The sequence below is a fragment of the Mobula birostris genome, chromosome 5, assembly GCF_030028105.1.
Source record: "Mobula birostris isolate sMobBir1 chromosome 5, sMobBir1.hap1, whole genome shotgun sequence".
NCBI lineage: Eukaryota > Metazoa > Chordata > Chondrichthyes > Myliobatiformes > Myliobatidae > Mobula > Mobula birostris.
Window position 1 is genome coordinate 206,121,300 of NC_092374.1, and position 68,260 is coordinate 206,189,559.

General features: G+C 45.9%; 1 protein-coding gene across 1 annotated transcript; it reads right to left on the reverse strand.

The window, feature by feature from the left end:
- Positions 1-3,954: 3,954 nt before the first annotated feature.
- On the reverse strand, positions 3,955-25,091 carry LOC140198320 (zinc-binding protein A33-like). Its single transcript, XM_072259411.1, has 6 exons — positions 24,639-25,091; positions 24,403-24,498; positions 23,765-23,998; positions 16,196-16,218; positions 15,982-16,100; positions 3,955-4,600 (listed from the first exon to the last, which is right to left on the reverse strand). Exons 1-6 carry the CDS (start codon positions 25,047-25,049, stop codon positions 4,068-4,070), a joined length of 1,416 nt encoding a protein of 471 aa, XP_072115512.1. The 5' UTR covers positions 25,050-25,091; the 3' UTR covers positions 3,955-4,067.
- Positions 25,092-68,260: the final 43,169 nt, after the last annotated feature.

Sequence of the window (68,260 nt, forward strand, 5' to 3'; positions counted from 1 at the left end):
ACTCTAGTTGTAGTCCCATCCATAAACAGTGGGGATGCCTGCATAACTTCCCGATATATACCATTCCTCTCATAATCCTCCATCAAATCATTCCTCATTCACCTGAGCTTCAGGGAATTATGTCCCTGTCTATTCAACCTTTCCTTATGACTTAAGTCCTCACGTCTTGGCAACATCCTTCTAAATTTTCTTTATACTCTTTCGATATTATTAATATCTTTCCTGTATGTTGGTGACCAGGAGGGCACACAATACTCCAAATTAAGCCTCACCAACATCTTATGCAAATTCAACATAATATCCCAACTCCAGAACTCAAAGGGTACTTTGATTTCTAAAAGGACACTGTGCCAAATACTTTCTTTAAAAACTTTGTACCTGAGACGCCACTTTCAGGGAATTCCGGATCTGTACTCCCAGATACCTCTGTTATACGACACTCCTCAGTGCACTAACATTCACCCTGTAAGTCCTAGTGACACACAAAATGCTGGAAGAACTCAGCAGGCCAGGCAGCATCTATGGAAAAGAGTACAGTCGACGTGTCGGGCCTGCTGAGTTCCTCCAGCATTTTGTGTGTGGTGCCTGTGCAACACCTCACTTGTTTCCATTAAATTCCATCTGCCGTTTTCAGTCTATTTTTTCCAGCTGGACCAGATCTCGCTGTAAGCTTTGATATTCTTCCTCGCTGTCCACTGTGCCCCGATCTGATGACTCTGGTTGCCACACTATCATCCAGATCGTTGATATTGAAGACGAACAACAATGGACCCAGCACCGATCCCTGGGCCACATCACTAGTCACAGGCGTCCAGTCAGAGATACAAATAATAAATAAATGCTGGAGTGCTGGAAAGCTGGTGGAATCAGTTCAGAGCTGAGGAGAGTGACGTCATCCACACCAGTTCAGGGGGCACCATTGTAGGGTAAATTTATTGTCAAAGTATAAAAACGGGCAAGAATTCATTGTTTACGGAATGTGGGCATCGACAGCAGCACCAACATTTACTGCCCACCGATTGTCCTTGAAAAGAGTGGAATGAGCGTCTCCAGCTGCTACAGTCCGTGTAGAGTCATCCATTTAAATCAATTTCTGAACAATAATTTTAAATACTGTTTGTTAAGGTTAGTATTCTATCAACAGATGAAGTTATTGGATAATTAACGTGACTATTAATGCAATTGTCTCTGCTAACCTCCACACCCAAGAAAATTCTCACCGGCCAACCATTTTCCTCTCTCTCTTCCCTCGGAATCCTGGTTTGTGTTTCTCTCCTTGCCGATGCCCTCTGATCGGTGAAGGTCCCGGATATCGGAATCTGCCCTTGGCCAGATGGACTACATGTCAGAGTTCTGAAAGAGGTTGCTGAAGTGAGAGCAGATGCGTTGGTTATGATCTTTCAAGAATCACTTGATTCTGGCATGCCACACGAGGCTGCTAACAAGATAAAATCCGATGGCATTACTGGAAATATACTGGCATGAGTAGCAGAATGGCTGACAGGCAGGAGGCAGAGACTGGGAATAAAAGGGGCTTTTTCTGGTTGGCAGTCAGTGAATTGTGGTGTTCCTCGGGGGTGTTACGAACTGTAACGTTTTGAAACAAACCAGCAGCAAGAGATTTTACACTGAGTCTGGTTTTGATGTTAAAATCGCTCCTGACGAAGGGTCTCGGCCCGAAACGTCGACTGTACCCCTTCCTAGAGATGCTGCCTGGCCTGCTGTGTTCACCAGCGACTTTTATGCGTGTTGCTTGAAATTCCAGCATCTGCAGATTTCCTCGTGTTTGCATCTTTATCAGTAACTATTTATAATATAGTAACTTAACAAAGATAAACAAAAGTTAACAGTGTTATGTGTCTATATGTGTGTAAATATAACTCACGAACCATTGAGCTTAGTGGAACAAGGTTTAGAGACTTGAGATGGCACAGTAGGGAAGTTCAGTAATCCCCGTGATAAATGATGGGAGACAGATATTTGTAATCCACGGTGAAACGCAGAGACAAGGTAAGTACGAAGTATTCCACAGATTCCACGATGGTAAAACGAGATAACAGTTCCCGCAGATCCTCTCCGTCCTGCCGTTCCAAATCCACATCCGAATGATCACCGAAAGTGACCCGTCACGGGAATATCGTCTTCCAGTGGTTACCACACAACATACCCAGGCAAGGGCTACAAAAATGGTCCCACAAGATACTCCCAAACAGTGACAGTCACACATTCGTTATGCACTCCGTGCCGATGTTTCACCCACCCTTGTGGGCACAAGAGAGTTCCAAGCCCCAGCTGTGACAAGCTGAAGCTACCGGCTTCCTCAGTCTCTCGCTCTCTCTGTCTCTCCCTGTCTCTTTCTCTCTCTGTCTCTCTCTCTCTCTCTCTCTCTCTGTCTCCCTCTCCCTCTCTGTCTCTCTCCCTCTGTCTCTGTCTCTGTCTCTGTCTCTGTGTCTCTCTGTCTCTCTCTCGCTGTCTCTCTGTCTCTCTGTCTCTCTCTCTCTCTATGAGTTTAAGTTCGCAGCAGCCTGTGACTGACGTCATAGTCCCGCCTCACTCAGGCGCTCTTAAAGTGACAGTCCACAGTAAACGAAACCTGTGGGTTCGTAACAGGGGTCAGTATTGGGACCGCTACTTGTCGCATTGTCAGCGATTTAGATAATAGAATTAATGGCCTTGTGGCAAAATTTACAGATGATACAAAGATAGGTGGAGGGGTAGGTAGTCCTGAGAAAGCAATTCGATTGCAGCAGGACTTAGACAAATGGCAGAAAAATGGCAGATGGGATACACTCACAACACGCTGAAGGAACTCAGGAGGTCAGGCAGCATCCGTGGAAAAGATTGGTCGACGTTTCGGGCCGGAACCCTTCGTCAGGACTATAGAGGGAAGGGGTAGAGGCCCTATAAAGGAGGTGGGGGGAGGGTGGGAAGGAGAAGGTGTTGCTTTGATCCCAGCATCTGCAGGTGGAATACAGTGTTGGAAAATGTACGATACTACATTTTGGTAAAAGGAAAAAAGGTGCAGACTATTATCTAAATGGGGAGAAAATTTAAACATCACAGGCGCAAGCAGACCTAGGAGTCCACGTGCAAAACTACCAGAAGGTTAATTTTACAGGCTGAATCTGTGGTAAAGAAGGCAAATGCAATGTGAACATTAATTTCAAGGAGAATAGAATATGAAAACAATGAGTAATGCTGAGCCTTTATAAGACTCTCGTCAGGCTGCAGTTGACGTATTGGGCCCCTTATCTCAGAAAGGATGTGTTGTCATTGGAGAGAGTCCAGAGGAGGTTCACCAGGATGATTCCGGGAATGAAGCTGTTAACATATGAGGAGCGTTTGGCAGCTTTAGGCCTGAACTCACTGGGATTTAGAAGAATGCAAGGTGGGGAGGGTGGCGGGGGTCAAGGGCGGAACCTCACTGAAACCAACGGAATACGAACTCCATGGACTGTGACTAACCGGCTGAAAGCTTCCGGCATTTTACCCTCCTCACCCACCCTCTCCATCTGCCCATCATCTTTGTCACTGCCACCCCTCACCTCCCAGCTTCTGACACATTTCCTCACTCCACCCCTTCCTCAGGTGTCTATCACCCCCTCACCTGCCAGCTCTTACCCTGGCTTTCCTTCCACCGTCCTACACCGGTCATCTCCGCTCTCACTTTCAGTCCAGTGGAAGGACATCGAACCAAAACGTCAATTATCCATTTCCCTCTGCAGATGCTGCCTGACCCGCTGAGATTCTCCAGCCTGTTACCACCGCCACCAGTCCCGTCTCCCCAAGAGTCACCCTGACCTCCCTCTCCCAGTCAGCACCACCACCACTTGTCCCACTTCACCTGTTCCGGTGCGGGTGGACTTTAGCACCCGGGGGAGCCGGGGAGCTCAGGACCCGCCGCCCGCGGCTGCTGCTGAATCCGCGGTGTTTCTGTCCCGTTGACGGATGCAGTGAACGAGTTAAAATTAATGGATCGATAATTCTCACCTCGTGTTTATTTCGCTCTCCGCACATTTATATTTACACTGACTTCCTCCTGACGCCGGTCCCGGGACCCGACCCGTTTACAGACCCGGAGCGGAACCGGAGCAGATTCTCAGACACTCGTTTTTATTCCCAGTCCAGAAGAAAGGATAAAGTTTCTCCGTGAATTTATTCCCAGTGAAGGTGTGGAGATGGGACTTGGTCTCCGCGTTGTAAAATGAAACTGTCCCGGACTGGTAACTGAGATAAACTCCCACCCTCCCGGGGAAGGGACCGGCAGGGAGACGGGACACAGGGGAGGTGAGAACCTTCATCTCGTCATCAAACCGCCTGATGGTCCAGAATCCGGTCTCCGGACTCAGTGTGAACAATCTCTTCCTCTCCACAGACTCTGCGGCGACTCCCAGATACCAGCGCCGACTCCCCGTCACCTCCACCTCCCAGTAATGTCTCCCCGATGTGAATCCCTCCGATCCCAGCACACAAGCCCAGTGTGTGAACCTCTTCCCGGTGTCAGGGAGATCCCTCCGGGTCCCGGTGTATCTCACACTCTTCCGATCCTCAGACACCTCGAGCAGCGGATGCGCCGTTTCCACATCCAGGGTGACAGAGACTGGGGGGAGAAGCAGAGAATTAGAGAGTCCCCGGGGATCGGGGTGAGACTCGGGCAGCGCGGCCCCGGGACAGGACCGGGGGAGAGGCCGCTCGGCCTCAGGCACAGTCGGGTGGCCGACAGGACCCTTTCCCGGGATTTTAACCCAAACACAGCGAATGGACAACCAGCATCTTCCCGAGGTTTCTCATCCGGTATGGAGAACGGAGATTTCCCCGAACAACACACACAAAGTGAATGCTGCAGGGACTTAAAGAGACGGTCAGAGAAGCTCAACAGCCCAACTTGCTTTAAAGACCTAGTTGCATTTTCCCATTCTACCTTCACACCTTTCTTATCCAGGTACCTGACAAGATGTATTTTAAAACTGCACCCACCTCTACAGCCTCCTCGGCTTCAGGGAGAAAGTCCCAGCCTGTCCTGCCTCTGCTCTAAACCCAAGCTCTCCAGTCCCAGTCACATCCTTGTAAATCTGTTTTGCACCCTCTCCAGTTGAATGACATCCCTCCTGTAGCAAGGTAACCAGAACAGTACACATTGCTCCAAACGTGGCAGCACCAAGGTCTTGTACATTCGTAACAGGAAGTCCCAGCTCCTGTACTCAGTATTCTGACCAATAAAGAAAACCACTCACGCCGTCTCTCTCTGATTCTCATCGAGAGAAAATACAGAAAACATAGGTGCAAAGGGACTTAGGTGTCCTTGTAAAGAAAGGATGTAATGTTAAAATTTATAAAGCACTGGTGGGGCCTCACTTGAAGTACTGTGAGCAGGTTTAGTTTCAATATCTTAGAAAGGATGTGCTGAAACTGGAGTGTGTTCAAAAAGGGTTTCACAAAAATGATTCCAGAATTGAATGGCTTGTCATATGAAGAGTGTTTGATGGCTCTGGGTCTGTATTCACTAGAATTCAGAAGAATGATGAGAGGTCTCATTGAAACCTTTCGAATGGTTACAGTGGATGTGGAGAAGATGTGTCCCATGGTGGGAGAGTCTAACACCAGAAGACACAGCCTCAGAATAGAGGGGTGTCCTTTTAGAATGGCAATTAGGAGGAATTTCTACAGCCAACGAGTGGTGAATCTGTGGAATTCTTTGCCACAGATTGCTGTGGAGGCCAAATCTTTATGTATATTTAAGGCAGAGGTTGATAGATCCTGCGGAAGGGTATCAGCCTAAAACGCTGACTGTACTCTTTTCCATAGATGCTGCCTGGCCTGCTGAGTTCCTCCAGCCCTTTGTGTGTGCTGCTTGATAGACCCTTGATTGGTCAGGGCACCAAAGGATACGGGGAGAAGGCAGGAGAGTGGGTCTGAGAGGAAAATTGGGTCAGCATGCTGAAATAGTGGAGCTGACGATGGGCCAAATGGCCTAATTCTGGTCCTGTGTCTGATGCTCATATGGTCTGATCTGAGGAGTGAGTGTACTGAACAATGAGTGGTTGGTGTTGGAACTTGCTGCCAGAGGAGGTGATGGTATCAGATACAATCACTGTATTGAAGAGACACTCAGAAAGACACTTCAATAGGGATGGCACGGAAGGAGACAAACCTAATGCCAACCAATGGGATGAGTGTAGGTGGTTAAATACGTCAGCACAGAGATGATGGGCCGAAGAGCCCATTTCTGTGCGATACGATGATGACTCTGTGACATGAAATAGACTAAATGACTGAGACGCACAGTCCTCCGGTACAGAGAGTTCCAGATATACACTATCCTTTGAGGGTTCACACCATCCTGAGACAGTAACCTCTGACACTCGAACCCTCAGACCAGGGAAACTTCCTCCGTGCATCCTCCCTGTTGAGCCTGGGATGGGTTTTGTGTTTCCCTGAGATCTCCTCTCATTCCTCTAAACAGAGAACAGAGAACATAGAACAGTACAACACAGAAACCGGCCCTTCATTCAACATGACAGTGACATACCCATGCCAGCATTAATTCTTCTTCTGTACCAGTTCACCAAAACCTTAATTCCTTGATCTTCCAACAGTTTTCTAACTGCACCTTAAATATATACGCAACAATCAGGACTCACACAATCAGCTGCAGGAACTCAGTGGGTCGAGCAGCGCCTGTGGAGGAAAGGGACTGCTGGCGTTTCATGTCGAAATCAGGACTGAGAGTGGGGAGGGTGATGGCTGGGAGAGAGAGGAGAAGGGGAGTGAAGCAACAGGAGTCTGAGGTGACTGTGGACTGAGGAGGGGTGAAGGTTGATGAGACGAGTCTGAGGTGACTGTGGACTGAGGAGGGGTGAAGGATGATGAGACGAGTCTGAGGTGACTGTGGACTGAGGAGGGGTGAAGGATGATGAGACGAGTCTGAGGTGACAGTGGACTGAGGAGGGGTGAAGGATGACGAGACGAGTCTGAGGTGACTGTGGACTGAGGAGGGGTGAAGGATGACGAGACGAGTCTGAGGTGACTGTGGATTGAGGAGGGGTGAAGGGTGATGAGACGAGTCTGAGGTGACTGTGGACCGAGGAGGGGTGAAAGATGACGAGACGAGTCTGAGGTGACTGTGGACTGAGGAGGGGTGAAGGATGATAAGACGAGTCTGAGGTGACTGTGGACTGAGGAGGGGTGAAGGATGATGAGATGAGTCTGAGGTGACTGCGGACTGAGGAGGGGTGAACGATGATGAGACGAGTCTGAGGTGACTGTGGACTGAGGAGGGATGAAGGATGATGAGACGAGTCTGAGGGGACTGTGGACTGAGGAGGGGTGAAAGATGACGAGACGAGTCTGAGGGGACTGTGGACTGAGGAGGGATGAAGGATAATGAGATGAGTCTGAGGGGACTGTGTACTGAGGAGGGGTGAAAGATGATGAGACGAGTCTGAGGGGACTGTGGACTGAGGAGGGGTGAAGGATGATGAGACGAGTCTGAGGGGACTGTGGACTGAGGAGGGGTGATGGATGATGAGACGAGTCTGAGGGGACTGTGGACTGAGGAGGGGTGAAGGATGATGAGCAGGTTGCCCCAGGTAGGGCGGGTTGAGGATGTGAGCTGGAGTTGGGAGACATTGGGAAGTGAATGATAGACAAAGACAGACACAGAGACAAAACGGTGAGTGGGAGATGGAGTGAAGTTTTGGGGGAGGGTGGGGAGTGTGAGCTGATAATGGGAACCATTGGGGGAGAGATGAATGACAGATGGAACCAGAACTAGGTGGGGGAGGGGTGGAAAGCCTGTGGGTGAACTGTGTGTTTCGGGGCAACTCGAAAGTGTTGGCGGATGAAGTTGGGTTGTGAGGGTCTCTTTGCCTCTTTCTGTAACCCCAACCCCCTCAGACACTCATTAGGATAGGGGATGAAATTACAGGGACCCTGGCAGATTTAGTTGCTTCACGTTTAGCCACAGCTGATGTCCCAGATGATTGGAAAGCGGCTGAGGTTGTGCATTTCATTAATAGGGCTGGAAGATGACTCCAGGGAACTCCAGGAAACTGAGCCTAACATCAGATGTTGGAAAGTTTCTGAGAGACGGGATAGAGCAGCATTTGGAAAGGTGAGGACGACATTGTGCTCGCAAAATCACATCTCACAAATTTGACTGAGATTCTTGAAGAGGTGACAGAGAGGATTGACCAGGACATGGTGGTTGACATTGTCCACATGATCTTCACCAAGGCCGTTGACATCGATGGTAGACCACACTCGGAGTACTGTGTGCATTCCTGGTTGCCGGACTGTGGGATGGATGTCATTACACTGGACAGGAAACTTCAGGAGGATGTTACCAGGACTGGAGGGCTTGGTTTAAAATGAAAGACTGTATAAACTGGGGCTATTTCCCTGGAGTTTAGGGGTGACCCCTTGTCAAGGTATATAAAATCATGAGGGAGCAAAGGTAAGGTGCCATTTTTTTCCCAGAATAAGGTGTCCAAAACTGGAGGGTGTAGATTTAATGTGAGAGGGGAATGATTTATAAGGGATCTTTGTCCCCCTTCCCATAAACCCACTCTCCTCACAGCCCCTCATCACCCACACACTCCACTCTCTGTCCTGATGCAGGGTTTCCATCATTAATGATAAATTTATTGAGATACAGAGGGGAATCGGCCCTTCCAGCCCTTCGAACCACACCACCCAGCAATCCCCCGATTTAATCCTAGACGCATCATGGGACAATTTACAATGACCTACCAACGGGTACATCTCTGGACTGTGGCAGGAAACCCGAGCACACGGAGGAAACCCACACAGTCCAGGGAGAACGTACAAACTCCGTGCAGGCAGCGGTGGGAATTGAACCCTTGTCACCTGTACTGTGAAGCGTTGTGCTAACCACTACGCTACCGTGCCACTGCACCTGGAGCCACAGGAGATGGGAGAGGCCCTCAGTGTGTTTCCTGGAGACATGGGTATGGAAGATAATGAGTAATGAATAGACCATAGGACCATAAGATATAGGAGCAGAATTAGGCCATTCAACCCATCGAGTATTCCATCATGGCTTATCCCAGATTCCATTCAAACCCACTATATCTGACTTCTGTCCATAAACTGACCAATCAGAAAACTATCAGTTTTCACTTTAAATATACCTACGGTCTTGGTCTCCACAGCTGTCTTTGGCAGAGCATTGAACAGATTCACTACTTTCTGGTTAAATAAATTCCTCCTTACTCTGTTGTAATGGCTCTCCCCTCAATGTTGAGTCTGTGCCTCTAGTTCTGGACACCCACACTATAGGAAACATCCTCTCGACCTCCACTTTATCTGGTTCTTTCAATATTCAGTAGGTTTCATGATATCTCCCCGCACTCTTCTAAATTCCAGTGAGTACAGACACAAAGCTGCCAAACATTCCTTATATGTTAACCCCTTCATTCCTGGAATGATCCTCGTGAACCTCTTCTGGACTCTCTCCAACGACAGCACATCCTTTCTGAGATATCAGGTCAAAACTGTGGACAGTACTCCAAGTGCAGCTTGACATGTGTCTTATAAAGACTCAGCATTATCTCATTGTTTTTATATTCGAATTCCTTTGAAATGAATGCCAACATTGCATTTGCCATTTTTAGCACAATTGTATTTCCACAATAAAATAACTTTGACCCTTGAATCATCCCTGATCGTGTCTCCTTCCAATCAGCTTTGGCCATTTAGTGTCTCATGCCTCTGTAATTCCCTTTACCCCACTGTCATACCAATAGATCTGACTGTATCTCCTCCCTGTTCATCTGCAGGGTGAATTCTCTCATGTTATGATTACTAACTACTCAGGGTTCCTTTACCTTAAGCTCCCTAATCAAATTCGGTTCATTATACAACACTCAGTCCAGAACCCTGATCTCCTTGTATGCTCATGCACAAGCTGCTCTAAAAAGCCACCCTACAAATTCCATTTCTCAGGCTTCAGCTCAACCAGATTTTCCCAACTCACCTGCATATTTCAATTCCCCATAGTTATCAGAACAGTGCCCTTATTACATGCATTTTCTATCTCCCATTGTAATGTATATCCCATATCCTGGCTACTGTTCGGAAGAATGCATCTAACTCCCAACAGGGTGTATTCACCTTTGCAGGCTCTTAGCTCTTCCCACAAGAATATAAACCTTCCAATCCTGTATCAGCTCTTTCTGAGGATTTGATTTCAATTTTTACCAACAGAGCCAATGCACCCACCCTGCCTACCTGCTGGTCCCTTCGATACCCTGAGTATCCTTGGATGTTAAGATCACAAGACAAAGGGGCAGAAGTAGGCCATTCGGCCCATCGAGTCTCCTCCGCCACTCCACCATGAGCTAAATTATTCTCCCATCTAGTTCCAATTTCCGGCTTTTTCCCCATATCCCTTGATAGCCCGACTAATTAGATACCTACCAATCTCCTCCTTAAACACCCTCAATGATCATGCCTCCACAGCTGTATGTGGCAACGAATTCCATAAATACACAACCCTCTGGCTAAAAAAATTTTTCCTTTTCCGTGTTTCAAATGGGTACCCTGTAATTCTAAGACTGTGGCCTCTTGTCCTGGACTCACCCACCAGGGGAAACAGCCTTTCCAGATCTGCTCTGTGCTCCCAACTATGATCTTCTTTCAGCCACTATTCAGTGATGCCCACGATGTCATACCTACCGGTCTCTAATTGTGCTACAAGATCAGCTACCTTATTCTGTGCACCTCGTGCATTCAAATATAGCACCTTCAGTCCTGTATTGGTCACTCTTTTAGACTTTGCCCCCTGTTGACTGCAACTCATCCCACCGACTGCATTTCAGTCCCATCATCTGTCTGTTCTTCCTCACCGTCCCACTACACAATGCATCAACTTGTATATCAACTGCCCCATCCTCAGCCCCATCACTCCGGTCCCCATCCCCTTCCAAATTAGGGATTTTCCCCAGAGAGGGTGTGTGAGGAACAAGAGTGCAAAGGTTTAAGATCAGAGCCGATGGATTTAAAAGGGACTTCAGAAATATTTTCTTCACACAAAGGGTGGTGCATATTTGGAATAAGCAACATTTAAAAGAATCTACAGTAGGTAGTACATGGATTGTAGAGTTTCATGGGGCTCTGGACCAAACGTAAGCAGATGGCACCAGCTCACTGGGCAACACAGACAGCATGGACATTGGGACAAATGTATGACAACCTGACTCGAACAGGTCATCCTCAGGATCAATGTGGTCATCGAGAAAAGGAGATGGGAGAGAGCATGTAAACTAAGGAACGAAGGAACATGAACAGTAGCGTCTTGGAACATATCACAGTGCAAAAGTGAAGGTGCTGGAAGTATCAGAGGTGAATGAGCCCCAGACCATGATCTACTCTGTCTGAGTACCTTAAGACTAGGGAACAAATTCAGGGCCCTGGCAGATATACTTGCTTCACATTTCACCACAGGTGAGCTGCTGGAAGTCAGGAGGGTGGCTCAGGTGTTGTCTTGAGTTAAGAGGGACTGGAAGGTCAAGCCAGGGAACTCCAGGCCGCTGAGTCTAACATCAGTGGTGGGGCAATTACTGGAATGGAGACTGAGAGACAGATTTACCAGCATTTGGAAAGGCAGGGACTGACTCAGGATAGTCAACTCTGTTTTATGCCTGGGAAATAGTGACTCATAAACTTAACTATCTTTTTGCTGAGGTGACAGAATGGACTGCTGAGAATAGGGTGATAGACATTGTCCACATGAACGTTAGAACTTTGACAAGCTTCCCTGTGAAAGGCTCGAAGCGAAGGTTTGATCACTTGGGATCCAGGGTGAGCTATCCAATTGGAAGTAAAATTGCCTGGTAGCAGGAGACAGAGGGTGGTGGTGGAGAGCTGCTGTCCAGACTGGAGCACTGTGACCAGTCGTGTACGTGGAGATCGGTTCAGGGTCCACTGTTCATTGGTACTAACGATTTGGAAGAAAATATAGATGGCATGGTTTGTAAGTTTGTAGATGATGGCAAAATTGGTCATATAGTGAACAGTGGAGGTGTTTATCTGGATTACTACAGGATCACTGAAGCATTTTTGATTATTTATAATGTTATTGATACTTCTCATTATTTATAATTATAGTATGGACAAGATGGACCGAAGGGCCTGATTCCCTGTTTATATCTCAATGACTCGAATGAGATATCGACAGAGGATGTGGGGGTGTTGCTGCCTTTGGTACTGCAGCTTTTCACTGAATGTCCTGTTTCTCAACTCGATAAAAGAGCCACCCGAGGGGAGGGAACGAGGATCTGACAACCGCAGAAACCCTGTGGATTCAGTGTAGGGAGGTGCCGGCTTCTGAAATGATCAAATCTCAGTGCAGTCAGATTTGTGGGGAGAGGAGAAATAAAGTGAACTAAAGCTGTAACTGGAGCCTCAGTGAACAACCACAGAATATTCACCGTTTACTGGCCACAAATGTGTGTTGAAATCCCTGTGAATAAACATCGGCGAAACCCATTCCCAGATCATCTTCCTGAGGAATCTCTCCCTGGAGCCTGGCTGTGTTGATGAATTCCATGGAAAGTTATAAACTTCTAACAAGGCTCAACAGGCTGGATGCAGGGAGGATGTTTCCCTTGGCCGATGAGTCTGGAACCAGAGCTCACAGACTCTGAATAAGGGAAATGTCAATTCGCATTGAGAAGAGGAGAACTTTCTTCTCGCAGAGGGGTGTGAATCTTTGGAACTCTCTATCCTGGTGGCTCTGGAATCTCAGTCACTGGGTTGATTCACAACTGGAATCTTGCCGGTCACACACACAAAATACCAGAGGAACTGGAGTCACGCACGGTTTACGGAGGGAAATGAAAGAGTTGACACTTCAGGCTGAGACCATTCACCCGGACTGGAAAGGAAGGCAACATAATGGAGAATAAGAATAAGGTGCAGAATAAGAAATAGGAGAGGGGGATGAGCAAGAGTTGTCGGTTGAGAGGTGAGTCCAGGTGAGGGAGAAGGCAGATGGAGGTGGAGAGGGGGAATGATCTGCCAATTGTTCTGTGTATATATGTGAAGGAGCATTACCAGGCTGGTAATGATGTGTGAGCTTCTCCCGAGATGAAATCTTGACCGAGGTCAATGCTGGGAGGTGTGTCCGGGCTCAGTCTGACAATGTTTCAATGTGGGGGTTTGATAATAGTGAGACTCGCGAGTCCAGCAGGGGGCTGACGTGAGTCAGTCAGAGTCTGCAGTCACGGACAGGTCAGACAGGCTGAGTGACACAGATTTCCTTCTCTGAAGGACTCGTATGTATTTTCATGACAATCCCACTCACAGGACAGATACCAGCTTTTATTACCTGGTGATGTCTTTGCGTGATTGTACAGTGTGAGTTGGTTCAGGATTCAGTGGATAATCTAACAGTCCCGTGTATTGGGTGTAGTGTGTCCCAGTGCTGGTGTGTTCAGGGGTCGGACATGTCGAGGAACCAACCAGAGAGCAGGCTATTCTGGACTGGGTTTTGAGCAATGAGGAAGGGTTAATTAGCAATCTTGTTGTGAGAGGCCCCTTGGGTAAGAGTGACCACAATATGGTGGAATTCTTCATTAAGATGGAGAGTGACATAGTTAATTCAGAAACAAAGGTTCTGAACTTAAAGAGGGGTGACTTTGAAGGTATGAGACGTGAATTAGCTAAGATAGACTGGCAAATGACACTTAAAGGATTGACGGTGGATATGCAATGGCAAGCATTTAAAGGTTGCATGGATGAACTACAACAATTGTTCATCCCAGTTTGGCAAAAGAATAAATCAAGGAAGGTAGTGCACCCGTGGCTGACAAGAGAAATTAGGGATAGTATCAATTCCAAAGAAGAAGCATACAAATTAGCCAGAGGAAGTGGCTCACCTGAGGACTGGGAGAAATTCAGATTTCAGCAGAGGAGGACAAAGGGCTTAATTAGGAAGGGGAAAAAAGATTATGAGAGAAAACTGGCAGGGAACATAAAAACTGACTGTAAAAGCTTTTATAGATAAGTAAAAAGGAAAAGACTGGTAAAGAGAAATGTAGGTCCCCTACAGACAGAAACAGGTGAATTGATTATGGGGAGCAAGGACATGGCAGACCAATTGAATAATTACTTTGGTTCTGTCTTCACTTAGGAGGACATAAATAATCTTCCAGAAATAGTAGGGGACAGAGGGTCCAGTGAGATGGAGGAACTGAGCGAAATACATGTTAGTAGGGAAGTGGTGTTAGGTAAATTGAAGGGATTGAAGGCAGATAAATCCCCAGGGCCAGATTGTCTGCATCCTAGAGTGCTTAAGGAAGTAGCCCAAGAAATAGTGGATGCATTATGATAATTTTTCAAAACTCGTTAGATTCTGGACTAGTTCCTGAGGATTGGGGGGTGGCTAATGTAACCCCACTTTTTAAAAAAGGAGGGAGAGAGAAACCGGGGAATTATAGACCGGTTAGCCTAACGTCGGTGGTGGGGAAACTGCTGGAGTCAGTTATCAAAGATGTGATAACAGCACATTTGGAAAGCGGTGAAATCATCGGACAAAGTCAGCATGGATTTGTGAAAGGAAAATCATGTCTGACGAATCTCATAGAATTTTTTGAGGATGTAACTAGTAGAGTGGATAGGGGAGAACCAGTGGATGTGGTAAATTTGGATTTTCAAAAGGCTTTTGACAAGATCCCACACAGGAGATTAGTGTGCAAACTTAAAGCACACGGTATTGGGGGTAAGGTATTGATGTGGATGGAGAATTGGTTAGCAGACAGGAAGCAAAGAGTGGGAATAAATGGGACCTTTTCAGAATGGTAGGCGGTGACTAGTGGGGTACCGCAAGGCTCAGTGCTGGGACCCCAGTTGTTTACAATATATATTAATGACTTGGATGAGGGAATTAAATGCGGCATCTCCAAGTTTGCAGATGACACGAAGCTGGGTGGCAGTGTTAGCTGTGAGGAGGATGCTAAGAGGATGCAGAGTGACTTGGATAGGTTGGGTGAGTGGGCAAATTCATGGCAGATGCAATTTAATGTGGATAAATGTGAAGTTATCCACTTTGATGGCAAAAATAGGAAAACAGATTATTATCTGAATGGTGGCCAATGAGGAAAACGGGAGGTGCAACGAAACCTGGGTGTCATTATACACCGGTCATTGAAAGTGGGCATGCAGGTACAGCAGGCGGTGAAAAAGGCGTATGGTATGCTGGCATTTATAGAGAGAGGATTCGAGTACAGGAGCAGGGAGGTACTACCGCAGTTGTACAAGGCCTTGGTGAGACCACACCTGGAGTATTGTGTGCAGTTTTGGTCCCCTAATCTGAGGAAAGACATCCTTGCCATAGAGGGAGTACAAAGACAGTTCACCAGATTGATTCCTGGGATGGCAGGACTTTCATCTGAAGAAAGACTGGATGAACTGGGTTTGTACTCGTTGGAATTTAGAAGATTGAGGAGGGATCTGATTCAAACATATAAAATCCTAAAGGGATTGGACAGGCTAGATGCAGGAAGATTGTTCCCGATGTTGGGGAAGTCCAGAACAAGGGGTCACAGTTTGAGGATAGAGGGGAAGCCTTTTAGGACCGAGATTAGGAAAAACTTCTTCACACAGAGAGTGGTGAATCTGTGGAATTCTCTGCCACAGGAAACAGTTGAGGCCAGTTCATTGGCTACATTTAAGAGGGAGTTAGATATGGCCCTTGTGGCTTCAGGGATCAGGGGGTATGGAGGTAAGGCTGGGGCGGGGTTCTGAGTTGGATGATCAGCCATGATCATAATAAATGGCGGTGCAGGCTCAAAGGGCCGAATGGCCTACTCCTGCACCTATTTTCTATGTTTCTATGTTTCTATCTCCCCCTGACCATGTGACAGTGATGCCTTCACCCAGAGTTACAGACAGTCTTTGCGAGTAAGTATTGCTTAAAATTGTTCACAAACATGGAGAAAGGAAACTGTAAATGTTTACCTCGCTTAATTGTATCAGATATTTCTCTCAACGTTGTGTTCAACAAAAAGGGCTGATCGAATTTTTCGACAGGTAGGGTGCCATGTGTCACTGACAGCACATAGCCATCATCACTAGTCCTGTAAATATTACACAGCTGGTTATAAACTGAGCATCAGTGATATTTGAACTATTTTACAAATCCAACTGTGTTTCAGTAAAGACCATGTCCTACCTCCTCTTCCGACGAGCTTCCTCCTGAAATAAATAAAACACAGATCTCAATTCACTGACTGTGTACATCCTGACAGCAGGAATTTGAGCCAAGTTATTGAAATTTCCCACTTCTCAGCTCACACACGGAGAAAGGGGATACTGCAACAAGGGACACAGAACCCGGGAGAAAGTACAAGGAATGTTTCTGATAATTATCCCATAACTGAGAGGATGGAACTGATGGGAAAGACTGGACAGGCTGTCCAATTTTTATAGGGATATCATGTCAGGGAGGATCAGATGCCGAAATTTAAGATTAGTGGTGGATTGGATTGGGTGTGGGTACAGAACGTATCTCTGCTTGAAATGTAGTGAAGGGAATGCGGAACTCACTGCCACAGGAGTGGTTCAAGTGGAACAGCCGGGACTGAATGTAATGGGGAAGCTGGATAAACACATACAAACTCCAGTCCAACTCTGCGTGCTGTTCAGGAGAGTGAGAGTGAGTTAGTGTGTGCGTGAGGAAGAGGTTTGGTTGGTTTGCCCTGTAGCATTCTTTTGTTCTTTTTTAAATTACAGAAATGACTGCTTCTATAACTTGTGTATGGTCACCTTACAGTGGCCACAAAGGATTTTTTATAGCCTATCCCTTGTTTTGAGAGGCCATTTTTCTCGCCTTTGCATAAGCCGTTTGCTAGCGCCCGCGGTAATAGAGGCACTTAGCGTATTTTGCAAAGAGAGAAAGCAAACCAATAATTAGAATAGTGATGAAGTTGTTGTCGGACCAACAAGGCTGGACTTACCGTTGCTTCATGGTATAGTTTACCGATTTTGGCTCAAGAAGCTTCTGTGAGGAAGCACAGTTGAGTATTGGGTAAAGCTTAAATATTGTGGTTGAATAAAAAGTCACCAGATTACAACTAATTGAATCAAGTAGGGATGATGCAGGATGAGATGGTGTGCTCTGCAGCAAGCGTTGGCTGCTGAGGAACTCAGGCTCAAAGCTGATGACCTGGAATCTGAGCTTCAAACACTGAGGCACATCAGGGAGGGGGAGAGTTACCTGGATTCTCTGTTTCGGGAGGTAGGCACACCCATTAGATTAGCTGCCTCAATTTCAGTCTGTGGTCCGGAACAAGAGGGTCTGACTGTGGGTGAGGTGGGTAGTGGGACCCAAGAGAGTACTGGAGGAGACTCAGTTCTTGAGTCTCAGGTCTGAGATTCTTGCTCCCTGTGTGGATGAGAGTGGGGGCTGTAGGAACAATGAGCAACCTAACTGTGGCACTGTGATTCAGGGAGACAATCGAGGGGATGGTGGGAGAGAAGAGAAATGTAGTGGTAATTGGGGATGGTATAGTCAGGGGAATAGACAGAGCTCTCTGTCGCAGGGATAGAGTGTCTCGAAGGCTGTGTTGTCTCCCTGGTGCCCGGGTTCAGGACATCTTATCTGACCTGCAGAGGAATTTGCACTGGGAGGGGAAAGATCCAGTTATCATGGTCCGTCTGGGTACCAACAACATAGGAAGAATGAGGAAAGAGGTTCTACTGAGGGAATTTGAGCAGCAAGCGACTAAATTAAAAAGCATAACCAAAAAGGTGGTCTTCTTTGGATTACTACCTAAGCCACGTGCAAATTGGCACAGGGTTAAGAAGGTTCAGAGAGTTCAATGTGTGGCACCACGATTGGTGTGGGAGAAGTGTGTTTGAATTCATAGGAAACTGGCACGAGTATTGGGGAAGGAGGGAGCTGTTCTAATGGGACGGGCTCCATCTGAACCATGATGGGACCCGGATCCTGGTGAATGGCAAAACCAGGGCTGTGGATAGGGCTCTAAACTAAATAGGTGGGGGGTGGGATCAACAGATTGGAGACGTCTGAATAAAGGAAAGGAGAAAAGCATGGATAAAAATATAGGAAAAGCAAAAGTGACGAAATAGAAAAGTAAGGGTGGAGTGCGGAAAAGACAAGTGCAAAAGACACATAGATCACTAGATTGTAAGGGCACTTCACCTGAATGCCCGTAGTATTCATAACAAGGTCAGTGAAGTTGTGGCACCAGTCAGTAAAAAGGGGTTTGATTTCTTGGCCATTACAGAAACATGGTTGCATGGTGGAGAGGTTTGGGAATGAAATATCCAAGGATATCAGGTAATACGGAAGGATAGGCAGGAAGGTAAAGGAGGTGGTGTAACGCTGTTAATTAAGGATGAGATCCGGGCGATAGTGAGAGACGATATTAGATCTAAGGAGCAGAATGTAGTGATTAGGAATAGTAAAGGGAGAAAAATCACTGTTGGGAGTTGTCTATCAGCCACTGAATAATAACATTACAGTGGCACAGGCAATAAACAGGGAACTATCTGAGACATGAGCAGTTATAGTGGGTACTTTAACTGGGTGAATCATGTTGGTCGAGGCATTCTTGAGGAGGACTTCATATAATCATACATGATAGCTTTCTTGAATAGCATGTCACTGAACCTACAAGGGAATGTGCTAACTTAGATTGGGTCTTGTGCAATGAGACAGGTAAAATTAGTGATCCTGTAGTTAAGGATCCTTTTGAAAAGAGTGATCATGGTATGATTGAGTTTCTCATACAAATGGAGGGTGCAATAGTTTGATCTAAAACTAGTGTATTATGCCTAAACAAGGGAGACTGCAAAGGAATGAGGGAAGAGCTGGATGTGGTAGACTAGGAACACAGGGTATATGGTGGGACGGTTGAGCAACAGTGGAAGATTTTCAAAGAGATTTTTCATGGTGCTCAACAAAAGTATATTCCAGTTAAAAACAAGAACAGTAAGGGTGGGGAGAGCCATGAATAACTAAGGAAGTAAAGGAAGGCATCAAACTGAAAACTCATGCTTACAATGTTGCCAAGACTAGTGGGAAACTGGAAGACTGGGAAAACTTTAAAAAGTAACAAAGAACCACAAAGTGAACAATAAAGAAAGGTAAGATAGCTTATGAAAATAAACTAGCACAAAATATAAAAATGGATTGTAAAAGATTTTATAATTTTACAAAGTGGAAAAAGGTGGCCAAGGTGAACATAGGTCCCTTGTAGGATGAGAAAGGGGAATTGATATTCCGTAATGAGGAAATGGCCGAGGCTTTGAATGACTATTTTAATTTGGTCTTTGGGGTGGAGGACACATCTAACATGCCAAAGAGAAAGTATATGACTGCGATAAGAGGTGAGGACCTCAACACAATAGCGATCACTAAAGAGGTAGCGCTGTGCAAACATGTGAGCCTAAAGATCGGTAGGTTCTGGAATGCATCCCAGGATACTGAAAGAAGTGGCAAAGGCTTCGGCGATAATTTACCAAAACTCTCCAGATTCTGGGCAGGTCTCGGAGGATTGGAAGAAGGCGAAAGTTACACCACTGTTCAACAAAGGATGTAGGCAAAAGGCAGACAACTATACGCCAGTTAGTTTAATGTCTGTAACTGGGAAAATGCTTGAAGCTCTCAGTAAAAAAGAAATTGCGAAGCATCTGGAAAGAAATGGATCAACAAAGGCAGCTCCTGTGTGACAAACTTACTGGAGTTCTTTGAGATTATACTGTGTGCAGTGGATAGAAAACAGATAGAAGTTATTTACTTAGACTTCCAAAAGGCATTTGATAAGGTGCCACATAAAAGACTTATCCATAAGATAAGGATGCATAGAGTTGGGGTGATCTATTAGCATGGCTAGAGGATTAGTTAACCAACAAAAAGCAGAGAGTTGGGATACATGGGTGTTTCCATGGTTGGCAATCAGTGGTGAGCGGTGTGCTGCAGGGGTCAGTGCTGGGCCTGCAACTGTTCACGATATACACCCACAAACTGCAAGACAGAATTAGTGTATTTAATTTTGCTGATGACAGTAAATTGAGCGTAAAAGCAAATTGTGCAGAGGATACGGAGAGTCTGCAGAGAGATATAGATAGGTTAAGTGAATGGGCAAGGGCCTGGCAGATGGAGTACAATGTTGGTAAGTGTGAGGTCATCTACTTTAGAAGGAAAAGTGGAATATCAGCTTATAACTAAAATGGTAAAGGTTTTTAGCATGCTGCTGTGCAGAGGGACTTGGGAGTGTTTGTGCATGAGTCGCAAGAAGATTGCTTTGCAGGAGCAGCAGGCTGTAAAGAAGGCAAATGGGATGTTGGCCTTCATTGCTAGAGAGATTGAATTCAAAAGCAGGGAGGTTATGCTGCAACTGTACAGGGTAATGATGAGACCACATCTGGAGTGCAGCCTGCAGCTCTGATCTCCTCACTTGAGGAAGGATATACTGGCTTTGGAGGTGGTGCTAAGGAGACTCACCAGGTTGATTCCAGAGATGAGGGGGTTAGATATGAGGAGAGATTGAGTCACCTGGGACTGTATCGCTGTAATTCAGAAGGATGAGAGGAGATCTTATAGAAACATAAAATCATGAAAGAGATAGAGGCAGGAAAGTTGTTTCCACTGGTAGGTGAGACTAGAACTAGGGGGCACTGCCGCAAGATTCAGGGGAGTAAATTTAGGACAGAGATGAGGAGAAACTACTTTTCCCAGAGTGTGGTGAGATTGTGGAATTCTCTCCCCAATGAAACAGTAGAGGCCACCTCAATAAATATATTTAAGACAAGGTTGGATACATTTTGGCATAGTAGAGGAATAAAGGGTTATGGGGAAAAGGCAAGTAGGTGGAGATAAGTCCATGGTCAGATCAGCCATGATCCTATTGAATGGAGGAGCAGGCTCGATGGTCCAGATGGCCTACTCCTGCTCCTAATTTTTATGTTCTTATGGAGTTCTGGCCACTGTTGCTGGATGTGGTGATAGGTGGAAGGTTGCTTCTGAAGTGGGAAATTGAGATGAGAAGAAGGGTTGAAAGACCTGTCTATGATGTAAAATGGGATATAATCTGATGAAGAATATACCTGAAAAAGAAAGGTCTCTAAAACAATGAACCTGTTACAAGCTGATATGCAGTGTGTATAAAAAGTATTCACCCCCCTTGGAAGTTTTCATTTTTTATTGTTTTAAAAAATTGAATCACAGTGGAATTAATTCGGCTTGTTTGACACTGATCAAAAGAATAAGATTCTTTCTTGTCAAAGTGAAATCAGATCTCCACAAAGTGATCTAAATTAATTGCAAATATAAAACACAAAATAATTGATTGCATTAGAATTCACCTCCTTAAATATGACACACCAAATTATCACTAGTGCAGCCAATTGGTTTTAGAAGTCACCTGATTAGTTAAATGGAGATCCATTTCCAGAGACCTGTGTGCAGTCAAAATGTTTCAATTGATTGTAGTAAAAATACACTTGTAGCTGGAAGGTCCAACTGCTGGTGAGTCGGTATCCTGGCAAAAACTACACCATGAAGTCTGAAGAATACTCCAAGCAACTCCACCAAAAGGTTATTGAAAAGCACAAGTCAGGAGATGGACACAAGAAAATTTCCAAGTCACTGAATTAAGTCAACCATCAAGAAATGGAAACAATATGGCACAGCTGTAAATATGCCTGGAACAGGCCATCAACTGAATGACCGTGCAAGAAGGGGACTAGTCAGAGAGGCCACCAAGAGACCTATGACAACTCTGGAGGAGTTACAAGCCTCAGTGGCTGAGATGGGAGAGACTACATATTCAACAATTGTTCACCAGACACAGTTTAATGGGACAGTGGCAAAGAGAAAGCCACTGTTGAAAATGGCCAACATGAAATCTTGGCAAGAGTTTCCAGAAGGCATGTGGGTGACTCTGAAGTCAGCTGGAAGAAGGTTCTATGGTCTGTTGAAACCATAATGGAGCTTTTTGGCCATCAGACTAAACGCTATTTTAGGCGCAAGGGAAACACGGCACATAATCAAAAACACACCCTACCGTGAAGCATGGTGGCGGCTGCATAATGCTGTGGGGATGCTTCACTGTAACAGGCCCTGGAAGGCTTGTACAGCAGAAGAGCAAATGAATGCAGCAAAATACAGGGAAATCCTAGAGGAAAACCTGATGCAGTCTGCAAGAGAACTGCGACTTGGGAAAAGATTTATTTTCCAGACAATGACCCCAAGCATGAAGCCAAATCTACACAGGAATGGCTTAAAAACAACAAGGTTAATGTCCTGGAATGGCCAAGTCAGAGTCCAGACTGGAATCCATCTGAGAATTTGTGGCTGGAGTTGAAAAGTGCTGTTCACTCACAATCCCCATACATTCTGACTGATCTTGTGCATCTTGGTGAAGAAGAATGGGGAAAAATTATAGTGTCCAGATGTTTAAAGCTGACAGAGACCTATCCACACAGAATCAAGGCTGTAATTGCTGCCAAAGATGCATCTACTAAATACTGACTTCATTGGGGGGGGGTGAATTCTTATGCAATCAGTTATTTTGTGTTTTATATTTCTAATTAAATTAGACTAATGCCCAGATCTGTTTTATCTTTGAGACAATAAAACATGAAAAACATGAAAACTTCCAAGCTGGGGGAAGGGGTGGTGGTGAATACTTTTCATTGGCGCTGTCGATATTTAATCCTCGGGGTCAATATCACAAATGACCTGACTTGGTCCAACCAAGCATAGACCACTGTCAAGAAGGCCCTCCAGCACCTTTACTTCCTGAGAAAACTGAAGAAATTTGGCCTGTTCCCTAAAACGCACACAAATTTTTATAGATACACCGTAGAAACCATTCTTCCAGGGTGCATCACAACCTGGTATGGAAGTTGTCCTGTCCAAGACGGGAAGAAGCTGCAGAAGATCGTGAACACAGTGAAGCACATCACATAAACCAATCTTCCGTCCATGGACTCACTTTACACCGCACGCTGTCGGAGCAGTGCTGCCAGGATAATCAAGGACACAACCCACCCAACCAACACACTTTTCGTCCCTCTTCCCTCCGGGAGAAGGCTCAGGAGCTTGAAGACTTGTACGGCCAGACTTGGGAACAGCTTCTTTCCAACTGTGATAAGACTGCTGAACGGATCCTGACCCGGATCTGGGCCGTACCCTCCAAATATCCGACCTGCCTCTCGGTTTTTTTGCACTACCTTACTTTCCATTTTTCTATTTTCTATTTATAATTTATAAATTAAATTTTAATAATTACTATTGATTTGTAATCCAGGGAGCAGGAAGCGCAGAATCAAATATTGCTGTGATGATTGTACATTCTAGTAGCAATTGTTTAGCGAGCATAGAGTATAAAGTATAAAGTATAAGCAATTCAATCTCAATTCCCACTGGTAGACAGAGAGACCATGGAACCACCACACCAGACACACTCACAGCCTGTGACTGTAACTGGATGTTACTCTGATCTCAAGGAATATTATGTGGAAATCACAGAAACGATCAGCAGCTCAGTGCTCTGATCAGAGTAACTCATTCCCGAGAAGGTTGCAGACTGTCCTGTGACGTACAGATGTTGTGGGAGGCCGGTTTGGGGAACACAACAGTCCTGAACAGTCAAAACACCTGTCCGGTTTAAATCTGTTTACAATGATAGTTTCTGTAAATACCACATTGAGTTAAAATACATCATTTTGAGACTCTGCACTTTTACAGAACCAAACTGAAATCTCTCACCATGAGGAATGTGATACTTTCTTGTTGGTCCATCTGTTCCTGTAACTTTGAGATTTCCTCTTGGATGCTATTTAAATTCTCTTGGATCTCTCGAAGATTTTTCTCCATTGGATTTAGAATCCTCGCCTCTTCTGCCCTGAGATCTCTGAGTAAGCGCTGCTCTTTCTCAGTGATAATCCGGCGCAGTTCAGCAAACTGGGAAGTGATGTGGGACTGAACGCTGTGTGACTGTTCCTGTCAAATGAAAGGAGAGGCTACCTTATTATTTGGCTGTAAAGTATTTCCCTATCACCTGGAAGGAGGCCATTCAACCTGTTGACACTATGCTGATTCTCAGATATTCAATCCCATTCATTCAATCCCTGAAACCGATTCTTCCTCACTGACCCATTACCTCTCACCTGATTCACAGTCCACCCGCCTTCACAGGGTTAATTACAGAAGCGAATGATACATTCAACCTGGATTTCTTGGCAATGCCGGCCCACTGTGATCTCAAGGAGAACATGCAAACTCCACGCGAACAGCACCAGAGGTCAGAATCGAACCCGCGTCACTGGAGCTGAGATACTCTATTCGGCATTAAAAAGATCAAAACCACTCAACAATATTGGAAATTCTGCTCAGGAAATCCTCACCCGAACTCCGGAAATCTTCTCTTTCTGTTGCCGCTCCATTTCCTTGAGCTCGGATTTCTTTTCTGTGAGAGAGTCTAAGGCAGATTTCACCCGGACCTGGGAAGCAGAGAGTGAAGGAATTAGACAATGAAGGTGCATTGCCGATTCGGGTCAGTTTATTGACATAAACACCAGGGATTAGAAAATTAATATGTCATGAAAAAAAAATCAGGTGATCAAAATCGATTTGTTTTTACCTTATAGATTTCAACAGCTTCTTCAATCGGCAGGAAGCGGTGCTCTCTGTGTTCCCGCGCGTCTCTACAGACCAGACAGAGCAGTTTCTTGTCCGTCTCACAAAACAGCTTCAATTCTTCATCATGTTTCTCGCAGTGAAGTTTACTTTCCTTCCCTTTGGGATTCAGGTTTAGTTTTCGAGCTTTCTCAGACAGATTTGCTAAGGCCCAATTGACCCTGAGGGTGCGGTCTGCAAACTCCTCTCTACATTCTGGGCAGGAGTTTCTCTCCGCCTTTTCCCAACATTGTGTGACACAGGAGCGACAGAAGTTGTGCCCACATTCCAGTGTAACCGGATCGGTGAAGAAATCCAGGCAGATGGGACAAATTGCCTCCTCGGTTAAATTCTCGAACTGTCTTTTCGAAGCCATGTTAACTCCGGCACTTCCTGGTTCAGGATCCTTTCACTTTCGGGGATCTGCTGAACGGCTGCAGTACTGCGATTGTCCACTAGGCGCGCTGCAGTCTCACGGAATGAACATTATGTTGTTGCGTGTGAAACCCCTTTTACTGGTTGTGTCTGGAGCCCCTCGCTAACAGCCACCGGAATCAGCGGTAAGAAAATCACCTTTCCCACACTCTGTATGTCTAGAGTAGATATGACTTAGTCCCGCTAAATCCATGCGGTTGGGATGTCTCGTCCACCCGAACCCCGATGTGTTTGAATGCTGTGTAACTTACTTTTTTCCCATGCAATCGCCCGGCTGCAAAAAATAACAGACCATATACAGCATACAATTATAAAGAAAGTATATTTATGAATGTTAACTTAACTGAACAGAAGAAAAGAAAAGAAAGAAGGAAACATAAGGGCCCACCATAAGGTGCACATTAGTCGGAGCTCGTCCTGAGTTTGTCTTTAACTCACACATTGGACCCTCGGTCTGTGTGAAAGCGCACACCGCATTCCGAATGTCGTTCGAAATCCATCTTGAACAAACGGACTCCCCTGGGAGTATAGGTCCTTTCTTCTTGAAGTCATTCAACTGCATAAACAACATTGTGCAACGGGACGGCATCCTCAGCCAGTTTCTCTCCTGTCTTCTCCCAGCCCCCACCAAAAAGACCTCGACCCACACCAGTGTCCACACATTAACCTCTCCGTCCGGCCTTCTCTAGAACCTCCTCGCAATTCCACCATCCTGATTGGCCGACACAACATTCCTAAGTCGAATGCCCAAGCCCGTTATCTTAGCTCAAACCCAAACAGGCCAGAAAGCAGAACAGACTGCTCTAATAGAACGGCTAAAATGAAATACCTACAGACAGCAGTAAAAATTGGAACCAGGGCGTTATACTTGTGCTCAGTGGGAAGGAAACACTGCCGTTTCCGCCTCGGGGTGGGATCAAAATCACATTAAGTAGGTCACGAACTTGGCCATGGACTGCCCAAGCCTGGCTGCAGGACGAGGTCATGGGGCTAACCAGCCCATCCTGTAAAAACACAATGTGACAGGAACGCCAACTGAATCTCCAAAGGCCTCATCCCTGGGATAGGAAGGACCTTCCCTTGGAAGACGATTGAAGTTGTGTGGTGAAGGGAAAAGCCACAGGGCTGATCAACCTGAGGCCCAGGACTGAGGCCTCTGGGGAGCTGCTGTTGGCAGCTGGTGCCCCAGTAGGTGTGATGGGATTAAGAAGAACATGAAGGGGCCGTTCTACGGCAGGACCAAAATAGGTAAGCTCTGAGAAGAGAGGCACAAGAAATGGAGATCTTTCATCTGGACTGTCTCAACTCAAAATGTCGATTGTCCATTCCCCCTACAGATGCTGTCTGACCCGTTCAGTTCCTCCAGCAGCTCATTTTTTAAAAAAAAATTTCTCGAGGTCTAAAGAGAGTCAGACTGGGGTGTAAAACGGTGGTTAAGTACACATTTAAAGCAAATGTTAAATTAGTTCATGCTACGAAACTGGGATAAGAGGAGAATATTGTGCTGTGGGGAGACAGCTGGTGACCTGTGGCTGCAGGAAAAAGTGCTGGACTGGATATTATATGTCACAGGATGGAAAACATTCAGTGTTTCAGAGAAGTTCTGCTTTCCTCTGCCCTTCAAGTGAAGAATCTTCCTGACTTCAGCCATGTCTGTCCTGGTTCCAATGGGAGGCCTGATCTCCCTCATTCTGGACACAGACCACAAGTTGCATTCTTTTTATCAAAATAAACTCATTCACAATTAAAAATATTCTCAAGAATAATCCGTGCAATGCCTTTACCCAATGAATTTACATTCACAGTAAATCCAATACTTAGTGTTGTTTTACATTCATTAAAACTGATCAGACTGTTGTCGCTCATGTGGCCCCTGTGATAGTTCAGTACTACAATAATAGAGAGACTTCCTCACCCAACCCGGCCTCTCCCTGTCGAGTAGCAGAGGAACCCTATCCCTTCAATGTGTCCCTCAGCACATAGGCCTGCAGCCTGGAACGTGTCAGTCGGCTACACTCCTCCACAGCAGGGGTTCACATCCCTTTTTATACCATGGACCATTACCATTAACGAGGGGTCAGTGAACCCCAGGTTAGGAACCCCTGTCTGTGGACACTCCGTTTTCCTGTGTGTCCTGGGAACAACCTGAAGATCAGTGTCACTCAGCTGCCGTGACACAGCCTCTTGCATCTTTCTCCACATCTTCTTCACAGACCCACAGTCCGTAGAGAGCTGAGCGACCGTCTCATCTCCGCTGCATCAACCCCGGGGCAGCGCGCTGAGGGAGTGATGCTCCGGGTGTGCAGCAAGGATCAGACTGGGAGGGCTCCTCTCCCTGCCAGCCGGGCGAGGTCTTGGTGACTGATGGTGAGATCTGCTGATGGTCTGGACTGTCTGCTCAGGGAACCACCACACTAGGTACATCCAATCGTTGTCCTGCAGTAACTGCAGGACATTCCACGCTGACCACTGCCTGACAGACCCGTGGTCAAAGATGCTAGTCTGAATGAATGTGACCCATTTCATTAACACAAGGTTCACGTCGAGAGTGTGATGAACCTACAAAAGGAAGTGGACAACACGCATCAAAGTTGCTGGTGAACGCAGCAGGCCAGGCAGCATCTCTAGGAAGAGGTACAGTCGACGTTTCCGGCCGAGACCCTTCGTCAGGACTGACTGAAGGAAGAGTTAGTAAGAGATTTGTAAGTGGGAGGGGGAGGGAGAGGGGGAGATACAAAATGATAGGAGAAGACAGGAGGGGGAGGGATGGAGCCAAGAGCTGGACAGGTGATTGGCAAATGGGATATGAGAGGATCATGGGACAGGAGGCCCAGGGAGAAAGACAAGGCGGCGGGGGGGGGGGGGGGGAACCCAGAGGATGGGTAAGGGGTATAGACAGAGGGACCGAGGGAGAAAAAGGAGAGTGAGAGAAAGAATGTGTGTGTAAAAATAAATAATGGATGGGGTACGAGGGGGAGGTGGGGCATTAGCGGAAGTTAGAGAAGTCAATGTTCATGCCATCAGGTTGGAGGCTACCCAGATGGAATATAAGGTGTTGTTCCTCCAACCTGAGTGTGGCTTCATCTTGACAATAGATTAGGCCGTGGATAGACATATCAGAATGGGAATGGGATGTGGAATTAAAACGCGTGGCCACTGGGAGATCCTGCTTTCTCTGACGGACAGAGCGTAGGTGTTCAGCAAAGCGGTCTCCCAGTCTGCGTCGTGTCTCGTCAATATATAGAAGGCCACATCGGGAGCAGCGGACGCAGTATATCACCCCAGCCGACTCACAGGTGAAGTGTCGCCTCACCTGGAAGGACTGTGTGGGGGCCTGAATGGTGGTAAGGGAGGAAGTGTAAGGGCATGTGTAACACCTGTTCCACTTACAAGGATAAGTGCCAGGAGGGAGATCAGTGGGGAGGGATGGGAGGTACGAAAGGACAAGGGAGTCGCGTAGGGAGCGATCCCTGCGGAAAGCAGAGAGGGGGTGGGAGGGAAAGATGTGCTTAGTGGTGGGATCCCGCTGGAGGTGGCGGAAGTTACAGAGAATAATACGTTGGACCCGGAGGCTGCTGGTGGTAGGTGAGGACCAGGGGAACCCTATTCCTAGTCGGGTGGCGGGAGTATGGAGTGAGAGCAGATGTGCGTGAAATGGGGGAGATGCGTTTGAGAGCAGAGTTGAAAAAGGAAGTGGAATCGGCCCAGTACATTACAGAGAGAGCAATCCCAACCACTGAGCACTTCTACATGAAACGCTGTCAGAGGAAAGCAGCGTCGAGCATCAGAGATCCTCACCCCCCAGACCATGCTCTCTTCTTGCTGCTGCCATCAGGCAGAAGGTACAAGTGCCTCAGGACTCACAGCATCAGGTTCAAGAACAGTTACTAGCCCTCAAAGATCAGGATCTTCAGCAATAGGGGATAACTACATACACTTGCCCATCCATTGAGATGGTCCCACAACCAGTGTCACGCACTTTAAAGACTCTTTACCTTGTCATTTCACCTTCTCTGTCTTTATTTATTTATTTCTATTTACATTTGTATAGTTTGTTGTTTTCTGCACACTGGTTAATCTTTCATTGATCCTGTTACAGTTACTATTTTATAGATTATCTCAGTATGGCCGCAGGAAAATAAACCCCAGGGTTGTGTGTGGTGACATTTTGGTGCTCTGATGATAAAATGCACTTTGAGCTTTTGAGTTCAGGGGAACGTCGTTCTCGGCCGCACTCACAGCCAATCAGCGACCACTGCTGGGAGCAGCCGGCTCTCATTGGCTGCGGTCAACCCCGCCCAGTGTCAGTGGGCGGGGCGCAGAGCGCTCGGGGCGGAAGGCGGTCCGGTGGTTGGAACCGGGAGCGACTGGACCGGTGGCGAGGCCGGAGATCGGGAGTCGCTCCTCGGGGAAAGCTGCGACACCGGCCGTGGTTTTCAATCCTTGCGATTGCGGAGATGAAGAAACTGCGGGGATTGCATGACATGGTTCAGCTACACGGAGGATGCCCGGCCTTTCTCCCCGGGGGATCGGGGCCTGTTGTCTGCAGCTGCCTCCGAAACCCGCTTCCTGCTGCTGGGAGACCGGAGCTGCGCCGCAGCGGCTGCTAATGGGTCTCCTGTGCTCTCACCTCTCTCCTGTGCAATCCGACAGACTGAGGGCGAGGGTAAACGAGACACAAAGCTAAATTCGTGTTTTAGAAAATAAGAAATAGGAGCAGGCGTGGCCATTCGGCCACTTGCGCCGGCTCAGCCCTTCACTCAGACCATGGCTGATCTTTGACCTCAGTGCCTCTTTCCTCCAAAGTTCCCATCATCGCTGAGCCCCTGAATTTACCTTTTGAATTTAGAAACGTCGTGGAGAAACTTCTAAGGATTCACCGCACTCAAGGTGAGAAAATTTCTCTTCATCTCAGTCCTGCTGAGGTGATCTCTTATTTTGAGTCTCTGACCCCTAGTTCCACACCCACAGGGGGAACATCACTCCTGCCTCTAACCTGTCAATATTCTGTGAGACTGTGTCTGTGCCAGTGAGACCAGTTCTTACTTCTCTAATTTTGAGACAGTGTCAGTCAGTATAATCTCTCTGACAACACGAACTCACCCCCCAAATCAATCTGGGAAACCTTTTCATTCCCTTCATCCCACAGGCTGACTCTGGGAGGGAGACCAGACCTGTGCACAGTGTTCCATGTCCGCTCTCACCAGGACCTCAAATAACTTCAGAGGAGATCGGTATTCTTGTATTCAAACCCTCCTTCCCAGTCAATGCTCTCTGTTTAATATAGAACTCAAACAGTGAACAGATACAACCTAAAATGCTGGTGGAAGGCAGCAGGCCAGACAGCATCCATAGGAAGAGGTAGAGGCGACGTTTCGGGCCGAGACCCTTCGTCAGGACTAACTGAAAGAAGAGATAGTGAGAGATTTGAAAGGGGGAGGGATGGAGCTAAGAGCTGGAAGGTTGATTGGCAAGAGGGATAGAAGGCTGGAGAAGGGTGAGGATCATGGGACGGGAGGCCAAGGGAGAAAGAAAGGGGGAGGGGAGTGCCAGAAGAAGATGGAGAGCAGGCAAGGAGTGATTGTGAGGTGGACAGAGGGAGAAAAGAGAGAAAGAAAAGGGGGGGGAGGAATAAATAAATAAGGAATGGGATACGAGGGGGAGGAGGGGGATTAACAGAAGTTAGAGAAGTCAGTGTTAATGTCATGAGGCTGGAGGCTACCCAGATGGAATACAAGGTGTTGTTCCTCCAACCTGAGTGTGGTTTCATCTTGACAGTAGAGGAGGCCGCAGATAGACATATCAGAATGGGAATGGGACATGGAATTAAACTGTGTGGCCTATGCTCTGTCCGCCAGAGAAAGTAGGATCTCACATTTTAATTCCATGTCCCATTCCCATTCTGATATGTCTATCCACGGCCTCCTCTACTGTAAAGATGAAGCCACACTCAGGTTTGAGGAACAACACCTTATATTCCGTCTGGGTAGCCTCCAACCTCATGGCATGATCACTGACTTCTGTAACTTACGTTAATGCACCTCCTCCCGTTCTTACCACAACAGTTATTTATTTATTTATGTATATTTATATTATTTTCCTTTTTTTCTCTGTCTGCCCCTCTCACAATCACTCCTTGCCTGCTCTTCATCTTCCTCTGGCGCTCCCGTCCCCCTTTCTTTCTCCCTGGGCCTCCCGTCCCATAATCCTCTCCCTTCTCCAGCCTGGTATCCCTTTTGCCAATGAACCTTCCAGCTCTTGTCTCCATCCCTCCCCCTCCTGTCTTCTCCTATCATTTCGGATTTCCCCTCCCCCTCCCACTTTCAAATCTCTTACTAGCTCTTCTTTCAGTTAGTCCTGGCGAAGGGTCCCAGCCTGAAACGTCGACTGTACCTCTTCCTAGAGATGCTGCCTGGCCTGCAGCGTTCCACCAGCATTTTGTGTGTGTTGCTTAAATTTCCAGCACCTGCGATTTCCTTGTGCCAATGTTAGTGTATCCTTTCTAAATTAAGGAGCTCAAAACTGCACACAATAATCTAAATGTAGTCTCACGAGTGCCTTAGAAACACTGAAACATAGAAAACCTACAACATAATACGGGCCCTTCAGCTCACAAAGCTGAACCGAACATGTCCTTACCTTAGAACTTCCGAGGCTTACCCATAGCCCTCTATTTTCTGAAGATCCGTGTACCCAACCAGGAGTCTCTTAAAGGACCCGATCGTTTCCGCATCCACCACCGTCGCTGGCAGCCCATTCCACTCACTCACCACTCTCTGCGTGACATCTCCTCTGTACCTATTTCCAAGCACCTTAAAAGTATGCCCTATCGTGCTAGCTATTTCAGCCCTGGGAAAAAGTCTCTGACTAGCCACATGATCAATGCCTCTCCTTATCTTGTACTCCTCTATCAGGTCACCTCTCATCCTCCGTCACTCCGAGTTCACTCAACCTATTGTGATAAAGCATGCTCCCCAATCCAGGCAACATCCTTGTAAATCTCCTCCGTATCTTTTCTACAGTTTCCACGTCCTTCCTGCAGCGAGGCGACCAAAATTGTGGACAGTACACCAAGTGGGGTCTGACCAGGGTCCTACATAGTTGCAACAATGCACCGTATACCTTCTTAACCACAGAGTCAACCTGCGTAGCAGCCTTGAGTGTCCTATGGACTCGGACCCCAAGATCCCTCTGATCCTCCACACTGCCAAGAGTCTTACTATTAGTACTATATTCTGCCATCATATTTGACCTACCAAAATGAATGGCCTCACACTTGCCTGGGTTGAACTCCATCTGCCACTTCTCAGCCCAGTTTTGCATCCTATCGATCTCCTGCTGTAAACTCTGATAGCCGTCCTCACTATCCACTACACCTCAAATCTTTGTGACATCAGCAAATTTACAAACCCATCCTTCCACTTCTTCATCCAGGTCATTCAAGTACTGGAATGTAATTTTGCAGTACTCAGGAACCATTCCAGAATATAGTGAATTCTGAATCATCGTTACTAATGCCTCCACATTCTCTTCAGCTATCTCTATCAGAATCCTGGGATTTAGTCCATCTGGTGCAGGTCACTTATCTACCTTCGGACCTTTCAGTTTCCCCCTCCTTCTCCCTAGAAATAGCAATTACACTTATTTCTGCCCCCTGATATTCTTAAGCTTCCAGCATACCGCAGGGCCTTGCACAGTGAAGAGTAATGAAAAATACAGATTCAGTTCATCCACCATTTCCGTGTCCCCCTTTACCACCTCTCCAGTGTCATTTTCCAATGATGCAAAGGTACTCTTGCCTCTTTTTACTCCTGATATTTCCAAAAAAATTTAGTATCCACTTTCATATTGTTAGCTAGCATACCTTCATATTTCATCTTTTCCCTCCTTATTGTTTTACAGTTGCTTTTTCAGTTGTTTTAAGTTTTTCCAGTTACCTCCCACCAATGTTCACTCTGTTTTACACTCTCTCTTTTACTTTTTGTTGGCTTTAACTTCCCTTGTCAGCCATGGTTGAGTCATCCTGCCTTTAGAATACTTCTTTTTCTTTGGAATGTATCTATCCTGTGCCTTCCAAATTGCTCCCAGAAACTCCATCTGCAGTTATCCCTGCTCGTGTACCTTTCCAATCAAATTTGGCCAGCTCCTCTCTCAGGCCTCTGTAATTGTCTTTACACCACTGTAATACTGATATATCAGACTTTCACCTCTCCCCCTTAAATTGCAGGGTGAATTATATTAGATTCTGATCACAGTCTCCAAAGGATTCCTTTACCTCAAGCTCCCGAATCAAATCAGGTTCATTATAGAACACCCAATCTAAGAATAGCAGATTCCCCGGTGGTCTCAACCACAAGCTGTTCTTCAAAAAAATATATCTGGTGTCATTCTACAAATACTCTCAGAATTCTGAAACCATTCCTCTGACATCTTCCCTGAACTTTCCTTCAGTCACCTCAAATGGATGTCCTCTGGTATCGGCCACTTTTGCCCTGGGAAAAATAAAAACATCGAAAACCTACGAGGGGTGATTGATATGTTCGTGGCCTAAGGTAGAAGGAGTCAATTTTAGAAAACCTAGCACATTTATTTTTCAACACAGTCCCATCCTACATTTACACACTTAGTCCAGCGGTCGTGGAGCATACGAATCCCTTCTTTGTTGAAGTCGGCATCTTGGACCTCCAGTAGTGGTCCACAGCAGGGGCGATTGATACGTTCATGGCATAAGGTGGAAGGAGATGAGTTATACAGCTCTCGTTACATGCACGTGCAGTGCAACTCTTCTGATTATCCAGAAAGTTTGAAGTTTTTTTAAATTGACTGCTTCTACCTTAGGCCACGAACATATCAATCACCCCTCGTAGGTTTTCTATGTTTTTATTTTTCCCAGGGCAAAAGTGTCTGTACATAAGGTGACTCTGACAGGAAATGATAAAGTAGTGCTGGTGGGGGATGTGCAGGGGTGGGTTAGTGAGTGGAGGTGTTGTTCGGCCTTTCTGCTTGGGGAAAGTCACTGTTTCTGAGTCTGGTTGTCCTGACGTGGATGCTACATAGCCTCCTCCCTGAGGGGAGTGGGACAAACAGTTCGTGAGCAAGGAGTGTGTGTTCCTTCATGATGTTCCTGGCCCTTTTCCAGCACCTTTCTGAATATATGTCGTTGATGGCCGTGACGCATTGGGCAGTTTTGACTGTTGTGAAATCTATCTCGCTCAACCTTTCCTCATTAAACATGCTCCCTAATCGAGGCAGCGTCCTGTAAATCTCTGCACCCTCTGCACATCTTCAGCTGCACAGTGCAAATCATAATAATGATAATAAACTATTAAGTTACAAGAAGAAATGTATATAAAATAAAAATTACTACCTAGTGCAAAGGGAGAAAAGAGCTGAGGAAGTGTTCTGGGGTTCACTGTCCGTACAGAAATCTGATGGTGGAAGGGGAGATATTGTTCCAAAAACACTGAGTGTGTGTCTTTAGGCTCCAGTACCTCCCCCGTGATGACAACAATCAGAAGGGGTCTGTCCTGGGTGACTGGGGGTCCTGAATGATGGGTGCCAGCTTTCTGAGGCATCACCTGCTGAAGATATACTCAAAGCTGGGGACACCAATGTCCATGATGGAGCTTGGTGAGTTTCCAACTTTCTGCAGCTTTTCCCAGTCCTGCGCAGTGACCCCTCCGTACTAGATGGTGAGGCAACCCATTAAAATGTTTCCATTTGTGATAGTCTTTGGCATCTGTGTCACTCACAATTTTATACACCTCTCTAAGGTCACCCTGCAGTCTCATTGCAAACTATCGAATGGTGAAAGGCCATTATGATAGAGTGCAAGTGTAGAGGATGTTTCCAATGGTGGGAGAGTCTAAAACCAGAAGACACAGCTTCAGAATGTAGGGGGCGTCCTTTAAGAATGATGAGGAGCCATTTCTTCAGCCAGAGGGTGGTGTATCTGTGGAATGTTTTTGCCACAGGCAGCTGTGGAGGTCAAGTCTTTATGTATATTTAAGGCCGAGGTTGATTGATTTTTGATTGGTCTGGACATGAAGGGATACAGGGAGAAGGCAGGAGATTGGGGCAAAGAGGAAAATTGGATCAGCCAGGTTGAAATAGCAGAGAGGACTCAATGGTCCATTGAGCTTCTATATGTTATAGAAGGTGGGACCTGTACAGATTGGATGGGTTGCACCTGAACTCGAGAGGGAGCAATATCCTTGCAGGTAGGTTTGCTAGCATGGTTCAGGAGGGTTTAAACTAATTTGTGAGGGGGATGGGACCCAGAGCGATAGAGCAGTGAAAGAAGTGCATGGAGTAAAGCCAGATATAACATACAGAGAGGCTTTGAGGAAAGAGAAGCAGAATAAACAGTGTAAAGACAGTAAGGTAGAAGGGCTGAAATGTGTGTACCTCAATGCAAGAAGCATCAGGAACAAAGGTGATGAACTGAGAGCTTGGATACATACATGGAATTATGATGTAGTGGCCATTACAGAGACTTGGCTGGCACCAGGGCAGGAATGGATTCTCAATATTCCTGGATTTCAGTGCTTTAAAAGGGATAGAGAAGGTGGAAAAAGGGGAGGAGGGGTGGCATTACTGGTCAGGGGTACTATTACAGCTACAGAAAGGGTGGGTAATGTAGCAGGATCCTCCTTTGAGTCAATATGGGTGGAAGTCAGGAACAGGAAGGGAGCAGTTACTCTACTGGGGGTATTCTATAGGCCCCCTGGTAGCAGCAGAGATACAGAGGAGCAGATTGGGAGGCAGATTTTGGAAAGGTGCAAAAATAACAGGGTTGTTATCATGGGTGACTTTAACTTCCCTAATATTGATTGGCACCTGATTAGTTCCAAGGGTTTAGATGGGGCAGAATTTGTTAAGTGTGTCCAGGATGGATTCCTGTCACAGTATGTGGACAGGCCGACCAGGGGGAATGCCATACTAGATCTAGTACTAGGTAATGAACCGGGTCAGGTCACAGATCTCTCAGTGGGTGAGCATCTGGGGGACAGTGACCACCGCTCCCTGACCTTTATAATTATCATGGAAAAGAATCAAAGAGGACAAGAAAATTTTTAATTGGGGAAAGGCAAATTATGAGGCTATAAGGCTAGAACTTGCGGGTGTGAATTGGGATGATGTTTTTGCAGGGAAATGTACTATGGACATGTGGTCGATGTTTAGAGATCTCTTGCGGGATGTAAGGGATAAATTTGTCCCGGTGAGGAAGATAAAGAATGGTAGGGTGAAGGAACCATGGGTGACAAGTGAGGTGGAAAATCTAGTCAGGTGGAAGAAGGCAGCATACATGAGGTTTAGGAAGCAAGGATCAGATGGAACTATTGAGGAATATAGGGAAGCAAGAAAGGAGCTTAAGAAGGGGCTGAGAAGAACAAGAAGGGGGCATGAGAAGGCCTTGGCGAGTAGGGTAAAGGAAAACCCCAAGGCATTCTTCAATTATGTGAAGAAAAAAAGGATGACAGGAGTGAAGGTAGGACCGATTAGAGATAAAGGTGGGAGGATGTGCCTGGAGGCTGTGGAAGTGCGTGAGGTTCTCAATGAATACTTCTCTTCGGTATTCACCAATGAGAGGGAACTTGATGATGGTGAGGACAATATGAGTGAGGTTGATGTTCTGGAGCATGTTGATATTAAGGGAGAGGAGGTGTTGGAGTTGTTAAAATACATTAGGACAGATAAGTCCCCGGGGCCTGACGGAATATTCCCCAGGCTGCTCCACGAGGCGAGAGAAGAGATTGCTGAGCCTCTGGCTAGGATCTTTATGTCCTCGTTGTCCACGGGAATGGTACCGGAGGATTGGAGGGAGGCGAATGTTGTTCCCTTGTTCAAAAAAGGTAGCAGGGATAGTCCGGGTAATTATAGACCAGTGAGCCTTACGTCTGTGGTGGGAAAGCTGTTGGAAAAGATTCTTAGAGATAGGATGTATGGGCATTTGGAGAATCATGGTCTGATCAGGGACAGTCAGCATGGCTTTGTGAAGGGCAGATCGTGTCTAACAAGCCTGATAGAGTTCTTTGAGGAGGTGACCAGGCATATAGATGAGGGTAGTGCAGTGGATGTGATCTATATGGATTTTAGTAAGGCATTTGAGAAGTTTCCACACGGTAGGCTTATTCAGAATGTTAGAAGGCATGGGATCCAGGGAAGTTTGGCCAGGTGGATTCAGAATTGGCTTGCCTGCAGAAGGCAGATGGTCGCGGTGGAGGGAGTACATTCAGATTGGAGGATTATGACTTGTGGTGTCCTACAAGGATCTATTCTGGGACCTTTACTTTTCGTGATTTTTATTAATGACCTGGATGTGGGGGTAGAAGGGTGGGTTGGCAAATTTGCAGACGACACAAAGGTTGATGGTGTTGTAGATAGTGTAGAGGACTGTCAAAGATTGCAGAGAGACATTGATAGGATACCGAAGTGGGCTGAGAAGTGGCAGATGGAGTTCAACCCGGAGAAGTGTGAGGTGGTACACTTTGGAAGGACAAACTCCAAGGCAGAGTACAAAGTAAATGGCAGGATACTTGGTAGTGTGGAGGAGCAGAGGGATCTCGGGGTACATGTCCACAGATCCCTGAAAGTTGCCTCACAGGTGGATAGGGTAGTTAAGAAAGCTTATGGAGTGTTAGCTTTCATAACTCGAGGGATAGAGTTTAAGAGTTGCGATGTAATGATGCAGCTCTATAAATCTCTGGTTAGGCCACACTTGGAATATTGTGTCCAGTTCTGGTCACCTCATTATAGGAAGGATGTGGAAGCATTGGAAAGGGTACAGAGGAGATTTACCAGGATGCTGCCTGGTTTAGAAAGTATGCATTATGATCAGAGATTAAGGGAGCTAGGGCTTTACTCTTTGGAGAGAAGGAGGATGAGAGGAGACATGATAGAGGTGTACAAGATAATAAGAGGAATAGATAGAGTGGATAGCCAGTGCCTCTTCCCCAGGACACCACTGCTCAAGACAAGAGGACATGGCTTTAAGGTAAGGGTTGGGAAGTTCAAGGGGGATACTAGAGGAAGGTTTTTTTACTCAGGGAGTGGTTGGTGCGTGGAATGCACTGCCTCAGTTAGTGGTGGAGGCAGATACACTAGTGAAGTTTAAGAGACTACTAGACAGGAAAATGGAGGAATCTAAGGTGTGGGCTTATATGGGAGGCAGGGTTTGAGGGTCGGCACAATATTGTGGACCGAAGGGCCTGTACTGTGTTGTACTATTCTATGTTCTATGTTATGGTCATATGGTATGTTCAAATGATAATTAAACACCTTCACTGTCCACCATCTGCAAGTTTACTGATCAGCTCACCACATTCTCATCCAAATCATTAATGTATTAATCTATATATCAGAATATAAAAGAAATGCGATTGATTGTTTGATAATGAGGTGAATATGATTTCAGCAAGATTTCTGTTCAAATTCACATCCACTTGCAGCTTTTTCCATATTTCCCTGTGGAAAATGTTTCTCTTCAGCTCTTCTTAAATGTTTTCTACTCTCACCTCGCATCCATAAAATTACCGACCATGGCATCACCCTCTACCTCCTATCACAAACAAACGTTTATCCCCACAAGGATCTCTCTAAGTGCTGTGGTGATGTTCTCCCGAATCAACATCACAACTCCCCTCCTCTCTCACCTCCACATCTGCCACATCCTTCGCATCTGTAGCTCAGTGAGGTGGTTTAGATCTTATTCAGTGGGCGAGCAGGTGTGAGGGGCTGAACAGCCTCCTCTTGCTGCTATTTCTGATGTTCAGAGCAGTGAACAGACTGAACTGAGGGAGGATAGAAGGGGTCGGGGAATGAATAGAGGTGTAGAACGGGAGGGTGGTCCCAAGTGAACAGACATCTGGCAAGTGAGCGGCTTTAAAACTGAGTTTGTAAAGGTTCAGGATCAGCATGTCCTTGTTAGAGTGAATGGCGAGACTGGAGGGATGAGGGAACCCTGGCTGACGAGGGTCATTGAGGCTCTGGTCAGGATGGAGTCGTGTGTCAGGGGAAAGAGGCTGGGGTCCTCGAGGAGGAGAAGGGGTGTAGGAGAACACTAAAAGGAGAAAATCAGATGGTCATAAGGGGGACACGAGATAGCTTTAGCAGATCAGATAAAGGTGATTCCAAAAATATTCTTTGAGTCTGTGGAAAACAAAAGGGTAACTGGTGATGGAATATGTCCCTTAAAGGATCAGTGTGGTCATCTATGTGTGGAAACACAGCAGATGGGTGAGGTCTGAAATAAATACTTCTCATCTCTACTTACTGTGGAGAAGGTGATGGAAGCTGGGGAATTCAGGGAGGAGAATACGAATGTCCTGAAACATACTGACATTACAAAGGAAGCTGCCCAGTTTAAACACATAAAGCTGAATAAATCCCAGGGTCTGACCCAGTGTATCCTCTGACATGGTGGGAATCCAGGGAAGAAATTGCTGGGTCCCTGGCTGTGATATTTCAAACACTGAACACAGAGCAGTACAGTACAGGAACAGGCCATTCTGCCCACGCTCTCTATGCTGACCATGATGTCATCACATTTGTCTGAAAATGATCCATATCCTCCATTTCCTGTCTGTTCATTTCCCTGTTTAAATGTCTGTTAAGCATCACGATTGTATCTGCTTTCACCACTCCCCATCCTGGCCGCACATTCCAGGAAGATATCACCCATTGTGTCCGTACACATGCCTTCAACATCCCGGTTCAACTTTGACTCTCTTACTTTAAGGCTTTACCCTTTACTTAGGTCCTCAGGGAGATGACACTGACTCAGACTGTCTCATAATTCGAAGAATAAGAGGTGGTCTCACTGGCACAGACACAGTCTCACTGAGTATTGACAGGGTAGAGGCAGGAATGATGTTTTCCCTGGATGGGGTGTGGAACCAGGGGTCACAGACTCACAATCAGAGGTTGCCTCAGCAGGACTGAGATGACCAAAATTTCCTCTCCCAGTGTGCAGTGGAATTCTCTACAAAAGATTTCTGGATTTAAAGGGCACAGCGAAGGTGGGATGCTGCAAGAAATTGGCACAGAGGTCAATGATCAGCCAAGTTCTGAGTGAAGAGTAGAACAGGTGAAAGGGGACGAATGGCCACTTCTTGTCCTGTTTCTTACTTTCATGAAACACAAATTGATCTTTCTGTCTTTTATTAATTTTTTGTTCTTCAGTCTGTTGGATTACACAGGGGAGTGGTAACCAATGCACTCTGTGTAGAGCATCCTCTGTACCCCGTGTTGACTGTATTCAGTCCACTGTCCCCAATGCATGTAACAGTATGCAGAGTTTGTTGTATTCATTGTATTTGTATCCAGTGAGAAACACGTCTGTGTAAGCACCCGGGACACTTTACTGCATTTACACAGTGACTGTACCTAAATACCAGTTGTTGTTGACTACTGCGTACACACTGCTGAACATAGAACATTGAACAATACAACACAGGAAAAGCCATTTGGCCCATAAGTCTGTGCTGAACATTGTGCCAATTCAATCCCATCCCATCTGCTTGTACCTGGTCCACAACCCTCCATTCCATGTCTGTTCATGTGTCTGTGTAAATGTCACTGAAATGTTGTTTGTTGTATCTGTTTCCACCACCTCCCCTGACAGCACGTTACAGGCACCGACCATTCTCTGTGTACCTCATCAATCTCCTCTAAACCTCTCCTCTCACCATAGAAACCATAGAAAGTACAGCACAGAAACAGGCCTTTTGGCCCTTCTTGGCTGTGCCAAACCATTTTCTGCCTAGTCCCACTGACTTGCACACGGACCATCCACACACCTCCCATCCATGTATCTGTCCAATTTATTCTTAAATGTTAAAAAAGAACCCACATTTACCACCTCATCTGGCAGCTCATTCCATACTCCCTCCACGCTCTGTGAAGAAGCCCCCCTAATGTTCCCTTTAAACTTTTCCCCCCTCACCCTTAACCCATGTCCTCTGTTTTTTTTCTCCCCTTGCCTCAGTGGAAAAAGCCTGCTTGCATTCACTCTATCTATACCCATCATAATTTTATATACCTCTATCAAATCACCCCTCATTCTTCTACGCTCCAGGGAATAAAGTCCTAACCTATTCAACCTTTCTCTGTAACTGAGTTTCTCAAGTCCTGGCAACATCCTTGTAAAACTTCTCTGCACTCTTTCAACCTTATTTATATCCTTCCTGTAATTTGGTGACCAAAACTGAACACCATACTCCAGATTTGGCCTCACCAGTGCCTTATACAACCTCATCATAACATTCCAGCTCTTATACTCAATACTTTGATTAATAAAGGCCAATGTACCAAAAGCTCTCTTTACAACCCTATCTACTTGTGACACCACTTTTAGGGAATTTTGTATCTGTATTCCCAGATCCCTCTGTTCTACTGCACTCCTCAGTGCCTTACCATTAACCCTGTATGTTCTACCTTGGTTTGTCCTTCCAATGTGCAATACCTCACACTTGTCTGTATTAAAATCCATCTGCCATTTTTCAGCCCATTTTTCCAGCTGGTCCAAGTCCCTCTGCAGGCTCTGAAAACCATCCTCACTGTCAACTACACCTCCAATCTTTGTATCATCAGCAAATTTGCTGATCCAATTTACCACATTATCATCCCGATCATTGATATAGATGACAAATAACAATTGACCCAGCACTGATCCCTGTGGCACACCACTAGTCACAGGCCTCCACTCAGAGAAGCAATTCTCTACCACCACTCTTTGGCTTCTTCCATTGAGCCAACGTCTAATCCAATTTAACACCTCTCCATGCCTTCAATATCCACTGCCTTCCCTTCATCCACTTTCCTGGTAACCTCCTCGAAAAACTCAAACAGATTGGTCAAACATGACCTACCACGCACAAAGCCATGTTGACTCTCCCTAAAAAATCCCTGTCTATCCAAATGCTTGTAGATTCTGTCTCTTAGTACCTCCTCCAATAATTTACCTACTACCGATGTTAAACTCACCAGCCTATAATTTCCCAGATTACTTTTTGATCCTTTTTTAAACAACGGAACAACATGAGCCACTCTCCAATCCTCCGACACCTCACCCGTAGACAGCGACATTTTAAATATTTCTGCCAGGGCCCCCGCAATTTCAACACTAGTCTCCTTCAAGGTCCGAGGGAACACTCTGTCAGGTCCCGGAGATTTATCCACTTTAATTTTCCTCAAGACAGCAAGCACCTCCTCCTTTTCAATCTGTACAGTTTCCATAATCTCACTACTTGATTCCCTCAATTCCAAAGACTTCATGCCAGTTTCCTTAGTAAATACAGATGCAAAAAACTTATTTAAGATCTCCACCATTTCCTTTGGTTCCGCACATAGCCGACCACTCTGATCTTCAAGAGGACCAATTTTATCCCTTACAATCCTTTTGCCCTTAATATACTTGTAAAAGCTCTTTGGATTATCCTTCACTTTGACTGCCAAGGCAACCTCATGTCTTCTTTTAGCCCTCCTGATTACTTTCTTAAGTATTTTCTTGCACTTCTTATACTCCTCAAGCACCTGATTTACTCCCTGTTTCCTTTACATTTCATACAACTCCCTCTTCTTCTTTATCAGAGTTGCAATATCCCTTGAGAACTAAGGTTCCTTATTCCTATTCAATTTGCCTTTAATCCTGACAGGAACATACAAACTCTGCACTCTCAAAATTTCCCCTTTGAAGGCTTCCCACCTACCAATCAATCTTTGCCAGAGAACAACCTGTCCCAATCCACGTTTTTTAGATCCTTTCTCATTTCTTCAAATTTGGCCTTCTTCCAGTTCAGAACCTCAACCCTAGGACCAGATCTATCCTTGTCCATAATCAAATTGAAACTAATGGTGTTATGATCACTGGATCAAAGTGCTCCCTTGCACAGACTTCCGTCACTTGCCCTAACTCGTTTCCTAACAGGAGATCCAATATTGCATCCCCTCTAGTTGGTCCCTCTATATATTGATTTAGAAAACTTTCCTGAACACATTTTACAAACTCTAAACCATCTAGACCCCTAACAGTATGGGAGTCCCAATCAATGTATGGAAAATTAAAATCCCCTACCACCACAACTTTATGTTTCCTGCAGTTGCCTGCTATCTCTCTGCAGATTTGCTCTTCCAAGTCTCGTTGACTATTGGGTGGTCTGTAATACAATCCCACTAATGTGGTCATACCTTTCCTGTTTCTCAGCTCCACCCATAAGGACTCAGTAGACAAGCCCTCTAATCTGTCCTGCGTGAGCACTGCTGTAATATTTTCGCTAACAAGCAATGCTACTCCCCCACCTTTCATTCCTCTGCCTCGGTCACATCTGAAACATCGGAACTCTGGAATATTAAGCTGCCAGTCCTGCCCCTCCTGTAGCCAAGTTTCACTAATTGCTATAACATCATAATTCCGCGTGTCAATCCACACCCTCAACTCATCCGCCTTCCCCGCAATACTCCTAGCATTGAAATATATACACCTCAGAAGATTTTTACCACCACTCTCAACCTTTCTATCAGCAGGTTTGCTTAAACTTTCAATATCATTTATTTTCACCCCAGCCACACTGTCAGCTCTGGCACTCTGGTTCCCATCCCCTGCAAATCTAGTTTAAAGCCTCCCCAATAGCACTATCAAACCTCCCTGAAAGTATATTGGTCCCCCTGTCGTTGAAGTGCAACCGGTCTCTCTTGTACAGGTCCCACCTGCCCCAGAAGAGGTCCCAATGATCCTGAAATCTGAAACCCTGCCCCCTACACCAGTTCCTCAGCCACTTGTTCCTCCTCCAGAGCATCCTATTCCTACCTCACTGGCACCTAGCACAGGTAGCAATACTGAGATTACCACCCTTGAGGTCCTGCTTTTCAACTTCCTACCAAGCTCTCTATACTCACTGTCCAGGATCTCCTCACTCTTCCTTGCTATGTCATTGGTACCGATGTGCACCACGACATCTGGCTGGTCACCCTCCCACTTCAGAATGTCATGCAATTGATCAGAGACATCCTTGACCCTGGCACCTGGGAGGCAACAAACCATCCTGGATTCTCTGTCACGACCGCAGAACCTCCTATCTGCACCTCTAACTATCGAGTCCCCTATCACTACCGCTCTCCTCTTCTTCCACCCTCCCTGCTGCACTGCAGAGCCAGACCCAGTGCCAGAGATCCGGCTACTGCAGTTTATCCCAGGTAAGTCATCCCCCCCAACAGTATCCAATGCGGTATACTTGTTGTTGAGGGGAATGGCCACAGGGGAACCCTGCTCTGCCTGCCCTTTCCTCTTCCCTCGCCTGACAGTGACCCAATTTCTTGTGCTCTGCTCCTTTGGCGTAACTACCTCCATGTAGCTACGATCTATAATCTCCTCATTCTCCCGAATGATCCGCAGGTCATCCAGCTCCTGCTCCAGTTCCCTAACGCGGTTTGTTAGGAGCTGCAGCTGGATGCACTTCTTGCAGGTGTCATTGTCAGGGACACTGGAGGGCTCCCTGACTCCCCACATCCTGCAAGAGGAGCATTCCGACATCCTGCCTGGCATTCTCTCTACTCTAAACAATCTGAACAAAAAACTTACCGGAACCTACCCTGGCCTCTGCCTGTTCTCACTGAAGCCTGTTGAGCCAAAGCCGTCCCACTCTGACTCAGTCCACTCCGACGATGGCCGCTGTATATGGAGGTCTGCTTTTAAACCTTGGCGCGTTACGTCACGCGCCTGCGCAGTGCAGACCCTTCTCCCCGAGCAGTGTTTACTCCCGGTATTGACATTCCCACACTGAGAACAAGGAGAGTAATTCTCCACAACTCCTGCTGGACAGTGGGGAGCAGCGAGTGTGTACCTGGCATCTGTTGACGCACTCCGTCCCGACAGGGTGAAGGCAGAATAACTGGAGCAATTCCCCCACCTGCTGGCCGCACAGGGAAATGCACCTTCTCCGGCAGCCTCTCAGATTTGTAAAGGTGAGTCATGGAGGATTTGAATCAAAACTATAACTGGGGATAGAAAGGTCCGCTTCAGGATCGGTGTCTGTGTGTGGAGCCAAGGGTGATTGGCGAGGTCTGATTACGTGCCTGTGCTTAAGGTGAAGATGGGTGTGGAAAGTGGGAAGTTTATTGATTTTTCCAACATCCGCTTTTTGTCCCATCTGATGTTCTACAATCTGTAAAACCATGGTTCACCTTTGTGAATGTCCTGAATTCAGGACTCCGCCAATCCAGCTGATTAATGTGAGAAAGTTCTCTTCATTGCAGTGCCGCGATCACTGTGAGGATGAGGATGATGAACAGCCGGAAGATCCAGGGAACGGGTAGCGCAGAATCAAATATCGCTGTGATGATTCTACGTTCTAGTATCAATTGTTTGGCGACAATTCCCATACTGTTAGGGGTCTAGATGGTTTCGAGTTTGTAAAATGTGTTCAGGAAAGTTTTCTAAATAAATATATAGAGGGACCAACTAGAGGGGATGCAATATTGGATCTCCTGTTAGGAAACGAATTAGGGCAAGTGACAGAAGTCTGTGTAGGGGAGCACTTTGGTTCCAGTGATCATAACACCATTAGTTTCAATTTGATCATGGACAAGGATAGATCTGGTCCTAGGGTTGAGGTTCTGAACTGGAAGAAGGCCAAATTTGAAGAAATGAGAAAGGATCTAAAAAGTGTGGATTGGGACAGGTTGTTCTCTGGCAAGGATGTGATTGGTAGGTGGGAAGCCTTCAAAGGGGAAATTTTGAGAGTGCAGAGTTTGTCTGTTCCTGTCAGGATTAAAGGCATATTGAATAGGAATAAGGAACCTTGGTTCTCAAGGGAGATTGCAACTCTGATAAAGAAGAAGAGGGAGTTGTATGAAATGTATAGGAAACAGGGAGTAAATCAGGTGCTTGAGGAGTATAAGAAGTGCAAGAAAATACTTAAGAAAGAAATCAGGAGGGCTAAAAGAAGACATGAGGTTGCCTTGGCAGTCAAAGTGAAGGATAATCCAAAGAGCTTTTACAAGTAAATGAAGAGCAAAAGGATTGTAAGGGATAAAATTGGTCCTCTTGAAGATCAGAGTGGTTGGCTTTGTGCGGAACCAAAGGAAATGGGGGAGATCTTAAATAGGTTTTTTGCATCTGTATTTACTAAGGAAGCTGGCATGAAATCTATGGAATTGAGGGAATCAAGTAGTGAGACCATGGAAACTGTACAGATTGAAAAGGAGGAGGTGCTTGCTGTCTTGAGGAAAATTAAAGTCGATAAATCCCCGGGACCTGACAGAGTGTTCCCTCGGACCTTGAAGGAGACTAGTGTTGAAGTTGCGGGGGCCCTGGCAGAAATATTTAAAATGTCGCTGTCTATGGGTGAAGTGCCGGAGGATTGGAGAGTGGCTCATGTTTTTCTGTTGTTTAAAAAAGGATCGAAAAGTAATCCGGGAAATTATAGGCCGGTGAGTTTAACGTCGGTAGTAGGTAAGTTATTGGAGGGAGTACTAAGAGACAGAGTCTACAAGCATTTGGATAGACAGGGATTTATTAGGGAGAGTCAACATGGCTTTGTGCGTGGTAGGTCATGTTTGACCAATCTATGGGAGTTTTTCGGGGAGGTTACCAGGAAAGTGGATGAAGGGAAGGCAGTGGATGTTGTCTGCATGGACTTCAGTAAGGCCTTTGACAAGGTCCCGCATGGGAGGTTAGTTAGGAAAATTCAGTCGCTAGGTATACATGGAGAGGTGGTAAATTGGATTAGACATTGGCTCGATGGAAGGAGCCAGAGAGTGGTGGTAGAGAATTGCTTCTCTGAGTGGAGGCCTGTGACTAGTGGTGTGCCACAGGGATCAGTGCTGGGTCCACTGTTATTTGTCATCTATATCAATGATCTGGATGATAATGTGTTAATTGGATCAGCAAGTTTGCTGATGATACAAAGATTGGAGGTGCAGTAGACAGTGAGGAAGGTTTTTAGAGTCTGCAGAGGGACTTGGACCAGCTGGAAAAATGGGCTTAAAAATGGCAGATGGAGTTTAATACCGACAAGTGTGAGGTATTGCACGTTGGAAGGACAAACCAAGGTAGAACATACAGGGTTAATGGTAAGGCACTGAGGAGTGCAGTAGAACAGAGGGATCTGGGAATACAGATACAAAATTCTCTAAAGATGTCGTCACAGGTAGATAGGGTCGTAAAGAGAGCTTTTGGTACATTAGCCTTTATTAATCGAAGTATTGAGTATAAGAGCTGGAATGTTATGATGAGGTTGTATAAGGCATTGGTGAGGCCGAATCTGGAGTATTGTGTTCAGTTTTGGTCACTAAATTACAGGAAGGATATAAATAAGGTTGAAAGAGTGCAGAGAAGGTTTACAAGGATGTTGCCGAGACTTGAGAAACTCAGTTACAGAGAAAGGTTGAATAGGTTAGGACTTTATTCCCTGCAGCGTAGAAGAATGAGGGGAGATTTGATAGAGGTATATAAAATTATGATGGGTATAGATAGAGTGAATGCAAGCAGGCTTTTTCCACTGAGGCAAGGGGAGAAAAAAACCAGAGGACATGGGTTTAGGGTGAGGGGGGAAAAGTTTAAAGGGAACATTAGTGGGGGCTTCTTCACACAGAGAGTGGTGGGAGTATGGAATGAGCTGCCAGACGAGGTGGTAAATGCGGGTTCTTTTTTAACATTTAAGAATAAATTGGACAGATACATGGATGGGAGGTGTATGGAGGGATATGGTCCGTGTGCTGGTCAGTGGTACTAGGCAGAAAATGGTTCGGCACAGCCAAGAAGGGCCAAAGGGCCTGTTTCTGTGCTGTAGTTTCTATGGTTTCTATGGTTTCAAAACGGGAGATTTGTTAGTGCTATTGGGGAGGCTTTAAACTAGATTTGCAGGGGGATGGGAACCAGAGTGCCAGAGCTGACAGTGGGGCTGGGGGGAAAATAAATGATGTTAAAAGTTCAAGCAAAGCCGCAGATAGAAAGGTTGCGAGTGATGGTAAAAATCTTCTGAGGTGTATATATTTCAATGCGGGGAAGGCAGACGAGTTGAGGGCGTGGATTGACACGTGGAATTACGACGTTATAGCAATTAGTGAAACTTGGCTGCAGGAGGGGCAGGACTGGCAGCTTAATATTCCAGGATTCCGATGTTTCAGATGTGATAGAGGCAGAGGAATGAAAGCTGGGGGTGTGGGGGGGGGGCAGTATTGCCTGTCAGGGAAAATGTTACAGCAGTGCTCAGGCAGGACAGATTAGAGGGCTTTTCTACTGAGTCCTTATGGGTGGAGCTGAGAAACAGGAAAGGTATGGACACATTGGTGGGCTTGTATTATAGACCACCCAGTAGTCAGCGAGAATTGGAGGAGCTTATCTGCAGAGAGATAGCAGACAACTGCAGGAAACATAAAGTTGTGGTGGTAGGGGATTTTAATTTTCCTTATATTAATTGGGACTCCCATACTGTCAGGGGTCTAGATGGGTTAGAGTTTGTAAAATGTGTTCAGGAAAGTTTTCTAAATCAATATATAGAGGTACCAACTAGAGAGGATGCAATATTAGATCTCCTATTAGGAAACGAGTTAGAACAAGTGACGGAAGTGTGTGTAGGGGAACACTTTGGTTCCAGTGATCATAACACCATTAGTTTCAACTTGATCATGGATAAAGATAGAACTGGTCCTGGGGTTGAGGTTCTAAACTGGAAGAAGGCCAAATTTGAAGAAATGAGTAAGGATCTAAAAAGCGTGGATTGGACAGGTTGTTCTCCGGCAAGGATGTGATCGGTAAGTAGGAAGCATTCAAAGGAGAAATTTTGAGAGTGGAGAGCTTGTATGTTCCTGTCAGGATTAAAGGCAAAGTGAAGAGGAATAAGGAACCTTGGTCCTCAAGGGATATTGCAACTCTGATAAAGAAGACCAGAGAGTTGTATGACATGTATAGGAAACAGGAAGTAAATAAGGTGCTTGAGGAGTATAAAAAGTGCAAGTAAATACTTCAGAAGGAAATCAGGAGGGCTTAAAGAAGACATGAGGTTGCCTTGGCAGTCAAAGTGAAGGATAATCCAAAGAGCTTTTACAGGTATATTAAGAGTAAAATGATTGTAAGGGATAAAATTGGTCCTCTTGAAGATCAGAGTGGTCGGCTATGTGCGGAACGAAAAGAAATGGGGGAGATCTTAAATGGGTTTTTTGCGTCTGTATTGACTGGGGAAACTAACATGAAGTCTATGGAATCAAGGGAAACAAGTAATGAGATCATGGAAACTGTACAGATTGAAAAGGACGAGGTGCTTGCTATCTTGAGGCAAATTAAAGTGGATAAATCCCCAGGAGCTGACAGGGCTATTCCCTCAGACCTTGAAGGAGACTAGTGTTGAAATTGCATGGGCCTTGGCAGATGTATTTAAAATATTGGTATCGGTAGACAGTGAGGAAGGTTTTCAGAGCCTGCAGAGGGATTTGGACCAGCTGGGAAAATGGGCTAAAAAATGGCAGATGGAGCTTAATACAGACAAGTGTGAGGTATTGTACTTTGGAAGGACAAACCAAGGTAGAACATACGGGGTAAATGGTAAGGCACTGAGGAGTGCAGTAGAAAAGAGGGATCTGGGAATACAGATACAAAATTCCTTAAAAGTGGCGTCACAGGTAGATCGGGTGGTAAAGAGAGCTTTTGGTACATTGGCTTTTATTAATCAAAGTTCTGGGTATAAGAGCTGGAATGTTATGATGAGGTTGTATAAGGCATTGGTGAGGCCGAATCTGGAGTATTGTGTTCAGTTTTGGTCACCAAATTACAGGAAGGATAGAAATAAGGTAGAAAGAGTGCAGAGAAGGTTTACAAGGATGTTGCCGGGACTTGAGAAACTCAGTTACAGAGAAAGGTTGAATAGGTTTTGGACTTTATTCCTTGGAACGTAGAAGAATGAGGGGAGATTTGATAGAGGTATATAAAATTATTATGAGTATAGATACAGTGAATGCAAGCAGGCTTTTTCCACTGAAAAAGGCCTGTTTCTGTGCTGTAGTTTTTCTATGGTTTCGATGCAGTATCGGTGCAGTTTCACGGCGCAGGATCGCCGCCTGCTGCTATGAACCGGTACTGCAGGAACGGCAGGCTCGAAATGCCGCGACTCTGCAGGACCGGTCAATTTATTATCAAAGTGCGCAGACGTCACGATGTATCACCTTGAAATTCATTTTCTTGTCAGCGTTTACGGCGAAATAAGTAAATACAATAGAATTTTGGGTAATTTGTTTGTTATAGATAGACAAATACAATGTGTAAAAGAACAGTTTCTGTAAATAGTCATCGAATCACAGAGCACTACAGCAGAGAAACTGACCCTTCGGCCCATCTAGTCTGTGCGCGCTGTTATTCTGCCGAGTCTCACTGATCTGCCCTGGATAATAGTCCACCATACCCTTCCCATGCATGAACTTACCCAAACTTAGATTTTGAAATCGAACCACTTCCACAGGCAGCTCGTTCCGCGCTCGCCCCACTCTCTCAGTAAACACTCCAGCTTCCCCTGACATGTTTCACCCTTCACCCTTAACCTGTGAACTGCAGTTGTCGTCCCATCCAAACAGAGTAGAGAACTCTGCATGTATTTACCCGATATATACTGTTCCACTCATAATTGTGTAGATCTCTATCAAATCGGTCCTCGTGCACCTGAGCTCCAGGGAATTGTCCTCACCTATTCAACCTTTCCCAGTGGCTTAGGTCCTCACGTCCTGGCATATCCTTGTAAATTTTCACTGTATTCTTTAGATCTTATTGATACCTTTCCTGCAGGTAGATGACCAAGAGGTCAGAAAATACTCCAAATTAGGCCTCACCAACATCTTATGCAACTTCAACATAATATCCCAACACCAGAACTCAAAGGGTACTTTGATATATAAAAGGACACTGTGCCAAACGCTTTCTTTATGACCTTTGTACCTGAGATGCCACTTTCAGGGAATTCTGGATCTGTATTCCCAGATCCCTCTGTTATACGACACTCAGTGCACTAACATTCACCCTGTAATTCCCAGTTACACACACAAAATGCTGGAGGAACTGAACAGGCCAGGCAGCATGTATGGAAAAGAGTACAGTCGACATATCCGGCCTGCTGAGTTCCTCCAGCATTTTGTGTGTGGTGCCTGTGCAACACCTCACTTATTTCCATTAAATTACATCTGCCATTTTCAGTCTATTTTTTCCAGCTGGACCAGATCTCGCTGTAACCTTTGATATTCTTCCTCGCTGTCCACTGTGCTCCAATCTGATGACTCTGGTTGCCACACTATCATCCAGATCGTTGATATTGAAGACAAACAATGGACCCAGCACCGATCCCAGGGACACATCACTAGTCACAGACGTCCAGTCAGAGATACAAATAATAAATAAACGCTGGAGTGCTGGAAAGCTGGTGGAATCAGTTCAGAGCTGAGCACAGTGACGTCATCCACACCGGTTCAAGGGGCATCATTGTAGGGTAAATTTATTGTCAAAGTATAAAAACAGGGGCAAGAATTCATTGTTTACGGAATGTGGGCGTCGACTTCAGCACCAACATTTACTGCCCACCGACTGTCCTTGAAAAGAGCGAAGTGAGCGACTCCAGCTGCTACAGTCCGTGTAGAGTCATCCATTTAAATCAATTTCTGAACAATAATGTTAAATACTGTTTATTAAGGTCAGTATTCTATCAACAGATGAAGTTATTGGACAATTAACGTGAGTATGGATGGAATTGTCTCTCCTAACCTCCACATCAAGAAAATTCTCACCGACCAACCATTTTCCTCTCTCTCCCCCCGGAATCCTGGTTTGTGCTTCTCTCCTCTGATCGGTGAAGGTCCTGAATATAAGTCCCCTTGGCCAGATGGACTATATCCCAGAGTTCTCAAAGAGGTTGCTGAAGTGAGAGCAGATGCGTTGGTTATGATCTTTCAAGAATCACTTGATTCTGGCATGTCGCACATGAGGCTGCTAACAAGATAAAATCCGACGGCGTTACTGGAAATATACTGGCATGGATAGCAGAATGGCTGACAGGCAGGAGGCAGAGAGTGGGAATAAAAGGGGCTTTTTCTGGTTGCCTGTCAGTGAATTGTGGTGTTCCTTGGGGGTGTTACGAACTGTAACGTTTTGAAACAAACCAGTAGCAAGAGATTTTACACTGAGTCCGGTTTTGATGTGAAAACCACTATCTTTATTAGTAACTACTTATAATATACTAACTTAACTAAGTTAAACAAAAGTTAGCAGTGTTATGTGTCTATATGTCTGTAAATATAACTCACGAACCATTGAGCTTAGTGGAACAAGGTTTAGAGTCTTGAGATGGTACAGTAGGAAAGTTCAGTAATCCACGTGATAAATGATGGGAGAGAGATAATTGTAATCCACGGTGAAACGCAGAGACAAGGTAAGTACGAAGTATTCCACAGATTCCATGATGGTAAAACGAGATAACAGTGCCCGCAGATCTTGTCCGTCCTGCCGTTCCAAATCCACATCCGAATCATCACGGAAAGTGACCCGTCACGGGAATATCGTCTTCCAGTGGTTACCACACAACATACCCAGGCAAGGGCTACAAAAGTGGTCCCACAAGATACTCCCAAACAGTGACAGTCACACATTCATTATGCACTCCGCGCCGATGTTTAACCCACCCTTGTGGGCACAAGAGAGTTCCAAGCCCCAGCTGTGAGAAGCTGAAGCTACCGGCTTCCCCAGAGTCAGTCAGTCTCAGTCTCTCTCTCTCTCTCTCTCTCTTTCTTTCTTTCTCTTTCTCTTTCTCTTTCTCTTTCTCTCTCTCTCTCTCTCTCTCTCTCTCTCTGTCTCTCTCTCTCTGTCTCTCTGTCTCTCTGTTTATGAGTTTAGGTTCGCAGCAGCCTGTGACTGACGTCATAGTCCCGCCTCACTCAGGCGCTCTTAAAGTGACAGTCCACAGTAAACGAAACCTATGGGTTCGTAACAGGGGTCAGTATTGGGACCGCTACTTTTCGCATTGGCAACGATTTAGATACTAGAATTGATGGCTTTGTGGCAAAATTTACAGATGATGCAAAGATAGGTGGAGGGGTATGTAGTGAAAGCAATGCGATTGCAGCAGGACTTGGACAAATAGCAGAAAAATGGCAGTTGGAATACAGTGTTGGAAAATGTATGATAATACGTTTTGGTAAAAGGAAAAAAGGTGCAGACTATTATCTAAATAGGGAGAAAATTTAAACATCAGAGTTGGAAACAGACTTTGGGGTCCTCGTGTCAGACTGCCAGAAGGTAATTTTACAGGCTGAATCTGTGGTAAAGAATGCAAATGCAATGCAGACATTAATTTCAAGGCAAATAGAAGATAAAAACAAGGAGTAATGTTCAGCCTTTATAAGACTCTAGTCAGGCTGCACTTGACGTAACGGGCCCCTTATCTCAGAAAGGATGTGTTGTCATTGGAGAGAGTCCAGAGGAGGTTCACCAGAAAGATTCCGGGAATGAAGGTGTTAACATATGAGGAGCGTTTGGCAGCTTTAGGCCTGAACTCACTGGAACTTAGAAGAATGCAAGGTGGGGCGGGGGAATCTCATTGAAATCTACGGAATGTTGAAAGGCTGAGATAGGGTGGATGTTGAGAGGATGTTTCCTATGGTCGGGGTATCCAGAACTAGGGGGCACAGCCTCAAAATTGAGGGGAACCCTTTTGAAAAAGGGCAAAGAGGATCTTTTTTTAGCCACAGTAGTAAATCTGTGGAATACTCTGCCAGAGACTGTGGTTGAGGCCAAGTCCGTGGGGATATTTAAGACGGAAATAGATAGTTTCTTGATCGGTCAGGGCATCAAAGGATATGGCGAGAAGACAGGTGTGTGCGGTTGAGTGAGATTCGGGATCAGTCAGGATGGACTGGTGTATCAGACTCGATGGGTTAAATGGGCTAATCCTGCTCCTCCGTCTTGTCGTCTTATGGATATCATCTGTCGCCTGGCCTCCGACGCCCGCGAGGCGACATCATAGCTTTGAGCCTCAGTCCTCGCCCGATGCCCGACTCCTGCTGGACGAATCCGTGGCTTTGAGGCCCAGTTCTCCCATATGCAAGCACATATAAGATACTAGTAAAAACAGAAGCAGACAAATATATATTTATATAGTCCAAACTACTCAGTCCATTTTAAATCTTCAGTCGCCACAAATGCACTACGCAGCCGCAAGCGAGCCCGCGGCTTGAGGCCCCAGTCCCCTGAGTTTTTTTTCAAGTCAAGTCACTTTTTATTGTCATTTCGACCTTAACTGCTCGTACAGTACACAGTAAAAATGAGAGGTTTTTCAGGACCATGGTGCTACATGAACAATACAAAAACTACACTGAATTATGTAAAACAACACAAAAACTACCCTAGACTACAGACCTACCCAGGACTGCATAAAGTGCACAAAACAGTGCAGGCATTACAATAAATAATAAACAAGACAATATGCACAGTATCGGGCAGTAGGTTGGTGTCAGTCCAGGCTCTGGGTATTGAGGAGTCTGATGGCTTGGGGGAAGAAACCGTTACATAGTCTGGTCGTGAGAGCCCGAATGCTTCGGTCCTCTGTAGAATGTGGTGATGATGGGGAGTGGGAGATGGACTTTTCTCAGCCTTCGCAGAAAGTAGAGACGCTGCTGGGCTTTCTTTGCTATGGAGCTGGTGTTGAGGGACCAAGTGAGATTCTCCGCCAGGTCAACACCAAGAAATTTGGTGCTCTTAACGCTCTCTACGGGGGAGTCGTCGATGTTCAGCAGAGAGTGGTCGCTCCGTATCCTCCTGAAGTCAACAACCACCTCTTTTGTTTTGTTTAGTTTCGCTAAAAAATCCGCAGTCGCCAAGAACTGAGCTTGTCTCTCATCCGTGGTCGGAATATGGGAGGAAACCGGTGCACACAGAGGAACTCCCCACGGTAACGGGAACAAATACCTTACAGACAATCGGTAAAGCGATTGCACTACCGCCAGGTTACAGTGCCCAACTATCATAAATGTTCACACAACAGCCGAACATCAGTTAACTATAGGGATTTCTCTCTACGCGAATCCCTTTTCCACCGTCACACTGCACAATCTCCTGCCTGCAACATTTTGTTCCGACTCTTCCTGCAGTACCAGTGTCCAGCAGCAGGTGGCGATCCTGCACCGTGAATCTGCACAGATCGTTGGGCCGCTCGCTATCGCCACCGTCTGGTTACAAACGGCAATGGAATGAACTCACCTCGGCGCTGAACCGATTCCACAACCTCTGGACTCACTTTCAATGACTCGACAACTCATGCGCTCAGGATTATTTATTTATTCATTTATTATTTTCACAATGCATCGGTTGTTTACCAGGCTTTGTGTGGATTTTCATTCTATTGTGTTTCCGTGTACATACAGTGAATGCCCGCAAGAACATAAATCTCAGGTTAGGATAGAATTTGGTGACACAGACAGACTTTGTTAATGCATTTACTTTGAATGTTTGAACTTTCTGGCTGACCCGACCAGAGAGGGTGATTCATCTTACAGGTTTCCCAAATATCCTTGTTAACGGAGTTTTGATTGTGCATTATGTGTTATTTGATGTGTAACCTTGGCTTGTGCTCAACGCTCTGACTGACAAGAGACTGCAATGAAAAACGTTTGACCCAAAGAAATTAAAACTGTTGCAAGGAAGTATTTGAAAGCTGCTTTATAGGGATGGAATATGGTACAAGTTAGACGTCAGTGAGATAATGGAGGCTGAATTCAGATGGAGAAACAAGGGCCAACGGGATAATGAGATCCACAGTTTAATTAGAACGCATTCAGGATGAAGTAAGAAATTCGATCAACACTGGCTTAGCAGGAGAAGCCAGAGATGGTTCCCTCTCTGGCCGGAGGGCAGCAAAAGTGAACACCACAGGGTAGGACAGCAATAAGCGAACACAGGAGGGCAGCACCGCCTCAGCGTCTCCTCCCCTGAGCGACTGCCACAGGCCACCCCGCAGCCTCGGCCTCGGCCTCGGCCTAGACCTCCCCGTAACCAGTGCAATGCAGCTCTCCCGCCATCAGTCTCTCCAATGGACCAGTGTACCGGTGAAGCTTCTACTGGGATTTGGGAATGAGGATTTAACTGGAGGAGGAACGGGACAGAATTAGAGATGGGGAGGAATGGTTAAAGCAGAAGTGAGAGGAAGGTGAGCATTCCACCAACTCCTGTGCCTCCGGGCCCACTGGGCGCTTCTCCACTGCCTACGCACATTTTAATTATATTGTATTACCTTATTTATGGTAATATGTGCCGTTTTATGTTCCGTGTGTGATACATGCTTTGTGGGTGCATGTGGTCTGGAGAAATGTTGTGTCATTCGGTTCTATATATGGACAGTCAGATGACAATAAACTTGAATTTGAGAGGAAATCTTTGTTGAAACATTTCAGATGCTGTGTTGACCTGACAGGTTAAATGCTGAGAGGATATTTGCCCTGGTGGTGTATGGTTTGGGTGGGGGGGGGGGGGGGGTTCGGGATTTTGGAATAGCAGTTGGATCAGAGTCATCAGAAATTCTGATGAGGCTGGAAATCCAGAGCAACACACACAAAATGCTGGAGGAATTCAGCAGGTCAGGCAGCATCCACGGAGAGGAATAATGAGTCAACGTTTCAGACTGAGATCTGAAGATTTTTTTCAGATTCAGATTGAGATTTATTTATCACATTTACAAGACAACACACAGTGAAATGCATTGTTCGTGTTAACAACCAACACAACCCCAGGATGTGCTGGGGGCAGCCCGCAAGTGTCACCACAAATTCCAGCACCAACATGGTATTTGCGTGTCCACAATGTTCAGTAAAGCTACACAGACCACAAAGACAACACTACACAACAAACAACAATAGGAAAACAAGCCCCTTGTTGCTCTCCTATTCACCCTCTCACACGTAAATCCCTACAACTACAGGACAGGCCTCTGGGCCTCCTGTCCAGCAGTTGGCCATCCAGTTGCAACTTCCGGACTTCCCAAAGACCATTTGGGCTTTGAACTTCAGAATCAACTCTCAGACTAATTGGTGATGTGCAGCTGATTTGGTGTCATCTGCAAACTTACTAATCAGACGATCTGCATTCTCACTCTCATCATTAATATATAGGACACGAGTAACAACAATGACCCGGAACTGATCGCAGTGGTACAGGCTTCTAGTCTGAAACTCAAACCTCCACTATCACCCTCTGAATCCTCTCAACGAGCTGATTTTAGAGTATAGAATGATTTTAGTACGGGGAGCATGGTAGCATGGTGGTTAGTGTTAATGCTTTACAGTGGCAGTGACCGGGGTTCAATTCCTGCCGCTGTCTGTAACAAGTTACAACCATCGACACTCTCCTCAGCACTGAACTCACCGCGTGGTTACGGCATGCAGCCATCGGGCTCCTGGACCAGTTTCCCTCACTGTCCCTGACGAGACGAAGGTCATCGAGCTGCACCTCCAGTTCCGTTTCCCGATCCCCAAGGAGCTGCAGCTCGACGTACCTGGTGTAAATGTGGCCGTCCAGGAGGCTGGGAGTGTCCGGGATCTCCCACATCTGACACCAAGCACAGAAAACCAGACTCACACAATACTTGCTGTATTCTAAACAGATAACCTACCTCACCTCGGAACTTTATCGCCGGAGCCCCGTTGGTCAAAAGCCTTGCTAATCTGTCTCCCTCTAATCTGACGCCCACTCTGTAAAGCTGTCTTCTTGTTAGACTCTTCCTGCTGTTCTCACTGGCCGACCTCCTCGCACCTGCGCAGTTGCACCCCATTCAAACCGCTGAAGAAATAACCATCACCTTTTAAACTCTGCTCGCTTTCATACTCTTCCCACTTTTCTCACTATTATACCCTCTCTTTGGCTTTTACTGATAAATCTGACTTTAGCTCCTTCTCAGATTTCAGGGTGAATTCGATCATATTATGATCACTTTATCTGAAGCTCTCACATCAATTCTGCTTCAGTGCCCTACACCCAATCCAGAATTACTGATTCCAACCATGAGCTGCTGTAAAAAAAATCATCTCACTGGCACTCTAGCAATTTCCCTCCTGGAATCCAACACCAATATACCTGCATATTGAAACTCCTTTGACGATTGTAATATTACCCTTTTGGCATGCTTTTTCAGCCTCTTTTTGTGATTCATAGACTATATCCTTACTACTGTTTGGGGGTTTGAATACAACTCCCATCAGGGTCTTTTTACTCTTGCCATTCCTTAGCTCTTTCCACACTGATTCAACACCTTCCTACACCATGTCACCTCCTTCTAATGATTTGATGTCAGTTTTTATTAACGACAGAGTGACCCCACCCCCTCTGCCTTCCTGTCTGTCCAATATTTATCCTTACACATTCAGCTCCAAGCTATAATCTTCTTTCAGCCGTGATTCAGTGATGCCAACAACATTATTCCTGCCAATCTGTAACTGTGCTACAAGTTCATCTGCTTTATTCCGTATACTGCACACATTCACATATAACACTTTCCATCCTGTATCCTTTTCAATTTTCTCTGCCTTTTACATGACAACTCATCCAGTTGATTTTAGTTTTGCCTTATCAACAGCCTCTCCTCACTATACATTGCCTCTGTTTGTGAACCAGCGACCTCATCTTCAGCACTGTCATCTGCCTTTCCTCTGACACTTCTTGCATTGAAATAGAGACAACTCAGCGCACTGGGCGCACAGTGCTCAACCTCTCATTCCCAACTTTGAGCTCTTACCAACATCTGCCTCCACAACCTCTCCACGAACTGTTCTGGCACTCTGGTTCCAATTCCCCCGCAACTCTAGTTTAAACCCCACAGTACAGCATTAACAAACCTTCCTGCCAGGATATTATTCCCCCTCCAGTTCACGTGCAAACCATCCCTTCTGTACAGGTCCCACATTCCCTGGAAGAGAGCCCATGATCCAAAAATCTATGCCCTCCCTCCTACACCAACTTCTTAGCCACGTATTAAACTGCATAATCTCCCTAGTTCTGGCCTCACGAGCACGTGGCATGTGTAGCAATACTGAGATCACAACACTGGAGCTCCTGCCCTTTAACTCATCAGCTAACTCCCTGTGCAGAGCCTCATCACTCGTAAATAATACTATTGTTGTCTGCATGATTTGTTCTCTCTCTCTCTGCACATTGGGTGTTCAATGTCTTTTTCTAAAATGTGTTCTGTTGTGTTTTTGTTCTGTGGCTGCCTGTAAGGAGACAAACCTCATGGTTCCATAAGGTAGGCATACTTTGATAATAAATGTACTTTAAACATTGAAATCTGAAGGCCTCCTTCCTACACCAGCTCCTTGGCCAGGCGTGAAACTGTCTGATCTTCCTACTTCTGGCCTCTCCAGCAGGTGGTATGGGTGGCAATCCTGGGATCAGAACCCTGGGTCCTGTCCTTTAACTCAGCACCGAACTCCCTGAACTCACTTCACAGAAACTCGTCACTCTTCCTACCTGTGTCATTGGTACCTACACGGACCACGATGTCTGGCTGTTCACCCTCCCATTTAACAACACTCGGGACTTGCTCTGAGATCTCCGTGCCCTGGGACTTGGGAGGCCACAAACCATCCGGGAATCTTATTCTTGAGCACGGAACGTCCTTTCTGTTCCCCGAACTAATGAATCCCCATCACCACAGCTCACCATTCCCCCCTCCTTTCCTTCAGAGTCACAGAGCCAGACTCAGTGCCAGAGACCTGACCGCTGTCACTTTCTACTGCTCGGTCATCCCACGCCCCGTCCCCTCACAGTATCCACAGTGATATCCCTGTTCTTCAGGGAGGTGGCTTCTGGAGTTCTCTCTCTCTCCCTGTCTCTCTCTCTTTCTTTCTCTCTCTCTCTCTCTCTCTCTCTCGACCCTGTATTGTACTTCTGTTCCCGTCGGTGATCCCAAGCTGTTGAAGACACCAAACATCGGAATCTGCCCATAATCCAATGGGAGAAAACGGTCCCAACCAGAGGAAACCAACATGGTCACAGGTGGAACGTACAAACTCCTGACAGACAGTGTCGGGAATCGAACTCTGATCAGTGATCGCTGGTGATATAAAGCGATTCCAAGATCCACTTGACTGCCAAATCTTTGCGTGACAGCGGAACATCAGATTCCCGTCGGGATACCCACTTATATGTCTCCCCAGGCCCCGGAGAGACTACCTGCCTAGATATCCTCTCTATCACATCCTCACTCTCCTTGACTAGACGAAGGTCATCGAGCTGCATCTGGAGTTCCCTAACTCCGTCCCCAAGGAGCTGCAGCCCGACACACCTGGTGCAGATGTGGCCGTCCGGGAGCCTGGGAGTCTCCCGGACTTCCGACATCTACCACCCAGTAAAGAACTCCAGCCTCACAGACATACTTACTATTGCGATTCTTCACAAGTAACTTGCCTCGCATCGACCTGTTATCACCGAGGACCTGTTGAGCTAAAGCCCTCCTTCTCTGACTCCCTCTACACCGGCACCCGCTCTATAAAGCTGTCTTCTTTTTAAATTCTTCACAGCGGTTTAACTCGTTGACGTCCATGCGCCTGTGCAGTTGTGCCTCGATCAAACCGCTGAAGAAAAAATGTTCTCCTTTTAAATTCTTCCCGCCGGCCTAACTCGCTGACGCCCACGCACCGCTCAGTCATCCTTCAGTTCCTATCTGTTCACGTGGAAACACACGGAAAGTTTTCTGAAAAAACCACATAACCAGCATAAAGATTTAAGTGTTTAAAGACATTTCTGGTGCACAAGTATAAATGAGAATGAAACGACTGTTAGTCTGGATCCAATACAGCACCAGAACAACCCACAATGAGATAAACACCACAATAATAATAAAACATCACAATCAATGTAACTACATGGGATAGCTTATCGACACAGATTGATTGTGTGTCCATAAAGTGACCACAGGCAGAAAGTGACCGACAGGAAATGATGATGTAGTGGTGGATGGGGTGTGGAGGGGTTGATCAGACTTACTGCTTGGGGAAAGTAACTATTTTTGGGTCTAGCTGTCCGGGCGTGGATGCTACGTGCCTCCTCCCTGGTGAGAGTGTGGAGCAAATGTCCATCAACAGGGAGGGTGGGATCCTTCATGAAGTTATCAGCCCTTTTCCAGCTCCCTTTCTGTCGATGTGCCTTGATGGGGTTCGGCAGGTGCTGGTAATACTTTGGCCAGTTTCCACCGAGATTTGTTTCTTCACACACATTTTGATGAGAAAACAAAACGCAATCAGTAATTCCAGTAAAAACTGGCATTGGCCTAAAGCATTAGCTTGGTCCCCCCCTCCCCCTCCACAGAGGCTACCTGGCCTACTAAGTGTTTCCAACAGTTTCTGATTTTATTTCAGATTTCCAGCAGCTGCAGTTTCCTCTTTCGGTTTCCATTTTAAAAATGCGGCTACCCTTCTGCACTAATTAACTTCGAATGACCTCCTTGACGAAGTTTGCTGACATTCTCATCTACGAGTAGCTCCTGGGTCCCCCTGATGAAAATGTAACTTCTAATTTTAGGGTTAGTGTAGTTGGGTAGAGTCAGGAAGGGATGGTGCAGCCTGGAAATAAGCAGTCAGAACAATGCACAAAGGCTGGTCCCTCACTGGCACTGCGTGGCAAGGTGAAGTAATCCACAGTGTAGACTCCCAATCAGCAGTACCCCATGTGCAGAGACTTGGGGTGTTGTACCTCACAGTGTAGACTTCCAACCAGCATTACCACGGTGCAGAGTCTCAGGGTGGAGAACCCCACGGTGCAGAGTCTCAGGGTGGTGAACCCCACGGTGCAGAGTCTCAGGGTGGAATACCCCACGGTGCAGAGTCTCAGGGTGGAGAACCCCACGGTGCAGAGTCTCAGGGTGGAGTACCCCACGGTGCAGAGTCTCAGGGTGGTGAACCCCACGGTGCAGAGTCTCAGGGTGGTGAACCCCACGGTGCAGTGTCTCAGGGTGGAATACCCCACGGTGCAGAGTCTCAGGGTGGCGTATCCCACGGTGCAGAGTCTCAGGGTGGAGTACCCCACGGTGCAGAGTCTCAGGGTGGAGTACCCCACGGTGCAGAATCTCAGGGTGAAGTACCCCACAGTGCAGAGTCTCAGGGTGGAGTACCCCACGGTGCAGAGTCTCAGGGTGGAATACCCCACGGTGAAGAGTCTCAGGGTGGTGAACCCCACGGTGCAGAGTCTCAGGGTGGTGAACCCCACGGTGAAGAGTCTGAGGGTGGTGAACCCCACGGTGCAGAATCTCAGGGTGAAGTACCCCACAGTGCAGAGTCTCAGGGTGGAATACCCCACGGTGCAGAGTCCCAGGGTGGAATACCCCACGGTGCAGAGTCTCAAGGTGGAGTACCCCACGGTGCAGAGTCTCAGGGTGAAGTACCCCACAGTGCAGAGTCTCAGGGTGGTGAACCCCACGGTGCAGAGTCTCAGGGTGGAAAACCCCACGGTGCAGAGTCTCAGGGTGGAGAACCCCACGGTGCAGAGTCTCAGGGTGGAATACCCCACGGTGCAGAGTCTCAGGGTGGAGAACCCCACGGTGCAGAGTCTCAGGGTGGTGAGCCCCACGGTGCAGAGTCTCAGGGTGGAATACCCCACGGTGCAGAGTCTCAGGGTGGAGGACCCCACGGTGCAGAGTCTCAGGGTGGAGAACCCCACGGTGCAGAGTCTCAGGGTGGTGAACCCCACGGTGCAGAGTCTCAGGGCGGAATACCCCACAGAGCAGAGTGTCAGGGTGGAATACCCCACGGTGCAGAGTCTCAGGGTAAAGTACCCCACGGTGCAGAGTCTCAGGGCGGGATACCCCACGGTGCAGAGTCTCAGGGTGGAATACCCCACAGAGCAGAGTGTCAGGCAGTGATTATGTTGGAAAAGGGTGTGGAAAGGAAAAAAGAGTCTCAATTGGACCGTAATATGGAGTGACAGAAGCAGGCCAATCGGCCCGTCGTGTAGCTCAGCATTTCCAATATGGCCGATTGATTTTTAATCTCAACCCCATTCTGCTGCCTTCTCCCCATAATCTTTGATGTCTTGGCTAACCAGGAACCTATTCATCTCCACCTTAAATATACTCAGTGACTCGGACTCCATGACAGTCTGTGGAAATGAGTTCCAGAGTTTCACCACCGTCTGACTCGGGAAATTTCCCCTGATCGCTGTTGCCTCTATTCCGGGGCTGTGTCCTCTGTTCATAGACTCTCCCACTATTGGAAACATCCTCTCCACAGCCACTCTATCTGGGTCTTTCAATATTTGCTAGTTTCACTGAGATAACACCTCCCCCACCCTCATCCTGATCATCTCCAGCGTGAACAGGGCTTGGGCCATTTTACACACCTCATACATTAACCTTTTCATTTCTGGATCATTCTCGTGAACCTTCTCTGGACCATCTCCAATGCCAACGAAGGCCCGACCCTCACCGTAGCTCCTTGGCTCAGATCGGCATCTCAGGGTGCAGAGACTCAAGGTATCACTAATTTGGAAAAGTCGCCTCTCCATGAGAGTGTTACCGTGACTGGAGGGCTTCCGTAATATAGCGCAATTTAAGCTGGGAACTGTTTTATTCTCATGAACTAAGTATTCTGCACTCCAGCCTTACAGACATGCACTGAGCATCTGCTGGTACATTCCGTCCCGAATGGGTGAAAGCAGAGTGTGAGAGCGAGTAACTGGGGCAATTCCCCCACCTGGTGGCCGCATAGAGAAGTGCACCTTCACCAGCAGTTTCTTTGATTTGTAAAGGTTTGTCATGGAGGATTTTAGAATCACATTCAGAGCAGAACTAAAACTGGGGATAGAAAGATATCCTAAAGGATCAGTGTCTGTGTGTGGACCAGTGGGGGATTGGCGAGGTTTGATTACGTGCCCGTGTGGAAAGTGAAGATGGGTGTGGAAGTTGGGAAATTTGTCCGATCTAATGTTCTGCTGTCTTGTAAGCCGGCAGTTCATCTTTATTAATGCCCTGAATTCAGGATCTCGCCAATCCAGCTGATCGATGTGAGAAGATTCAGTTTATGACAGTGCCGCTTTCAAAGTGAGGATGGGATGGGGAGCAGCCTGAAAATCAGTCCTGACGAAGGGTCTCGGCCCGAAACGTTGACTGTTCGTTTCCACGAATGCTGTCCGACCTGCTGAGTTCCTCCAAAGTTTTGGACGTGTTAGATTGTAGATCAGTGCAGTTTCACGGCGCGGCATCGCCACCTGCTGCTGGCAACCGGTACTACAGGCAGGGCAGGCTCAAAACGCAAACACGTGGAAATCTGCAGATGCTGGAATTTCAAGTAACACACATAAAAGTTGCTGGTGAACGCAGCAGGCCAGGCAGCTTCTTTAGGAAGAGGTACAGTCGACGTTTTGGGCCGAGACCCTTCGTCAGGACTAACTGAAAGAAGAGATAGTAAGAGATCTCAGCAACTTTTATGTGTGTTGTTCAAAATGCAACTCTGCTGGAGCAAAGTCGAATTAAATTTATTATTAAAGTGCGTACACGTCACGATGTACGACGTCCCAGCCGGTCGTTCTGGCGGAGACTTCAACTGCACCATTGATGTGGCTGGAGGATCCGGCAGCGCTGACGGCAGGCTGGACAGTCCCTCTAGACTCCTGAGGGAAACGGTGAAGATAGCCAAGCTGCGCGACGCCTTTGGCAACCCCACGGGTGGAGCACAGCCACAAGCCACCTGGACACGATCGGACGGCTCAGCCCGCTCCCGGATCGACTTCCCCTTCCTGTCAGAGTCCCTCACGGTCAGGTCCACCGACGTCACGCCGGTGTTCTTCTTTGACCACTGCCTTCTGAGAGCCACCTGTCTCTTACGGGAGGACCAGGAGGCAGACAGGGAGGCTTGGAAGCTGAATGTAAAGCTCCTGACCCCAGAGAACATCGAGGAACTAGAGAGGGAGTACACAGGTTGGAGAACCTTGAAAGACTTCTTTGATTCCCCGGTTCACTGGTGGGAAGCAACCAAGGAGAACATTAAGAGGTTCTTCATCCGCAAGGGTATCCAGAAGGCAAGGCAGGAGCAGAGGGATCTGCGTAAACTCCAGACAGAGTTGCAGCAACTTCTTCTGCAGTCGAAGGAGGTGGATGTCAGGGAGGAATTGCGAGAGGTGACGGGCCGGCAAGCCCAGCACCTCGTCGCCGAATCCTCCAAGATCATCTTCCGATCAAAGGTCCAAACCGTGGAGCAGGACGAGACGTGCTCACGTTTCTTCTTCCAAAAGGTGCACAGGGGGAGCTCTGTGATCCACAACCTTAAGGAAGAGGACGGCTCAGTCGCGTCCTCGCAGACCGACATACTGAGGATCTGCAAGTCCTTCTATGCCGGTCTGTACGACGAAAAGGCCACAGAACCCACAGCCTCCCGCAACTTCCTGTCGTCTATCATGCAGGTCTTAGACGACGGCAAGCGGGAGAGTCTGGATCAGCCACTGACCCTGGACGATCTGATAGGCTCCATCCGTTCCCTTGGGTCGGGTAACTCCCGGAAGCGACGGCTTACCGGCTGAGTTGTACTCGGCTCTGTGGAACTGGATGGGCCTAGACCTGCTGGAAGTGTACAACGCTATGCTTCTGACCGGCAGTATGTCTGAGTCCATGAGGAAGGGCATCATCTTTCTTATTCAATCTTTTATTAATTTCGAAATATAGAAGCAAAACATAGCAATAATACAAATAGTAGGAGATATATTGTTACACTTAAGAAAAGTAATTGTAAAATCAAATAGTGTAAGCTAACAAAGCTCCCAATCATGCAGAACTGACAACGGATAAGACAAATCAAAAAAAAACTGGAAAAAAAATCATGAAAAAAAAACCAAAAAAAAAAAAACAAACCCCATCCCCAAAGAAAAACAAAATTAATCAACTAAACTAAAAGACTTGGGCAAAACTAACAACTTAAAAATAGAAAAGAAGAAAACCTTAGTGTCGATGACTCCATTCCCCTCCAACAACAGTACAGAGAGATAAAACAAGTTTGGAAATGATCAAATTACATCAAATGAAAATGCTGAATGAATGGCCTCCAAGTTTTTTCAAACTTAATGGAAGGGTCATAAACTACACTTCTAATTTTCCCCAAATTCAAACACACCATAGTTTGTGAAAACCAATGAAATACCTAAAGAGGGTTAATCTCTTTCCAATTCAACAAAATGGACCTTCTAGCCATTAAAGTAAGAAATGCAATCATCCTTCGTGATTAAGAGGTTAAATTATTTAAGTCTATCATTGGTAGTCCAAAGATAGCAGTAATTGGATGAGGTTGCAAGTCTATATTTAGGACCGTTGAAATAATATCAAAAATATCGTTCCAATATTTCTCCAACAAGGGACATGACCAAAACATGTGGGTTAAAGAAGCTATCTCGGAATGACATCTGTCACATATTGGATTAATATAAGAGTAATAACGAGATAGTTTATCTTGGGACATATGAGCCCTGTGCACTACTTTAAACTGTATCAACCTATGCTTAGCACATACAGAGGATGAATTCACCAACTGAAGAATTTTTTCCCATTTTTCAGTCGGTATATTAATCTCAAGTTCTCTTTCCCAGTCAGCTTTAATTTTATTGGAAGCATCAGGGCATAAATTCATAATTATATTATATATAATTGCTACTACACTTTTCTGAGAGAGATTTAAATCTAAGATTTTTTCCAAAATGTCCATTGGATATGGGTGTGGAAAATTAGGGGAAACAGTAATTTAAAAGTTTCTAATCTGTAAATATCTAAAAAAGTGAGATCTGGGTAAGTTATATTTATTAGAGAGTTGATCAAAAGACATAAAACAATTATCCAAAAATAAATCGTGAAAAGATATTATACCTTTGCTTTTCCAATCAAAGTAAGCTTGATCCATCGTGGAAGGTTGAAAAAGAAAATTTGATATAATGGGACTTGCTAGAATAAATTGATTAAACCCAAAAAATCTTCGGAATTGAAACCATATACGTAAAGTATGCTTAACTATTAGGTTATTCATTTGTTTATATAATTTAAAAGAAGTAAAAGGAAGTGAAGTTCCTAAAACCGAACCCAAGGAAAACCCTTGTAATGAATTAGATTCAAGATTTACCCAATGAGGGTTTAAAGATACGTCCAAATTTCGTAACCACAATTTTAAACATCGAATATTAATTGCCCAGTAATAAAATCTAAAATTCGGGAGGGCGAGCCCCCCCCCCTCCTTTTTAGATTTCTGTAGATACCTTTTACCTAATCTAGGATTTTTATTCTGCCAAATATATGAGGAAATTTTTGAATCTACGTTATCAAAAAAAGATTTTGGGATGAAAATTGGAACCGATTGGAATATATACAAAACTTTGGGCAAAATGATCATCTTAATAACATTAATCCGACCAATCAAAGACAAAGAGATTGGGGACCATTTGGTAAATAAAAGTTTAATCTGATCAATTAAAGGTAAAAAATTAGCTTTAAATAAATCTTTATATTTTTTCGTAATTGTTATCCCTAAATATATAAATGAATCAGTAACCAATTTAAATGGTAAACGTCCATAAATAGGTACATGCTTATTTAAAGGGAATAATTCACTCTTATTAGATTCAATTTGTAACCAGAAAAGTTACTAAATTGAGCTAACAGATCTAAGATAGCAGGAATTGACTTCTCCGGGTTAGAGATGTATAACCACAAATCATCTGCATATAATGATAATTTATGTATTTCATTTCCACGGGTAATACCAACAATATTTGGCGAGTCGCGAATAGCAATTGCTAAAGGTTCAAGAGCAATATTGAATAGTAAAGGACTAAGAGGGCAACCTTGCCTAGTGCCACGAAAAAGACGAAAAAAATGAGATCTATAATTATTTGTACAAACCGAGGCTACCGGGGAGTAATATAACAATTTAATCCAAGATATAAATGTCAAATTAAAATTAAATTTCTCAAGAACATTAAATAAATAAGGCCATTCAACTCTCTCAAAGGCTTTCTCAGCATCTAAAGAGATAATACATTCCGGGGTAGTAAATGAGGGGGTATAAACAATATTAATTAACCTCCTGATATTAAAGGATGAATAGCGATTTTTAATAAATCCGGTTTGATCCATAGAAATAATTTGAGGTAACACCTTCTCCAGTCTAGTAGCTAGAATT

Bases quoted from the DNA above. Each gene is read 5' to 3' on its own strand.
- LOC140198320 (XM_072259411.1), bottom strand. From the start codon at position 25,049: ATGGCTTCGAAAAGACAGTTCGAGAATTTAACCGAGGAGGCAATTTGT. The intron at 24,499-24,638 runs GTAAAAACAAAT...TCTGCTTCCCAG, and splicing joins AAGCTGTTGAAATCTATAAG to GTCCGGGTGAAATCTGCCTT. The intron at 16,101-16,195 runs GTAGGACATGGT...TAATATTTACAG, and splicing joins GAAGCTCGTCGGAAGAGGAG to GACTAGTGATGATGGCTATG.